This window comes from Culex pipiens, chromosome 2 (assembly GCF_016801865.2).
Source record: "Culex pipiens pallens isolate TS chromosome 2, TS_CPP_V2, whole genome shotgun sequence".
In the NCBI taxonomy this organism is placed as follows: Eukaryota; Metazoa; Arthropoda; class Insecta; order Diptera; family Culicidae; genus Culex; species Culex pipiens.
The window spans coordinates 192,147,926-192,215,425 of NC_068938.1; the positions used below are offsets into that span (position 1 = coordinate 192,147,926).

The 67,500-nt window shown below is 38.1% G+C and overlaps 4 protein-coding genes and 1 long non-coding RNA gene across 5 annotated transcripts; 1 reads left to right on the forward strand and 4 right to left on the reverse strand.

Annotated features, from left to right (window-relative positions):
- Positions 1 to 5,534: 5,534 nt before the first annotated feature.
- On the reverse strand, positions 5,535 to 16,971 carry LOC120414054 (uncharacterized). Its single transcript, XM_039575071.2, has 3 exons — positions 16,895 to 16,971; positions 16,748 to 16,825; positions 5,535 to 16,550 (listed from the first exon to the last, which is right to left on the reverse strand). Exon 3 carries the CDS (start codon positions 16,522 to 16,524, stop codon positions 5,989 to 5,991), a length of 10,536 nt encoding a protein of 3,511 aa, XP_039431005.1. The 5' UTR covers positions 16,525 to 16,550; positions 16,748 to 16,825; positions 16,895 to 16,971; the 3' UTR covers positions 5,535 to 5,988.
- Positions 16,972 to 19,710: 2,739 nt separating this feature from the next.
- LOC120414033 (uncharacterized) lies at positions 19,711 to 26,057 on the reverse strand (the record flags this gene model as incomplete). Its single annotated transcript, XM_052707074.1, has 1 exon — positions 19,711 to 26,057. A coding segment is annotated over one exon (5,685 nt), but the record flags the coding sequence as incomplete, so codon positions are not given.
- On the reverse strand, positions 25,977 to 32,974 carry LOC128093181 (uncharacterized). The gene is made up of 3 exons (XM_052709104.1): positions 31,641 to 32,974; positions 31,498 to 31,588; positions 25,977 to 31,319 (listed from the first exon to the last, which is right to left on the reverse strand). The coding sequence occupies exon 3, from the start codon at positions 27,292 to 27,294 to the stop codon at positions 26,320 to 26,322; it is 975 nt and encodes a 324-aa protein (XP_052565064.1). The 5' UTR covers positions 27,295 to 31,319; positions 31,498 to 31,588; positions 31,641 to 32,974; the 3' UTR covers positions 25,977 to 26,319.
- A 6,841-nt stretch (positions 32,975 to 39,815) lies between these two features.
- On the forward strand, positions 39,816 to 40,340 carry LOC128092757 (uncharacterized). Its single transcript, XR_008211981.1, has 2 exons — positions 39,816 to 39,914; positions 40,070 to 40,340. It is a non-coding gene; the product is annotated as an uncharacterized LOC128092757 (long non-coding RNA).
- Positions 40,204 to 51,636, reverse strand: LOC120414032 (uncharacterized). Its single transcript, XM_039575053.2, has 3 exons — positions 51,564 to 51,636; positions 51,417 to 51,494; positions 40,204 to 51,217 (listed from the first exon to the last, which is right to left on the reverse strand). The coding sequence occupies exon 3, from the start codon at positions 51,189 to 51,191 to the stop codon at positions 40,656 to 40,658; it is 10,536 nt and encodes a 3,511-aa protein (XP_039430987.1). The 5' UTR covers positions 51,192 to 51,217; positions 51,417 to 51,494; positions 51,564 to 51,636; the 3' UTR covers positions 40,204 to 40,655.
- Positions 51,637 to 67,500: the final 15,864 nt, after the last annotated feature.

Here is a 67,500-nt window from a genome sequence, read left to right on the forward strand (position 1 = left end):
ATGTACACATAAAGTAGACGAGTTCAAACAATCAAAACTCATCAAACTGGGAGAGTGATTATTATTGGACCCGCACTGTTTAACTGTTCTGTCATAGTTAATTTCGCCAAAGTACACAAAAAGTGACGCACCTCAGCATGATACAACAATTTGTTGAAGGGGGTTGGGGAGGCTGAAAATTTCAATCAACTTACCACAGCACCTCCACCGCTCCAACCCAATTGGTGGTGGGTGGCAATCAGAAAGTGAGGGTTTTGTAATTTGGGTCGACATTAATTAAAATATTTGGCTTACTCGGGCAATTGGCCATCAACAGAAATCGTTGGGAAAAGTGAAAGATTTTAATTTGAGAAATTGAGGCAATTTCAGGAACAAATATTATTTGTTTTGATACTTTTATTAGCTCTCGTCGCATAAACTCACATAATCACCCATTTCAGTGCTTTCTCCACCAAATCACTAATTAAACGCACTAACTAATTATCGAGCTTTAATTCGATTTCAGGATCCGAACTGTTAAATTATGCGAAAAATAATTATCGTAACAATTCGTTGAACACGCGTTTTTCCCTGCGTTCGATTGAACCCCCACGAAAAGCGCAAATTGTTTCCACCGCCCAAAACAACCGATCTCAATTGCAATCGGCTCAGCCCTCAGTGTGACACCACAAGTTGGACTCCAACGACCAACGGAGTGGCGCAGTTTTGTCGAATTTGGCGGAATCTGATTAATTTTTAACATTTGGATTTTCCCATAATGCATTCAGCTACACATGTTGAACAAGCTTTCAATTAGAGTTAATTAAATTGGGAAGGATTTTAAGCTTGATTAACAATCGGTTTAGGTGATTAGACGCGTTGACTTCCGGGTCACCTACCTTTGAATAGGGTTGGGTTTGAAGTAAAGTGTTGTGATGCTTCAAATGCCTCGATAAAAAATTCTGATTGAATTGCAAGAACAAGCTTATTGAATACAACTAATAAAACACATGAGGAAATATTTGGAAATGGAAGATCTTAGAAATTGTTTTAATGATTCAAACTACAGTGCTGTCCCATTTATGGCAACATCCGATTTTTGCAACAATGTCTTCAACTTTTCCCGATTTTGGCAACACCCAAATTAATTATTTTTTTGTTCTCGTAATACTTTCAAAACATACATTAATTCGTTGAGCAATTCTCCGCCAATCCCAGAAATGGATTTTACCTAAATTTTTTGGTTTGGCTCAAACTTTGTGGGGGCCTTCCCTATCACCAAAGAAGCCATTTTGTGTCATTGGTTCACCCACACAAATTTCCATACAATTTTGGCAGCTGTTCATACAAAAATACGTAAATATTTAAAAATCTATAACTTTTCAAAGAATTTTTTAATTGATTTGGTGTCTTCAGCAAAGTTGTAGATATTGATGGAGACTTTTCAGAAAAAATAGGTACATGGATTTTTTTAATGATTTTTTGATTAACTTTTTCCACAAAATATAATTTTCTTAAAATCCGTATTTTTAATATTTGTTATATGTTTTAGGGGACAAAACCCCGAATATTTTAAGCCATTCAGAAGTATGGACCAAAATTTTGCCGACGAGTTATAATGTTTTTTAATTCACAAAAATTGGAATATTGTGCTTAACATTTTTTATGTCAATCCATCCAGCAGGGCAATCTGGCCAAATCAAAAATCCGAACATGGTTTTAGCATGTACCAAAGTGGTACATATGTGTACCTTTAAGGATTTTTGATGTACTTCAAAGGTTCGATAAGTAGCCTTGCCCTGCTGGAAAGATAGCTGTTTTTTAGAAAACGTCACCAAATCAACTTCTTTATTACAGAAAAGTGATGTACCATCGATGTATCTAACGAATCTGTGTTCAGATTTTACCTAAACTTCTTATAAGTAGTACTTCCCTTTATACTTAACTTTTGAAGTACTTTATATATTGATTTTAACAACGGGATCGTGTTCCTTGGAAAATTTTAAGTAAGTTTGAGTATAAAAAGTCCATACTTAAGTTGATTTAGGCCAACTGTGGAACAATTTATCGATTTTTTGAGTATAAAGTACCATGCGCCTCCTTTAAAATGAAATTACACTGAATAATAATAAAACCAACATGAATTACAATAAAAACTAAAAGAGAAAATGTATTTTCTAATGCTTTTGCAAGTACTTGAACAACAATCAATATGCGCATACATACAAATACGTATTTATAAAACAATAAATTTAAAACTTGCAAAAGTTGAAAGAAATATTAAAAATAATCAACAAAACTAAAATAAAAGTTGCCCGCTGTCATCACAGACAATTGTACCAAAAGAAAAGTGTGTTTCTGTTGTCTGTGAACAATGTACAACACATGTACCAACTTGTACTTGCATGGAAATAATTATTTTCTAATAAAACAATTGTAATATTTGAGAAATTTCATGAAAATTCAAAATAAATCAAAAAAACTCAAATGGCAGCTGCCCGTTGACATCACAGACAATTGTATCAATAGAAAAGTGTGTTTCTGTTGTCTGTGAACAATGTACAACACATGTACCAACTTGCACTTGCATGGAAATAATTATTTTCTAATAAAACAATTCGAATATTTGAGACATTTGATGAAAATTCAAAATAAATCAAATAAACTCAAATAGCAGCTGCCCGTTGACATCACAGACAATTGTATCAATAGAAAAGTGTGTTTCTGTTGTCTGTGAACAATGTACAACACATGTACCAACTTGTACTTGCATGGAAATAATTATTTTCTAATAAAACAATTGAAATATTTGAGAAATTTCATGAAAATTCAAAATAAATCAAATAAACTCAAATAGCAGCTGCCCGTTGTTATCACAGACAATTGTACCAATAGAAAAGTGTGTTTCTGTTGTCTGTGAACAATGTACAACACATGTACCAACTTGTACTTGCAGGGAAATAATTATTTTCTAATAAAACAATTGAAATATTTGAGAAATTTCATGAAAATTCAAAATAAATCAAAAAAACTCAAATTGCAGCTGCCCGTTGACATCACAGATAATTGTACCAATAGAAAAGTGTGTTTCTGTTGTCTGTGAACAATGTATATCGCATGTACCAACTAGTACTTGCATTGAAATATTTTTTTTTCTAATAAAACAATTCGAATATTTGAGAAATTTGATGAAAATTCAAAATAAATCCAATAAACTCAAATAGCAGCTGCCCGTTGACATCACAGACAATTGTACCAATAGAAAAGTGTGATTCTGTTGTCTGTGAACAATGTACAACATATGTACCAACTTGTATTTGCATGGAAATAATTATTTTCTAATAAAACAATTGAAATATTTGAGAAATTTGATGAAAATTCAAAATAAATGAAATAAACTCAAATAGCAGCTGCCCGTTGACATCACAGACAATTGTACCAATAGAAAAGTGTGTTTCTGTTGTCTGTAAACAATGTATATCGCATGTACCAACTTGTACTTGCATTGAAATATTTTTTTTTTCTAATAAAACAATTCGAATATTTGAGAAATTTGAAGAAAATTCAAAATAAATCCAATAAACTCAAATAGCAGCTGCCCGTTGACATCACAGACAATTGTACCAATAGAAAAGTGTGTTTCTGTTGTCTGTGAACAATGTACATCGCATGTACCAACTTGTACTTGCATGGAAATAATTATTTTCTAATAAAAAAAATCGAATATTCACAAATCTTCGAATTGTTTTATTAGAAAAAAATATTTCAATGCAAGTACAAGTTGGTACATGCGATGTACATTGTTCACAGACAACAGAAACACACTTTTCTATTGGTACAATTGTCTGTGATGTCAACGGGCAGCTGCTATTTGATTTTATTGGATTTATTTTGAATTTTCATCAAATTTCTCAAATATTCGAATTGTTTTATTAGAAAATAATTATTTCCATGCAAGTACAAGTTGGTACATGTGTTGTACATTGTTCACAGACAACAGAAACACACTTTTCTATTGGTACAATTGTCTGTGATGACAGCGGGCATCTTTTTTTTAAGTTTTGTTGATTATTTTTAATATTTCTTTCAACTTTTGCAAGTTTTAAATTTATTGTTTTGTAAATACGTATTTGTATGTATGCGCATATTGATTGTTGTTCAAGTACTTGCAAAAGCATTAGAAAATACATTTTCTCTTTTAGTTTTTATTGTAATACATGTTGGTTTTATTATTATTCAGTGTAATTTCATTTTAAAGGAGGCGCATGGTACTTTATACTCAAAAAATCGATAAATTGTTCCACAGTTGGCCTAAATCAACTTAAGTATGGACTTTTTATACTCAAACTTACTTAAAATTTTCCAAGGAACACGATCCCGTTGTCAAAATCAATATATAAAGTACTTCAAAAGTTAAGTATAAAGGGAAGTACTACTTATAAGAAGTTTAGGTAAAATCTGAACACAGATTCGTTAGGTACATCGATGGTACATCACTTTTCTGTAATAAAGAAGTTGATTTGGTGACGTTTTCTAAAAAACAGCTATCTTTCCAGCAGGGCAAGGCTACTTATCGAACCTTTGAAGTACATCAAAAATCCTTAAAGGTACACATATGTACCACTTTGGTACATGCTAAAACCATGTTCGGATTTTTGATTTGGCCAGATTGCCTTGCTGGATGGATTGACATACATTTTTTGACCACTTTTTAATGTAAAATCGAATTTGCAATCGAAAAGTATTTTAAATTTTTTTTGTTTTCAAAATAAAGCCATTCAAAGTTTTATTTTTTTCGATATATTCCTGTTTTTTTTACTTTTTAAAATAGTGTCCTTGATTGTCCATTCCTAAAAATATTTATGTTTGAAAAGTTAAAAAAATGGTTAAACTATGAAACCTTCGTGAAATTTTCCGAACTTTTCAAAAACAATATTTTGATTTTTTTTAACCAAGACTAACGATTGAAAAGGGTCAAACATTCAATATTACGTCCTTTTGAAATGTTAGTCTTGTCCTTTGTGTTTTGTCCCCAAAAACATATAAAAAATTAAAAATTTAAAATTACGGATTTTGGGAACTTTTAAAATTTTTGTGAAAAGATCACCAATTTTTTCCGTGTACCTTTTTTTCTGAATAGTCCTCATCAATACCTACAACTTTGCCGAAGGCACCAAAGCAATCAAAAAATTGCTTGAAAAATTATAGATTTTCGAATGTTAAGGTACCTACCATTTATGTATAAACAGCTGCCAAAATTGCATGGAGATTTGTATGGGTGAACCAATGACACAAAATGGCTCTTAAAATTTTACTTTTCTCTTTGCATTTTTCACTTGAAACTATGCACTTTGAACATAACATTATTAACTTTTTATATTGTATATAATTTTTTATTATATTAGTTCTTTTTTTGTAAAGTGTTTAAGTTATTGTTTTGAATTAAATCAGACAATCTTTTTTCTTTACCTGGATAAGCGCTTTCTCTGCTTATTTTTTTTTAAAAGTGCTAAACTATTTTTAAAGGGCAGTGATATATAATAGCATGTAATGAATCTGAATTATTATTTATTAATTGTTATGATTGAATATAAACTACAGAATAGAGATATAAAATTAAAAAAATGCCGGTGTGGGAAATGCATCACATAAACCGATGTTTTTGTATATTGTTTTTTTTTTTAATTGACGTTGCAACTTTTGGATTAATAACATTTAAAAATTATCTCCTATGTTATATGATTGATAATGTAAGATTAAACAAAGTACAAGCTATGTTTTAGTTATGTAAATTTTTTTTCGTGTTAGTAGATCATTTTGTGTAATTTTCATTAGGATATACTCAATTTGTTTATTTTTTTTTATTTTTAAAACTTTTAGGTAAATGCATTTTTATGCTTGAATTTACTTTTGACAGTACCAGGCCAACCTCCAATCATTATTTTATATTTCTCACATTACTTTTGCCAAATTTCTAGATGGAATCCCTTGATCTCTTAGTTTCAAGTTTCAATTATAAACCGCCAAAAACGCCTCCCTCAAATCGGACATGGACTTCCCGTAGATCGTATCTGTCGAAGCGTTTCTCCTGAATCCAGCATTCACAAACTGTTGCGAACCGTAACATGAAACAACTTCAACGCGATGAGCACCACCACGGCCGTGCCAGTCTGAGGCATAGTTTTTCCTATTTTTAGCACGCTCCAGCAGGTCACCGTAAGCGATGACTCCCCTGGAAGGACACTCGAAGCAGGTTTGACAAAATTGTGCAAAGCAAAGTTCCCTGATGGTCGACGGTTTGCTGAGGTCCAGGATGGTTTTCAAACACGGATTGGTGTTGGTTTTATTTTCGGACATTTTCACCAAATGTTGGCTGATCTCCAGTGCGAACTGCTTCGAAGGGATCGATCGCAGCTCAAAAATGCTCCCAAGAAGGCAATCGTACAGGCAGTTGCTGTCGGGGGTTGGCTTTCCGGGGGTCTTGTCAGTTTGGCCAACGCGGAATTTGTTGTCTATCAGATGGAGGTCATTTGTGATTCCTTTGAAGTTAAGCGGAGAGGAATATGTCTTTCTTGCTTCAGTGCCATTCGCAAGATTTACGCAGATACTGGAAATGACCACTGCTCGTCGCAAAAGAACGAACCGCGCAGCGTCCAAACAAAGTTCCAGATATTGAACGTCGATCGGTTTTCCTCTGCGAATGCAGACTGCCAGTCGCTCCAGCTCGGTAGAACTCTGTTCCCATTTGGCCAATGCTTCGTTGAACTGCTGATCGAGAAGATTCTCGACCGGAGTCATTGCCAGCGCCTGGCGCTTTTTTTCGGCCTCTTTTTTAAGCTTCTCAATTTGCACCTTTTTGGTGAAATCTTCACTCGCATTGGCTTCTTCTTCGGTGCCCAGTTTGAGTTCAATGCATCGTTCAGCGTAATTCATCAGCAGAAATGAGCCTTTCTCTAGCACTGGTTTGTGGATGACTTGCTGAAAAATAGTTTCCAACCTTTCACGCAAAATCTCCTTCACACGATTGGAAGCGTCTGTCGCGAATACCTCAATAGAGTTGATTTCTGGTGGATTCTCAACTGGTTCTTCATGGGCAAACTGTAACTTTAGCTTATCAGACAAGTCTCGTAAAATTTGGCCAACATTCATCATCAGTTTTGGACCGTGGCTTGAAATCGAAGTTTTGGTCACTTCGTTTACTTCGTCTGACAAAATTGACACAACTGACTTGTGTATATTGAGTCGCTGCGTTGACTTGGAAATGATTTGCAAAATATTTTCCGAAATTTTCTCAAAAATCTTTCCAAAATTTGTAAAATATTGTTGTCTTTTAAAATGACTTTCCGTAATAGTATCAAAATTTTGTCGAGCTTTTTCGACACCCATTAATTGTGCAGTATTGCCTAAACATTCTCCAAAATCCTTAAAAGTTTCCTCATTTTCTACTATCGTTCGTATTTCATCACTTAACTTTGCGCATATCAATTGGAGGCGATCCTCAATCAAAAAGATAACACTAGAATTGTCGGAAACGACGTCGAATCCACGGATCAACGGTGTAACTAATCGTCTCATGTGCTGAGTGTCTCGTTTGTCGGGTTCAGAAACATGAGTAGCAAATCTCATAAACCTGTCTTGCCCCACTCCAATGTAATGAGCTGCCATAAATGCAACTCGTTTCAAAAAATTGTTATATTTCAGTTTATAGTAATCATTGCCGTACAAGCTGCAAGCCATACGGAATGCACTGCAGATGTTTTTCCAACCGGCCGTGAACTTGCTTATATCTTGAGCCATACGTACAGGTTTGCGTAGATATGGATTAAATAAAAGCACAGACGCTATTTGAGTTGCACCCCACAGAAATGTAAAAGCAATCTTGACGTGGGTGATGTTGTCCTTTTGCAGTAGCAAATCGACTCCATTCAGTGAAAATTGACTCCATTCTTCGATGCTTGCGCACTGGTCATGTGTTGAAAATTGATCCAACTTGAGTTTGCACATGGTTCCTTTTAAGCTATCCAATCGTTGAACAACATTTACAATGCTGTTTTCGTCCAGAAAATGTAACGCATTGCCAACAGAATTTTCTCTCATATTCGCGGAAACCTTAGCCGGTTCGATGATTCCACTTGCAAGCAGGTCTGCTACAAATCTTCGATGTGGTTTAGACATCAACGTTATATCAAGGAATTTATTTTCTCTGACACAGCTCAACATCCTTTGGAACGCAATCCTGTAGCAAAAGCACTGGTTAAACAAATCTTTAACGTCTTCCTCGTAAATCTTGTACGGTCCCAGCTGGATTGATTTAATCTTGGAGTAATCACAACGCAGAACGTAGACTTCTTTGTTCAATTCTTGTCTGCTCAAAACTTGAAGCTGTACCAACAGAACCAGAATACGTTTCGCATCGTTCGTATTTATGTTAAGCTTGGAAAAGTCTTCTAAACAGACCGAATCATAGCGATTAATATTTCGAGACTCCAAATCGGTTCCATCTAGATTTAATCGTGCTTTTCTTTGAAACGTAATTGCTCCAATTTCTTTGAATATCGCATATTTCACCGGCCCAAGAGCTGTCTTCAGTGGCGTCTTGGAGTACACATTTTCATTCAGCAGCTGATCGGGATACAGCAAAAGCTCTCCTGCGTCGGGGGTCACTTTCGTTACCTTCAGCGCGTGTTGTGTTACTTTCTTATCAAAGAATTTCATGTCTTCAAATGATAACACATTTCTATCCAATACGATGTACTGTTCGTCGTCTCTCAAGACGCCCTGCTCTAGGAGAAATTTCCAAAAATCTTCTCTGCTTGGTAGCTTCATCTCTTCTTTTAGCAATCGTGAAAACTGTTCAATCTCTATCGATTTTTCCTGGTTTTTTCGACAGTTTTCAAGAAAGTTTAAAAGTTTTTCCGCCGATGTACCATAACCATAGCAAAGCCCTTTCAATTCGTCCTCGGTAATGTTTTCCTTAATTGTCGGGTGCTGAATAATTTTGTGTTCAAGTAAAGCGTAAAATATTTCCAATGACAACCCCTTTTTGATGTTGCAGTCGTCCGTGAAAGATGTTCCAGTGACCGGATGACCTAGAATGGCATCGATGGATTGTGTGAGTGATCCGTAGAACTTGCAGATCGTTTGCTTTTGTTCCTTGTAAGCAGTAATTGGAAGAATGTTGTTCTTAAAGTTGGTTTTTATCCTTTCGACCACTATCACATTCGCCATCAGATGCACACAACGTTCGTCGAAAAGGTGGGCTGCTTTACGTAGCAACTGTGAAAAGGTTTGTATCTTTGGCTCATTGATGGCAGTCATGTTAATTTCTGTAGACAGTGCGTACGCTTTGTAGTAGTAAGCACCCTCCGAAAATTGTGGCTCCATTGCGATTGCCTTGTCAAACAGCTTATGGGCCAGCTCTCTTTGCTTATTCACTGCAAGGTACTGACCAAGTCTAATCATACGGGGAATACTAGTATCGACCCATTCCAGCAGGGATTCGTTGCTTGCAGCATTCAAAGATTTTAGCTCCACCAAAAAATCATCCAGCGATCTTTCCAGTATGCGTGAGCGCTGTTCAGAATTGTCCACCAAGTTCTTCCCATTTTTATCCAACCAATACACCCATCTGTCCAAGCAGCAACTCAACAGAATTTCTATCAGCTTTTCATCGCCTTTAGTGACAGCACTAGTTGAAAGCAGCTTTCTCAGCTCGTCATATTGCTCGGTAAACATCTTGAAACAGGTTTCTTCCTTCGCAATACGAGTTTCATAGTACGCCTTGATCAGCGAGATGCGGCAGAGTTCACGCGAATCTCGCTCCCGTTTGAGCTGCATTACGTTCGCGGACTCTGTCAGATCCAGCACAATCAGCTGGCCAGATCCACGGTCACCACATCTGGCTGCCCGTCCGAATGCTTGCTGCTCAACGCGGATGTTGCTCGGCAGATAGGTCAAGCAAACATGCACTCCACCGGCTTTTTTCAATTCGGGAGTTATTTTTATGTCCGTTCCTCGACCTGCTAGGTTAGTGGCGATGATTATCTGACCCGGCGGTAGTTCTCCTATGTCGAACTCTTCGTACTCGCGAGTGTAAGTGCGAATGTGGGTCGACGTTTTTCCTTCGAAAGCTTTATAAAGCGCAGTCACGTCATTCAATGTTTCACAAATTATCAGAACAGAACGCTGCCTTCGCTGGGTCATGTGCATAGTGGATTCGATGATGGCATCGGTCCACTCAGCAGCACTTTTGCAAACGATGGGAACATCCTCGTAAAACAGTTTACACTTTGCCGTGGGAATATTTACAAAATTTACACAGTAAATCTCCTCCAGCAAATCCCGTTCCCTGTGTGATCCCAATGTACCAGATAAACCGTACAACTTGTCGTACAGCTTGAAGAACGTTACATTCGAGATGAACACTGCCTTCAAGCTCTGCAGGTACGTCTTGCAACCGTGCTTCAGCTGTACAAACTGGTGCAGCGCCGCTTCCCACTGACTATTCACCAAATCTGTGCCCGTGTCTCTGTCCAGGATCGTAATGTTGGGCGTTCTATCGGCACTGCTTCCGCTCCGATCAACATCGACCACATAGTCGTGGCCAGCTTCCATGACGAGAGCCATCTTGGCAGCTTCGATCCACGACTCCAGGTGCAAATCCACAAATGATCGCAAGTAATTGGGCACGTGGATGCACTTCTCTCTGTTGATATACTCCGTCAGTAGGTACTCCAAACGATCAAGGTAAACAGAGTATTCGGATCCCAGCAACTCACCGAGGACGTCATTCTTTATGTTTTCTGTCATCAACTTGCCATCACCGTCAATTATCTTGGCCTCGACAAGCTTGTTCCAGATGAAGTTTCGCTTTTCCTCGCTCAACGTCGCATCTATCTTACCGATGTCTGTGCACTTTAGTACTCCATAAATTTGCCACAAAACTGCATCTCTAATTAAAGTGGAGTCAAATCCATTTGAACTGTTGTTCACCCACTGCCAAATGAATACGTACACGGACTCCAGTTTGTCCATGTCGGGCAAGTCGTGTGACAAATATAGCATGTTATTACCCCTGTCCAGCAGCATACTGTCCACTTCGTCAACGATGACGTTCACGAAATCTCGGTCACCCAGTACGTTGTTCTGGTAAAACTTGTGCAGCAGATAGTCCCGCTGAAAGCTGGAAAGATCTCCGTACACAACCTGATTCCCCGAGTAGGCTTCCTTCCGCTTCTCGATGTCTTCGCTGCAGTTGTGGGACACGTTGATACCAAATTTAGCGTAGATGGATTTGCTCAGCTCGGCGTCTCTCCTGGCCAGCACCGACGAGCTGGTGATGATGTCCACCTTCTGGCCCTGCGATGCCTTGATGATGGCTACAGCTACCACAATCAACGACTTGCCCTCGCCGGTGGACACTTGGGCAAGGGTGTTTGTGTCATTGCTAAGCAGTGTTAACACGGTGAGTTTCTGTGAATTTCTCAATCGAAAGTTGAAGTTTTCATGAACGGCATCGTCAATATCCCTAAGTTTATCGAGTGTGCTTTTGTTAGCAAATTTTACAGTTTGTGACATATATCCTTTGAAAAATTTTCCTTTGACATTGGTCAGTAGATTTGTTGAGTCTTTTTTCAAAAGATTGTTTATTATTCCTCTTTCTCTGTTCATTTTTTGGATGTCCTTTTTAATTTCTGGCATTTTCTTCAAAATATTCTCAGAAGCATGTTTGTTTTCGAGAATAAGTTGCACTAAAATAGCGATACCTCGTTCTTGATAGTCAATAGCTTGATTTTTCATTTTTTTCAACCATTCAGGAAAACCGACTTCATCGAGAGTACCAATGTCTTCTTCAGTAAGAATGCACCTTCCATTGTAGACATTCCATAATGTATTGACAATGTTGATATCAGTTACATGATGACGTTCAAGTTTGTCGAAAAGCTTTTCAATCATTTCGAAGCTATAGTTGTTCAGCAAGGATACTGTATAGTACGAGGCTTCTTTAAACTTCTGGCTATTTTGCGGCCAACGAGCGATTTCTTTAAGCTTCTCTGTCCAGAAAATCTCCTCCAGAACATAAAACCACTCAGGAAGATCTAGCTTTTGCAATGCTTCAGGTTTGATGTTACTGAGATATAACAATCGTAGCATTCGGTCCACTTTTTCAACTGTTAGAGAGTTTTCTGGTTTCTTCTGGTCGAGTTTGCTACTCAACAAAATCAGAATTGATTTATTTTCTACCTTTGATAGGTGTAATCTCCATTCCGACTTTTTTGCTAACAATTCTTTAAAGTATCGCTCTAAGTTTAGCAGAAGTATCTCTCTAACCCAGTAATGCTGCGGATAAGCTAACACAATCCAGCTTGTGATGGTTTCCTCATGCAGTCCCTCAGCACATGCAATTAGGTAGTGATTCACAAGAAAATAAATTTCATCAGTTGAAATATGTTTACCTTCAGTATCAAATCTTAGCAAAAGGTTTCGCAAAAGTTGATTGTGGGCACTGTTTGAAACATCACTTTTAGTAAACAACTTTTCTACAGTATGTCGCTCTCCAAATGAAAAATATTTCACTAGGTCCTCTACAAGATTGACATTGCACAAATTCTTTTCATCGCTTTTAGTAGCACTACGCATTAACAAATCATCTGCCATGAAAGAATCAATCAACTGTTTTTCGCCGAGTGATGTCAAATGGGCCGATATTTCGGAATACTTTTTGGCTCGTGATCGCCGACTATCTTCCAACTTCATAAGATTTTCATTTAAACTTAGTTTGAAGAATGAATCATTTTGCTGCAGTAAGTATACGATCCCGTTCGCTTCCGGGTTGTGATTGTGTTGCAGATATAGCTTACCACGGGAATCCCGAACATAAATTCGGATATTTACCCCAAAAGCAGTGGCCAACAGCTCTCTAAAACTGCCTGTTAAGGGTCCTTCACGTACAATCGTAGATCGAAATGTTTCGAAAAATTGATCATCTTGCAAACATTGACCCCAGCCAAATTGCGGGATCAGACTGCTGATGTAACAAGCACGAAGATTACCTAGACGATAATCGCGATTTATGTCGTCGATTAGTTTTGGGGCAAGAGTTAAATCTTCATTTCCGTGGTACCATAAACGAACAACCGAATTTGAAAAGGTGGACTGAACTAACTCTTTCGCAAATTGGTCCCTCAAAACAGCAGAGTCATAGTCCTGAAGTTCAGCAAAAAACTTGTATCGATCCAGGTGGGTCTGAATGGATGGGACAACGTTTTTGGAAATTGCAACTTCCAGCAAGAAGGCTTGCACAACTGATGGTGGAAAGTGCTTGCGGTTAGACTCACAATAGGAAGAAAGCTTCTGTTGCTGTCTTTCATTAGTGGTTTGAAACAGATACTCATCCAGTGTGCCCAAAGAATCATGCCAAGCGATGCCACTTTGTTTACGATCTTCTTCGAGGCAAATCGTAGTATATCGTGATGCTAACTCTAAATAGTCATTATTTATGGTATCTGCATCAAATGTGTCGGAAAATTCTTCGAAAGCTAAAAGTTTATATTTATCAATCAATATTTGCCCAATGGTATGTACATCTTTTGCTGTTAGTTTAGTTTTCTTTTTTTTGAGTGATTCAAACAAAACTAATTTGCCGTGAAGATCAGATTTTTCAATTCGACAATGCCGAAGTTGCTTCCAGTTGACCACCGAATCACTTTTAAATGCTGAATTCATTAATGATGTAGATTTGAAGGTATTGCGCTTGGTTGTACTTGGTATTTTTGGTAGAGGTTCTCCTATGTCTTGTTCGGTGTTTTGATGAGATATTAAATGGTGAACTCTTTGTCTTTTGTTGGTTTTTTTGCGCTGCTCCACGGATCCGTCCATTGCTCGTTGCCGGATGCACTCCATGCGATTGTATATGTTCAAGAGGACATTTTCGTCAACAGAATTAAAGTACTGGTCGTACTTGGCGGTGAAGGAGCTCTCAACGATTGTTTTCTTCATTACGGCTGCCGATGTTTGTCTGCGATCGCGTTGTACAAATTGTCGTCTTTGGTGACAATTTTGGAAACTATTTTCCGGTCTGGTGGCATGTGTAATGCTGGCATATTTGTTCTTATGCCAACACCAAACACTGTCCTTTCTGGAATCGTCATGATACTTGACAGTGAATTTACTTTTGTAGTCTTCTCCGTAGTAATAAGTCAACCTCCATATCTGGTAATCCAGATAGCCCATGTCCCAACCGTTGAGGCCAGTGTTGCCGTACAATCCAGCTGCTCCTGGTCGACCATCCTGGCCCCGGGTAGTTGATTTTTGAACATTGAAAATTTCTCCTGATGCAATATTCTTCACTACGATATGCCCGGGAAATCCCCCTTGGCCTTCTCGTCCAAAGTCACCCCCTTGGCCACCAGGTTTACCCAACGAACCCTTGTAGACAAGGTAGCAATGGCTGTAGTTTTGAAATATTTTTGGTTCACAGTATGAAAAAACTATCCTTTGACCTTCCAAGCCACAAGCTTCAATGAAATATTCACTGTCTCGTATTTCTTTTTTGCTGGTAGTGGGAAATCTTCGAGCGATTTGCTCGACCATCCTTTGGGCACCTTTTGCCCTAGTGCTCGCTAGAGCTATGAATCTTACCGGTGACTTGAAATCTTTTTCAAGCTCTTCTCGCTTTATGCCAACCCCATCTTGCCCTTTTTGCCCGTTTCCACCGTCTTGACCGTCACCACCATTACCTCCATTGGAAATGATTGAAAGTTGCTCGCAGTGGGTCATTCGTTCCGTCAAAATTAAAACATTGCCCCCACTTTCACCGGGAAGCCCATCTAGGCCTGAGCTTCCCTCCCCTCCCACAGCAATAGCTGAGCGGGCTGGACTGTACGTGTGAACGCAGTGCTTCCCAGACACATCCCACACCACTGTTCCATGCACCATGATGAGCTTAGATCTTACAGCGATATTTTTCCCGTACCAGATGTCGTTCACAAGATCGGCGTCCACATGGAATACTTCCCAACCGATGAAGCGCACTTCAGATATGCTCAATTCGTTTGCAAGCTCGTTTTCTACCGATTCCAGAACATCACTTAGCACAATATGCTTTCCCAAAACTTCAACTACTGCTCGACCGTCTATCATGACGGTATCAACTTGCACTGGGTCGATAAAACGGCGAATGGTTTCTTGTATTTTGTCTTCAATAATCAGTTGGGTTCCTTGTGGCAAGTTGCTGACCATGCACTTTAGTTCCGTAAGATGTTCATTATTTTCTAGGTCGGTTAGATTCATAACATTCCTGAAATCTACCTTTGGTGATTGTTCCCTGGCACCTAATCTACCTGCCACTACCTTTACGTTACGAGACTGGCTCAGATAACTCGTTAGGCAACTTAACAATCCTAGCTCACCCTTAACGGATTCACAAAAGTTGTCAATATGTTCCAAACATACGACTTTAAAACGTTGTACGATAGAATGTTCTTCTTCTTCGTTCAGTGTTAATTTGAGCAATTCTTTATGATAGTCCAATGTTTTAAAATGCTCTGGGATATCATCCCAGGATTTCATATGTTCTATTAAATTTAAATTGTTCAAAATGTCAATTTCTTTACTACCTCTCAAAAATGACGCCATTGACTGTGTAATTTCCTCCAAGCACTGATCCAAGCAAATTGTTTTGTACTCATCCTCCACGAAAGCGGTGTCTATCGCACTTAGCTCCTGCCCAATATCACGCACGACAGCGCACTTTACCTGTTCCAAGGACATTTTGTACTGCACCACCTCGCTGTAAATCGTACTTCTAACGCGTTCCTTTGCACCGCCGTACAACACTTCCTCTCTGTCTGGTTTATGTTCCGGGTTTGGACGTTTCGAGTCACCTTTGCTTGGCTCGCCGTGCTGGACAAGATGATACGCTCGGGCCAAACATGTCTCATTTTGGGCAGGAATCTCAGCCCGTTGAAATGTTAGACCGAGAGCTGCTTCCTCCAGGGAGATGACGAGACGAACCAGTTGTATGCACCAAAGTAGCTGTCCCAGGTGCTTCTTGTCCTGGCCCGAGCATTCTTGCAGATGAGGAAGCAGCTCAGAATTGTTATCTATGCTGCCCAACGCAAGGCAACTTTCGACATATTCCTTGTGAGTTGAGCTTTTGAGTGATGCGGTCAGTTTGTGGCTTTCTCCGGTGACCTCTTCCAGTAACTCCCTGACATGTTCGCTCGAATCGTCCACCGAGTGGTCCCGATCATCTGCAGGGATTTTGTCGTAATTCTGCAGGCAACGGTTCAGAAATATCTGCGTGCTGTGTAAATCCAACTTTCCCAGAAAGTAACAGTTGTTCAGATGGACTGCCAAACCGTGATCGTGGTAGAACATCAGCTGGTGGTACTCTGATAGTTGTTGACTGTCAATCTGATTCAGTTCAGCTCTAGTGTTTTGATAACTTGCCGCTATGGTTTCCAATGATTCCTTCAGCCATGGTGGTGTCTCGCTGGGTTCCCAAAAGCGTTCCAATGCATCTATCATTCCATTACGCTCCATGATGATGATGGTTAAAATGACATGACCTGCCAAAGTATCAAATTAATCAAAAATGTACTACCGGGAATCAATTCACATCCGCTGATAGCATCACTAGACTGCACTTTCAAGCAATATTCGAAATCTTATCTTGGTTTCGTTGAGCAACGGGACGTGCAATCAATTTGCGAAAAAAAACATGGCGCAGTCCACAAATGCGAATCTAATTCGAGGTGTGACTTACCTTATTCGGTTTTAAACTATAAATCAATCATTGAAATACACCAATTTCATTAGCACTTTCAACTGCGTCGTTTGCCGTCTATTGGGAAAAGAGAAATGCAAATATTAGAGCACCGGTTAACGAATTGCTAAATGCAACCAATCCTACCTGTATCGAACGTTCGGACTGCTCTGGACACGTCTCGGCAATAAAGTGTGAATGTTGATAAGCTGTACCAGGATGAATGAATCATGCACTTTTAAAGGGGCCATTCATTAATATCGAAACCCACTACATCGCGCTGACATGCTTCAAAACTTCACAGGCTTCTTGATACAAACAAACCCGCCTTACTTGGATTCCACGCGTTGCGGAATAAATGATTGTCCAAGAAAACATAAACAAACTTCGGAAGCCGGTCGATGCACGGTATTTGACACCAGCGGTGCGCAATGACTTAGCGTGAGCTAAGCGTACTGCGCAAGACAAGGTTTGTGTCTTCGCTAGTAGGTTAAGAGTTTCTTTTAGGAAAAGTTCTTAAATCGAATGAGGAATCTTTTTTCATTCAAATTAAAATGTTGAATTGCGTTTCCTCTTAACATAACCCGAGATTTACTGTGTTGATTTTAAATCTCGACACATTATGTAGGCAAACGAGATACCAAGTGGATGTACAGCACACAAGTGAAGTCTCGATTTCTTCTCTGAATCGGCAGCTGCCGATTTTGATTATGAGCCGAGTTAAATTGCAAATTTCCACGCTGTGACTGATGTTCGATAACCCCCCCCCCCCACCCGCTTGGTGTTGAACTCGAGTGTCAATTTTACGACATTTTCCACTTTGGTGAGCAAAAATCAAATCACACCCACCTTCTGACTGTTTTCGGAGAAAACACAGACAAACTAAAGAGGGTGAGTAGGTTGGAAAAGTGTTCCATTGTGAGGCAGGTTGGCACAAAAAGCAAAAAGCAAAAAGCAAAAAGCAAAAAGCAAAAAGCAAAAAGCAAAAAGCAAAAAGCAAAAAGCAAAAAGCAAAAAGAAAAAAGAAAAAAGAAAAAAGCAAAAAGCAAAAAGAAAAAAGAAAAAAAGAAAAAAGAAAAAAGCAAAAACAGCAAAAACAGCAAAAACAGCAAAACCAGCAAAACCAGCAAAACCAGCAAAAACAGCAAAAAAAGCAAAACCAGCAAAAACAGCAAAAAAAGCAAAACCAGCAAAAACATAAAAAAACAACCAGAATGGTTTAAATGGCAAACACTGCAAAAACATAACCTTCCCCTACTTCCGCAAGGACTTCTTTTTCAATTTCAAACCGTGGTGAAAATTGATTCCGTTCTTCTTTCTCCCCCCGTTGTCACTCACTCAATCAGAACGATCTGTAAAAGTTGGTGTGTTTGTGTGCGCGCTTCGATATCAGTTTCTTCGCCATTTTCCCGGGAAAAATCATTTCACACGACGGCGGTTCATGTTATTTTCCGCCCTCGATTTTCCCGATCCGAAAAGTTGATGGAAAATTTGCAATTTGCGGTTTCAACATATGCCGCGACAAGCAGTCAGCATGGCTCAGATGAAGTAATAAACTGACGACTTTTCGGTGTGGGGGAGTGGATGAGACGTTTATGTTCGATCAGGATGACGGCGGCAGACGATAAGAAACTTTAATGCTGATGAAAGGTTTCGGTGGAGAACATTCAACCGTATCGTGATCAGATTTACGCTTTACGTCTTTTTCATATTTTGTATCGAAAATATTTGAAGAATTTATGAAAAAAACAATTGATAACCGATAATAAGTATCAAACGAACATCATAGAAATCATGTCTTATCAGATTCGTTTTTGTTTCCGGAAATGTCCTACAAAATGTCCAACTTCATTACCTCCCACCCCTGCATGCAAGCCCAACCAGAGGAAAAACTGAACTTTTCGATTAGCCTGTGTCGTACACACTGCAGACCCAGTAAAGTGCTAATGCCACTCGATTTATCTATGCAATCGGAAAGCTCAACTCTTCCTTTGGTTTTCCAGCCTTCGTGTTAGTGTCCATCTCTCAGTTTTTCGACCCCAACTTTGCTTTGGCCTTAACGATGGAAAACTTTTTGCCATCCAGGACATTTGTGAAGCTTTGTGTACAACTGTAATGATGATGTGCAACCTTAAGCCTTTTTCATCGTGATTTGCTTTTATTGGCACAACAATTTTCTTCCCTCAAGCTACACTTTTCATTTCGTTTAGACCTTTATCACTCAGTTTAAAAAAGCTTTACCTAGAGATTTGGAATCGAAAGTTAACTTGATAAAAAGTAAATTTTATAGATGGTACCATTCTGAGTAAATTGCACACTAGTGCATTTTCGAAGGGAGGCAACAATGGCATTTTTTCCAATCAAAATTACAACTCCAATACTTCTAATTTACGTGAAATTATCCGAGGATTCCGAATATGACTAAATTGAGACCAAAAATTGCCGCTATGGCGGCCTACAGGGCAAAAACTAACGTTTTAAAATGTTTGATCTAGAAAAATTTAAAAACTATGAGAAAAACTGCGATTGGCCAAAAAGTTATTTCCGTAGGCTTATAGTCCATGTAATTACCTATCTTTTGACCTACGAGAGTTTGGGTGTTGGAGACTGTTGCAAAAAGATATTAAGGTTTTAAAAAAAATCAATTTTTAACAGTAATTTGCAAAGCTATGAGAAAAAGACAAACCAATCCTGGATGTCTATAGCACATTTTGAAGTGCTTCAAAAGACCTTTCGAATGCATATAAGAGAGTTGGAATTGATGAAGTTTTACGCAAATGGGAGCAATTTTAAGATTTTTTTATGTTTTTTCGACCTCAAACTTCAAAACCCGTTTTACCCCACTTCCCTTTGTCGTAGAGGGCTCATATTTGGCAAGAGTTCATCCCATGACAAACGCTGAAAGTTTCATCCAAATCGGAGCACCTCGATACGACCTGTTACACATTGGTGAAAAACTCGCTCTTAAATTTGGAATTTAGCCTACACAGAAAAAAATATGTGAATTTACTCGACACGGAAAATATGAATCACATGTAAACTCAGTTGATGTAAACTTGAGATTCGATGTAAACGGTTGAATCACACGTAAAATCATGTTTTTACGTATAATTTGTTGCAAATTTACATCAAATTGAATTTAAATTTAAATGTTTAATGACGTGCAAAAGTGTTACATCATAAATGATGTAACATTAGGAAATATTTTTTTGTGTGTAGTTATGGGTTAATCATCGATTCCATGAGGTAGCCCAGATTTGGACGGTTCACGGTTGAGTATAGGTTTGCTTGTACGCGTGCATACACGGTGCTGGTGTTTGATCGAGTACAGAAAACAGAGAACGCGTTTGACACGCGGTGCATGGGATCACTGCGCAAAACACCAGTTTGGACGGTTGTAGTAAAAAACACGTTTTATTCAATTTATTCGTTAACATTATATTTTCGTTGTTTTTCTTTACCAGAATTAAAATTTTTATTGTTCGATAAAATAAACCTAGGGTTAAAAAAATAAGATTATGAAGACATGATATTTTTAGATCTAATAAATGTAGGCTTTATCATAATGCATGGTTATATTGTTTTAGTTGATCCCATTAAAAAAATCATTAATTTTTCTCCATTTTCATTGAAAAACTTTGAAAAACGCCTCCCTCAAATCGGACATAACCCTCCCAAATACTGTGTCAGTTGTGGCTTCTACAAAACGTTTCGAATTGTGGATCGTAACCGCGTGAACGTGACCGCATCCAGTTCCGTGCCAGTCTAGTGGGCCGTTTTTAGCTCGCTCCATCAGGTCACCGAATGCAACGACTCCCCTGGCAGGACATTCGAAACAAGCACTCAAAAATTGTGCGAAACACAGCTCCTTAAAGGTTGACAGTTTGTTAAAATCCAAGAATTGCCTTAAAGTGGGCTCTGGGTTTGACTGATTTTCCAAAACTTTTACCAAATGTTGGTTGATCTCTAGCGCGAATTGTTTCGAGGAAATCGATCGCAGCTCGAAGATGCTTTTAAGAAGGCAGTCGTACAGACAGTTACTGTTGCGAATTAACTTTCCTGACGGTTTTTGCGTTTTTCCCACTAGGAATTTGTTGTCTATCAAATGCAGGTCCATTGCGATTCCGTTAGAATTCCTTGGTGATGAAATTTTGTTCCGAGTTTTACCGTCTGTCATTAGATTTACGCAGATATTGGAAACGACCACTGCTCGTCGCAGGAGTACGAACCGCACGGCGTCCAAACAAATGTCCAGATACTGACCGTCAACTGGTTCTCCTTTGCGAATGCAGACTGCCAGTCGTTCCAGCTCGGTAGTACTCTGTTCCCATTTGGCCAATGCCTCGTTGAACTGCTGATCGAGAAGATTCTCGACCGGTGTCATTGCCAGCGCTTGGCGCCTTTTGTCGGACTCTTTCTTGAGCTGACCAATGCGGATTTTTTTGGCAATATCTTCTCCCGGATTGGGACCATCGTTCGAGTCTGTTTGAAGTTCAATTTGTCCTTCAGCGTAATTTAGCAACAGGAAGCGACCTCTTTCTTGAACCGGCCTGTGGATGGTCTGTTGCAGAAGAACATCTAGCTTTTCATGTAGCTGTGCCTTAAGATTCACGATGGCCTCCTCGACGAAGCCTTCACAACCGGTGATTGCTGTTTGATCTTCAACCGAGTTTTCAGCAATCAGTAAATTAAGCTTACCTGTCAATTCTTGTACAATATTGGTAACAATCATCGCAAGGTTGCGTTCATTGTCTTTAAGTGCGGTTACCCACGCATCGTTGATGTCAACGGACAAAATTGTGGAAACCGTGATGTGTACGTTTGGTCTTTTAGTGGCTCTTGAAAGTGCCTGCAGAACAGTATCCGCAACCTTAACTAGAATGGCTTCTACATTTTTAAAATATTGTTGTCTCTGCAAATGCATTTCAGTCAGCTTAATTAGCTTTTTTCTAGCTTCATCAACATCCATAAAACGGAACAATTTCTTCAAGCATTCTTCAAATGCGGAAAAGGCTGCATTCTTATCGATTGATGAAAGCAAACAATCACTTCGTTCTGCGCACATAAGCTTAAGGCGATCGTCAATTAAAAGCTGTACGTTTGCAGTTCTCGAGACAAGATCAAATCCACGGATCAGCGGAACAGCCAACTTTCTTACATATTTTATGTCGGGTTTGGATGTGGCAGGTTGATTCACTTCAAAAGCAAATTTATTCAACCTATCTCCGAAAAACCCAAAATTTGTCGCTTCAATGAGGGCTACTCGTTTGATAAACTTGTTATATTTAAGTTTGTAGTAATCCGTACCGTAAACATCGAAGGCCATTCGTATTGCGCTGCAAATGTACTGCCAACCAGTTGAATATTTGCTCAAATCCTGTCGAGACAGCTCTGTTCTACGCATTTTAATGTTTTGTACCAGCACAGCTCTGATTAGTAGGGCTCCCCATAAAAATGTTCCAACTATTTTCATGAAACTCGCGCCTCTCAACTTCAACAGCAATTCGTTGCCATTGAGAGAAAATAGGTTCCACTCTTCGACGTTTGTATACCGGTCATACTCAGAAAATGGAACCATTCGGAGATTGTCCATTGAACCTTTCAAGCTTTTCAACCGTTGAGCAACTTTAACTAAGCTATCTTCCTCCAGCCTCATTCCAGACAAAGCCTTACGTAGATCTACAATGTCTACAATGAATCTGGAAACGGCTGGCTCAAGGATCCGTGCATGAAGCAAATCCGCCAGAATTCTTCGATGCGGTTTTGATATCAACGGGAAATCTTGAGCTCTCCCATTATTCGCACAACGCGTAATGCTTTGATATGCTATTCTATAGCAAAAGCACAAATTAAGCAAACCTCTCACGGCATCCTCGTAGATCTTGTATTCGCCTAGTTGAATGCCATTTATTCTACTGCCATCAGTATGCAATTTGTACAACTCTTTGTTGCCATCTTGCTTTTGCAGCACTTTGCCCCTCACAAGTAAATCCAAGATTCCGTTGGCATCGTTCTGACTTATATTAACCATTGCGAAGTCTTCCAATGAAATTGAATCATAATGGTTAAAATTTACTTGCTTAGTTTTCAGCTGGTCAAGATTAAATTTTGTCTTTCTTTGAAATGAAATTGCTCCCAGTTCCTTGAAAGCCGTATATTTCGCGGGGCCAACAGCTTTTTTAAAGGGATCTTTATTATAAGCATCTCCATCAAGCAGTTGATCTGGATAAAGTAACAACTCTCCTTCTTTGATCGTCACTTTCGCTTCAAGTCCCGGTAGCGACAACTTGGAATCGAAGTATTCTATATCTTTAACTGACAACTTTGTTTTGTCCACAAGGATATACTTTTCCTCCTTCTTTTTACTCAAAATCTCCTGTTCCACTAGATGCCGCCAGAATCCTTCTCGACTTGGTAATATTACTTGCTCCTTCAACAACCGTACAAATTTCTCTAGTTGTACAGATCTTCCCTGAGTTGTGCGGCACTTTTCTAAAAAGTGTAGTAGCTTTGCAGCAGACGTTCCATAGTTGTAACTTATGTCACGTAACTCTTTCTCACTGATGTTATCTTCAATAATGGGATTTTGCACAATTTTCTTCGCCTGCAGTGCGTTAAATATTTCAATTGACCTCGATTTGTCAATGGTGTCTCCAAACTCGAAGGAAGTTGCAGATACCGGGTGTCCTAGAATGTCGTTAACGGATTGCGTCAGTGCCCCGTAGAACTTACAGATGATCTGTTTTTGCTCTTTATAGGCTGTTATTGGCAGTATGTTGTGCTTAAAGTTTGTTTTTATCTTGTCGACCCGAGAAACATTGATCATCAGATTTTGAACGCGTTCCTCGAACATACCTGCCGCAGAACGCAGGGTATGCGAGAATGTTTTTACTTCTGGCGAATTGACTACATTCCATGTGATTTTCGTAGATAATGCGTATGCCTTGTAGTAGAGAGCAGCTTCACAAAATTGGGGTTCTGTGGCAATAACTTTTTCAAAAAGAGTGTGTGCTAACGCTGCTTGCTTATTCTCGATAAAGTACCGACCAAGTTTTATCATCCGAGGAGTGCTGATGTCAACCCAATCCAGCAGGGACTCAAAGTTTGTGACTTTCAACGACTTCAAGTGACTCAAAAAGTTCGCCAATGAAATATCGAGCGTCTTTCGTGAATGATGTTTTGCGTTGGAAACCAAGTTCTTCCCGTTATTATCCAACCAAAACACCCATCTATCCAAGCAGCTGCCCAGCAAAATATCGCTCAACTCTTCTTTCCCATTAGTGATTTTACTAGCTGTAAGCAAGTTTCTCAGCTCATCGAACTGGTGAGTGAACTGCCTGAAACAGTTTTCTTCTAGTACCACTCGGGTTTCGTAATGTTTCTTGATCAGCGATATTCGAGCAAGCTCACGTGTGTCACGTAGTCGTTTGAGCAGCATAATATTCAAAATCTCCTTCTGGTCCAGTACAATCAGCTGGCCAGATCCACGGTCACCACATCTGGCAGCCCGTCCGAAAGCTTGCTGCTCAACGCGAATGTTGCTCGGCAGATAGGTCAAGCAAACGTGTACCCCACCCGCACCTTTCAGCTTTTGAGTTAATTTGATGTCCGTTCCTCGACCTGCCAGATTTGTGGCAATGATGATCTGACCTGGAGATAACTCTCCGGTGTCAAACTCTTCGTATTCCCGAGTGTAGGTTCGAACGTTGGTTGCATTTTTTCCACCGAACACTTTGTACAGCTCGGCAACTTCATTCAACGTTTCACATATTATCAAAACGGACCTACCATCAGTCTCAGTCAGCCTTTTAGCCGACTCAATGATAGTATCGATCCAATCAGCAGCACTTTTGCAAACGATGGGAACATATTCGTAAAACAGTTTGCACTTTGCCGTTGGAACGTTCACAAAGTCTACCGCATAAATCTCCTCCAACAAATCCCGCTCCCTGTGTGATCCCAATGTGCCAGATAAACCGTACAACTTGTCGTACAGCTTGAGGAACGTTACATTCGAAATGAACACTGCCTTCAAGCTCTGCAGGTACGTCTTGCAACCGTGCTTCAGCTGTACAAATTGGTGCAGCGCCGCTTCCCACTGACTATTCACCAAATCTGTTCCCGTGTCTCTGTCCAGGATCGTAATGTTGGGCGTTCTATCGGCACTGCTTCCGCTTCGATCAACATCGACCACATAGTCGTGTCCAGCTTCCATGACGAGAGCCATCTTGGCAGCTTCGATCCACGACTCCAGGTGCAAATCCACAAATGATCGCAAGTAATTGGGCACGTGGATGCACTTCTCTCTGTTGATATACTCCATCAGTAGGTACTCCAAACGATCAAGGTAACCAGAGTATTCGGATCCCAGCAACTCACCGAGGACGTCATTCTTGATGTTTTCTGTCATCAACTTGCCATCACCGTCAATTATCTTGGCCTCGACCAGCTTGTTCCAGATGAAGTTTCGCTTTTCCTCGCTCAACGTCGCATCTATCTTGCCGATGTCTGTGCACTTTAGTACTCCATAAATTTGCCACAAAACTGCATCTCTAATGGCAGCAGTGTCATATACTTTTGAAATGTTGTTGACCCATTCCCAGATGAACACATATACCGACTCCAGTTTGTCCATGTCGGGCAAGTCATGTGACAAATACAGCATGTTATTACCCCTGTCCAGCAGCATACTGTCCACTTCGTCAACGATGACATTCTCAAAGTTCCGATCGCCAATCACGTTGTTCTGGTAAAACTTATGCAGCAGGTAGTCCCGCTGAAAGCTGGAAAGATCTCCGTACACAACCTGATTCCCCGAGTAGGCTTCCTTCCGCTTCTCGATGTCTTCGCTGCAGTTGTGGGACACGTTGATACCAAATTTAGCGTAGATGGATTTGCTCAGCTCGGCGTCTCTCTTGGCCAGAACCGACGAGCTGGTGATGATGTCCACCTTCTGGCCCTGCGATGCCTTGATGATGGCTACAGCTACCACAATCAACGACTTGCCCTCGCCGGTGGACACTTGGGCAAGGGTGTTTTTGTTATTTTCCAACAAGGTCAGCACCACAAACTTTTGCGTGTCTCTCAATCGGAACTTGAACTCTTCATAAATTGCATCGTCAATATCTAAAAGTTGTTGCTCCACACGTTTATCAGAGAAACATGTACTGTTCGAGTTTTCAGCTCCAGGAAATCTTTCTCGTAATCTGTTGTATAAATACGGTACTAAATTCCTAAAAACTCGATTCCTTTTATCGATTTCTTCTTTGATGAACTGAACTTGCTTTGTTATCGGTTGTAATTTGGACAATATTTCATTTTATTTCATTTCATTTTTTATTTTGGTGGGCAAAAAGCCCCCTTGAGCTGTGTCAGACACATTCTCAAGAAGGCATAAAAACCACCTCATCTTAACGCATCAACAAGTTTACAAACTCCAATGATACAAGATTTCTTAAACTAATACATAGAACACAAATAAAACTTTCCCTAATCCTAACCTAAACTAAGATCACAGTTGGATATCACAAGTAGAAAGCTTCTGGTAGCGATGGGTCAAGTTTTAAAATGGTTTAGGAAAAGTTTCCGGAGTACGTTGCGAGACAAATGGAAGTCAAAGTGCTCGTAGCAATCGTTAAAGACTCTACACATGCTCGACACGGCCGCGTTGCGACCGTAGTTGGTCGATGCGCGTGGAATTCTAATGAATTGGTGAGATCTGATCGTATACTAAAAGATGCCCATTTATTGTCTTTTATAAACTGAACCACAACATTAATATCTCTTTCTTGCTGTATTGACATGTTAGAATCCATATGTTTGATCAACTGTTCCAGTTTAATCTTTTCCAGATTTGCAATATTTTCTTCTGTCAAGTTCCATCTTCCATTGTAGACACTGCAGAGCACGTCGATAATATCATTTTGCGAAACATTTTTACCTTTTATTGTATTGAAGAATTTCTCCATTATTTCGAGGCTATAATTATTCAGCAGGGCCACCGCATAATATGATGCTTCCTGCAATGTTTCATTATCGTTCCAACTTGTTAAAGGTTTCAGCTTTTCAACCCAGTAATGCTCCTCCAGTACATAATACCACTCGGAAAGATTCAGCTTTAGCAACGTAGTCGTTTGGTGTTTGGCCATGCTCATCATTTTTAATATTCTTTCCATTTTGTCAATCGGCTCAACGGTTCCTGCCAGGCTTAACTGAAGTTTAGCACTGAACAATATCATAATTGCTTTGTTTTCTACTTTCTTCAGAAGAATCCTCCATTCAGATTTCCTCGCAAGCCTTTCTTTATAGTATCGCTCCAAGTCTAGAAGAAGGATCTCACTGACCCAGCTGGCCTGAGGAAATGCCAAAACAATCCAGTTAACAATCTCTTCTTCATGCCTTCCTACGCTACTGGCAACCAAATAACGGTTTACCAGAAATTGAACTTCATCTGTAGAAATATGTTTCCCCTCGGCAGCAAATCTCAAACAGAGGTTACGTAATAGCTTACTATAAACAAAGCTTGAAACATCACTTCGAGTGAACATAGCCTCTATGACATGTCTTTCCCCAAATGAAAAGTGCTGGACTAACTCGTTCAAAAGTTCGGTGTTTTAAATAATGCACATCATTCGTGGAGACAAAGTCACAGTACAAATATAGACCATTTGATACATACTCATCAAACGATTGTTTGTCCTTGAATGACATCAAGCGGTCAGTTATCAGAGCATACCTTCGCGCTAGAATCCGATAATCATTTTCCAAATTCATCAGATTTTCGTTTAATCTTAGTTTCACAAAAGATTCGTTCTCAAGTAGCAAATATAAAATATCGGACGATTCAGAGTTATGACTGTCCCGCAGTAAAAACTTTCCGCTAGGCACCCTAATATAAACTTGTATATTCACTCCAAACGCGTAAGCCAAGAGCTCTCTGTAGCTCCGGGTTAAGGGACCTTTTTCAACAATGAAGGTTTGATAAGTTTCAAAAAAGAGATCATTTTGAAGGCATTGATTAAAATTGATTTCCTTGTTCAGTTCCTTCATGTAATGTTTGCGGAGAGAACCTAAACGGTAATCATAATCAATTTCGTGGATCAGTTTTTGTGCAAGAGAAGAATTCTCATCGTTCAGGTACCATAGATTTATTATATTTGAAAACTTTGACGGAATTAATTCCTTCATAAATTGGTTCAAGTTACGAGCTGAATCAAATTCCCGTAACTCTGAAACTAACTTGTACTGATCAAGATGTTCTTGAATGGAAGAGTCTGCACTTTCTGCTTCATACAAAAAAGCTTCAACAACTGATGATGGAAGGTTTTTCCTGTATAAGTTACAGTACGACGAGAGTTTCTCTTGTTGGTCATCGCAATCAAAATTGAAGAAATAATCATCCAATTTTCCCAAGTGATCATGACAGTTTATGCCACACTGTTGTGGATCTTCTTCTAGACATATCGACGCATATTGTGCTGGCAATACTGATTTGTTAGTGTTAGAATAATTAATATGAATTTTATCTGTTATTTCCTCAAAAGTGGCCAGCCTTTGTTTGTCAACCAAAATTTGTTCAATGATCTTAAAATCGTTTGCTGATAGTTTCGTTTTTTCCTTTTCGATTGAGTCTAGTAAAAGAAATAGGCGTTGCAAATCTTGATTTTCGGTGCGACAAAATCTTAGTTGTTTCCAATTTATCAGTGATTCTTTCCGAATCAGAATACTTTCAAACACTTTCGAGCTCATTGCTTTCTGCTTGACTGTATTTGAAATTTTAGCAGGAGGCTCATCAATGTCATGCTCAATATCTGGACAAGCAATTATATGATTAATCCTGTATCTTTTGTTAGCTTTCTTCCGCTGCTCTGTCTTTCCAGATACTCCTTGTAAAGCCCGTTGTCGGATACGTTCAATGCGAGTGTAGGCACTTAGAAGGGCGTTCTCGTCAATGGAACCAAAGTGCTGGTCAGTGCTGGCAATGAACGAGCTTTCAATGATCATTTTTTTCTTTACCGCCACCGCTGAATGCTTGCGATCACGTTTTCCAAAGTGACGTTTTTTGTGCTTTTCTACGCTTGAGTTTTCAGATTTGACCGCTTTTATGCTAGCGTATTTGTTTTTGTGCCAACACCAAACACTTTCCTTCCTGGAATCGTCGTGATACTCGACAGTGAGCTTACTTTTGTAGTCTTCTCCGTAGTAATACGCCGCACGCCATGTCTGGTAATCGAGATAGCCAATATCCCAACCGTTGTCACCAGTGTCGCCATACAACCCAGCTGCTCCCGAACGGCCATCTTGGCCTCGAACAGTTGATTTGTTAACTTGAAAAATTTCCCCAATTACACTTTTTACACTGATCTGCCCAGGGAAACCCCCTTCTCCTCCCCGGCCATAGTCACCCCCTTGACCCCCAGGTTTTCCCAACGATCCCTTGTGAACAAGATAGCAATGGCTATTGTTCTGGAACAGTTTTGGTGAGCAGTATGAAAATATAACTCCTTTGCTATCTTGGCCAGTTGCTACAATAAACGTATCACTATCTTGGATGAAGCGTTGGGAGGAATGAACAAAGTTACGATCAATAGACCTAATCATTCTTTGAACTTGCTCCATTCTCGTAGTATGAAAAGCTAAAAATCTCACAGGTGAATTAAACTCCTGCTCTATGTTTTCTCGCATGATACCGACACCGTCTCGACCTTTTTTCCCGTGTCCACCGTCCTGACCATCACTACCGTCTCCTCCATTAGAAATTACAGTAAATTCTTCACAATTTATCATTTTCTCCGCCGTAATAAACACATTGCCACCACTTTCACCAGGATAGCCGTCCTCACCAGCACATCCGTCCGCACCTTCAACGGTTGCAGAACGGGCAGGTTCATACTTGCGATTGCAGCTCTTCCCTGAAACGTCCCACACAACAGTTCCATGCACTTGGATGAGCTTTGATCTTACGGCCACATTTTTCCCATGCCAAGTATCGCTCACCAGATCGGCGTCAATGTGAAACACTTTACTACCGATGAACTGCACTTCAGTTATGTCCATGTCGATTGCAAGTTCGTTCTCTACAGACTCTAAAATTTCACCTAGAACTAAATGCTTGCCCAGCACTTTGACCACAGTTCGATCGTCGACCGTAGCTCGCTGGACTTGTACAGGCTCCGCAAAACCGAGTATGGTTTCGCGTAGTTTGTCTTTCATAATTAGTTGGGTTTCTTGTTGCATCATACTTTTAACTGTGCTCTGCAGTTCCAAAAGTTCTTCGTTATTTTCTGAGTCCTTGAGAGTCATAAGTTTTTCATAATCAACATTGAGTGTTTGTTCGTTTACACCCAGTTTGTTAACAACAGCTTTGACTTTTCGAGTTTTACTCAGATAACTCGTCAAGTTCGAAATAAAACCTAGCTCGTTCTGAACTGCATTGCAATGGTTGATTATTTGGCTAACAAATGTGCATTTGAAATGCTCTACGAGTTTGCTTTCCTCTTCCTCACTTAGCTTAAACTTTAAAAGCTCTTTAAAATAATGAAATTGTTTGAAAAATTGCGGAATAGCATTGCATGTGCTAACAATTTCGACGAAGTTAAACATCTTCACTATATCCATTTCCTGATAGCTCGTTAGATATGATTTCATCGAATGCTGCATTTCTTCCAAGCACTGCTCCAGGCAAAGCCCTCTGAATTCATCCTCAACAAATACCGTATCGGTATTACTGAGTTCCTTGCCAGCGTCACGTTGGATTATAAATTTTACCTGTTCCAAACCGTGCTTCCTCAAAACAACTTCACCGTAAATTTTCTCCCTTACGCGTTCCTTTACACCACCGTAAAACACACACTCTTGGGTAGAGGTTTGGTTTGTTCCGACACTCTTCGAGTGATTTTCGCTTGAATTACCGTGCCTAGCAAGATGGTATGCTCTGGCCAGACAAGTCTCGTTTTCTGCAGGAATCGAAATCCGGTGAAATGTCTGGTTTAGAGCTTCTTCCTCCAGGGTGATGATGAGACGAACCAGTTGCTTACACCAAAGAAGCTGTTCAAGCTGCTTCTGGTCTTCGTTCGAGCATTTTTTCAATTGTTGCAGCAACTCGTTATTATTCTCTATGTTACCGAGGGTGAGACAAATTTCAACATAATCCTTGAAACTCGAACCATGCAGCCTCGGCTCATGCTTAGAAACATCTTCATCTATTTCAGCTAACTTTTCCTTAACAAAGATACTCAATTCGTCCAAAGCGTAGTTGCGGTCATCTTGGGGTATCTTGTCGTAACGCTCTAGGCAACTGTTCAGGATGTTTTTGGTTTGGTGCAAATCATCTCTCAAACAGTCAACCGATGCCAAATGATAATAGTGATAGAACATCTGTTGGTTCAACTCCGACTCCGTTTGATCTTCATCAATGATCACATCTTCCCTTGCTGTTTGGTAAATGTCTGCAACTATATCCGGAAACTCTTTAAACCACGGTGGTGTTCTTTTCGTATCCCAGATACGCTCAAAATCTTCTATGATGTTGATCCTCGCCATAGTGATCTTCATTCGGGCAAGATCTTCGAATCTGGAACAAAATGAACGCGAGTTATTAGCTTTAAATTACCACAAATTTTCTGAATCAGTACACTTCACTCAACGTCGAAGAAGGCAATCTTAATCTTATCAGAAGATATAACAGGACATGACAGTGCGACAAAACAAGTTATCGCACAGTTCGCGATTCAACTGGAAAAATTACTAACCTAAAGTAGCTTCAACTCCATTCCGGCTTCCAGATCAACATCAACTTCAAGCCACCGCCGCGAAGTGTTCGGTTAAACGTCTAATGGAAAACTATATCGAATATTAGAAAAAAAACATTGAACCTTATTTTTCGCAATTCTACCTGCCTGTTTCTCCAGTTCCGTCTGTGCTGAGCACGTCTCGGTCATAAAGTGTAAAAATCCGATTAGCACAAAAGGGATCGGTCATAAATGACGTATTGTTTAGCTTACGAACTTCACACAGTCCAAACAACGCGTAGCTTTAGGCGTTCCGTAATGATCGAATATACCCATCCAAACAAACCTGCCCGGCCGGCCAGTTTAGTGTGCAGCGGTACGGCAGGGTTAAGCGTTCCGCGCAAGGTTTATTACCTGTGTGCATATTTACTGATAGCTTACAAATTTCGCTTGTGTTCGACATTTACCGAAAATATCTCTACTGGCACACATTTAGTATGCAATTTACAAGAAACATGAAAATTTCAAATTTGAAGGCCTCGTGGTTTATGCACGAGTTCTATCCAGGTTTGTTTAGGGTAGAGTAGTCATCAATGAGACACGGGGAACAATGATAAAATGGCTCTCACAAGACGTAGTTTCAACCAATCTGGCTCATATTTGGGGGAAAGGCGTGTCTACTAGATACACGTCTGCCATAAAAGTGACTTTGGTTATGGACGCTCCCTTGCAAAGTTATTCATACATGTTTGATTCTGGGGTGTAAAAGTAAATTTTGACTAAAAATTACATTTTCGCTCATAGGCTACCATTAACTTAAAAACTAATACTCCTCCAATATTTCTTTCGTCATTTTACAGGGCATGAGTTGGGCTACAATGTCCTTTTATTAGGTTTGACCAAAAATTAGAATATAAACAGAATCAAGGGCTGTCTCATTGTTCCCAACTCTTTTCGGCCCATGGGTAACAATGAGACACTTTGATTTTTCTTCAATAAACTTTTCAAAATCGATGGAAATCTTTCAAAACATGAATTGGAAGTGATTTTTGGCATATTTATTGAGTTTGAACTTCATTTAACCAAAAATATAAAGTTATTTCGTAAAACATATGGATTTTACAAAATTTAAATACTTTTTAGTATAACTTTTGTTAATTAAAGTTTCATGTTGACAAAATTGTTTGAAAATGTTCAAAGCAAGTCTCCTGCAATGGAACAATATAAAAACATGATGTTTTACTAAAAAAGTATTCATTTTTGAAGAGTGTCTCATTGTTCCCCAGCTGTCTCATTGTTCCTGCCCAATGCATCTACAATGAGACAGTTGAATAACTCTGGCTGTAGACGTCAGATCGATCTCATATTTTGGTCAATGTTAGAACACATTAAAAAAAAAATAAAATGCAACAACAAGCTCATTAAAACATGCTGATGAAAAAAATACAAAAATCGTTGAAAGTTGAAAACCAAAAGTGTCTCATTGATGACTACCCTACCCTACCTGGAGAAAAAAGAGTTCGAAAAATCGTGATCGAGCGTTCATGAAAATGGGAACCGCGAAAAAAGTGTTCAAATCCCATGGCACGATTTTGAAAAACATACTATGGCATTTGAACACTTTGTTCGTGGTTCCTATTTTCATGAACGCTTGTTCACGATTTTTCGAACTCTTTTTTCTCCGTGTAGCGGACCACATATGAATTTCAAGAAGGCTTGCAGGTCACACTTGATTTTTTTCAATAAAATGTATTATCGTTCAGAGTCGATTAAAGCATGAAGTGAAGATTCAATGTATCAGAAAATCTCATTAGTTTATTAATCGTAAGGTTACGACTTCAAAAAAATCAAACCATCCACATTAACGACCCCCGGGTCTTTTGTGGTCTCTATTGCAAGTTTCTGCTCGAACCTAGGAGTCCGAAGGCTTGAATGGGGAGAGCACCCAAACCTCTTTCTACTCCAAGGAACCTTCCACCCCAGTGTTTGATCTGACGACCTTTGGATTGCGAGTCCAACCGCCGCCAGCGATTCCACCGGAGTGGGCTTGGTTTGGTGTGTTGTTTGTACTTATGGCATGGAGACGACTCCTACACCTGGAATGACTTAACGGCCTAACAACAAGGCCGGGACCGACATTTTACTTCCTCATCCGATGGAAGGTTGGAGCAGATGGGAATCGAACCCAGAATCATCCGCTTACAAAGCGGACAGCGTAACCATTCGGCCACGCACTGCCACAAGGTTACGACTTACCATCGACAAATCTCGACTTACTATCGAGCAATTAAGATCGTAATTTTATTGTTGAGAAATTACGATCGTAATCTGTAATACCATTTTTATTAAATATTTTTTTTATTCAGACGAAATATTAAAAAAAAATCTAAGTTAATTTTTTTAATGTAAAAATAAAACAAATTTAGAATATCTGAATTATTTTTCAGAGAATTTCAAAAATTTTAAAAAAGTTTCAATAATTTAAAAAAAAACATAAATTTCAAAAATTCAAGATTTCAAATTTTAAAAAAAAGTTTAAAAAATTATCTTATCAAGCCTGATAATCATGCCCTAAGTAAAGCAGATCTTTTAACGTCATTGATTCTTTTTTTTAGAATTTTAAGATGTTTTTGGATTGATTTAAAAAATTATATGATTTCAAATTTAAACAAAATAAAATAAAATTTAAATAAAATTTTGAAATTTTTTTAAATTTTTGAAATGTTTTTTTTAAATGTATAAATTATTTAAAGTAAATAATTTTTGAATTTTTTTGAAATTAAAAAAAAATAAATTTTGAAAACAAGATTCGAACCCTTACCGAGATTTTCTCGATCGTAGATCGAGAAATTACGGTTGAATTAGCTCAACCTACTATCGACAAATTACGACTTGCCATCGACAAATTACTATTGAGAAATCTCGATCGTGAGTCTAGTAATTACGATCGAATGCAATAATCACCAGAAATATGTTTTATAATTTTATGATTTTTAACGCTAAGGTCAAGCCATTTTTTCAAACATTAAGCGTTATAAATTATTGGATTGCAGAAAAACTGTATTGTCAGGAAAACATTTCTTTCTGAAAAAATAGAATTCACGAAAATTTCACTCTAAAAATAACCCGAAGTAACAAAAAAAAAAAAACTAAATTTTAAAATGCAAATCAGGGGAAATATATCCTTACTAATCAAACACCTATCTTCGTCATATGGAGAGTTTGATGCTCGATTAACGCAAATGTATGCCACTTACTGGCCAAATAGATCAAATTTAATGCACTTTTGATCATAATTTCTATTTTGCGAGACCATTTCTCATCATTTTGGTGGCACACACATTCACACGCAAGATCAGAGGTTAACTGCTTAACGAAAGTCGCCATCAATATCTTTTTACTTGCGCTAACGATTTCAAAGCGCTTAAGATATAAAATTGCTTCCAACTACCGGCAACATGTTCTTTTGACCGATACTTAGTCACTCACTTGAAAAATAATCCCGAAACATGTAAATAATTAGCAAGCGCCATCAAAAAAAAACAAACGCACTAAGTCTTTTGACGTTTCAATTTTGACCATCCATTCCAATCGAAGGCTGAAGAAAACCGAGCGAGAAGCGAAGGCAAATAAAGAACAAAGGGTGGCCACCAACACCACCAGCAGCGCTTGTGGTGTTGCCAGGAAACTTTCTCTATAAATGCTACTTTTCGTGAGTGTTCGCTCAAAATTTTATCAATTTTGGCAGCACGAAGCAGACCCAAACGAGCGTTGGGAGTCAGGCTTGCCACAAATACAGATTTTTCAGCACAGGCCCGAAACACAAACGAATTTTTTTTACAGTTAAAATAAATTTGAGCAGTTTTTGTTAAATTGGCCAAAAAGATAAACATTGTAATCATCTTTTGGCATGTTCAGTTTTTGGTAAGAATATTATTCCTTAAAGTTATACTCGATTGAGTGTTAGGTATGTGCCAAAAAAATCTGTATTTGTGGCAAGCCTGGTTGGGAGAAAAAAAGAACTAAGCTGAAAATAGGCGTGGCCCAATGCACACGACTGATTAGAATAAAAATTACCCTTCTGAGTTTTTTAAGATTCGAAAAGTACCTACATCAATTTTTTTTCAAAATGATTACGGACAAGTAACGAAAAATGGCTGAATTTATGAAAACATTTTTGTATTTTTTTCTTCGATGAAAAATATGTTTTTTTCGGAATTCTGAGTACCGTCATCAGGAGTGACATTGAGCCTGGGGGTTGAGATTGGGTCATAAAAAAATGCGGAAATTTGTATGACCCAATCTTACCCCCTGACCCAATGTCACCCCTGATGACGGTACATCATCAAATCGGGTGTCCAATTTTAAATACTTTCCCTTTGACACCAAATGTCCAAACCATCACCATTTCAAGCTGCAAATGACTGCAAAAACACGCCTTTTTCCCATGTTCAAAAATGGAAGGGGTCGTATCGCCCCTCCGCCACGAGATATCGAAAAATGAAGCTCGGACAAAAATTACCCCGTAGAACAAAGTTTCACGCAAATCGAAGAGGGGTCGGGTCACAACTGCTGTGTGAGTTGACGGATACAATTTGATTGAGCTATCTTGGCACACGCTGCAGTACGACAACTTGCCCAAGGGAGTCAGAGGACGATTTGTCACACGTGCATGGTCGGCTACTGCTGTACATGTTTGATAGTAACTCGGGAATCCGGCAACTGAATTCAATTAAACTTCGGGACAATGCACAAAACTCTCTGGCCGTGGTCGAGGGGGAAGGGGGCAAAAAATGAAAAAATATAAATATTGAGAGAACAAGCCATAGATAGTTTCAACAGCTTAATATCTTAAAAAAAGTGGTCTTCGTGGACCAAGGGGCAGGAAATGCAATTTGCTTTTTCCTCAGATTCCACCCAAATATTGGCACATTGTGTGTGGGTGGTGTGGAAAATCGTTGATTGAGGTTTATCGCATTGATTGCATCGTTTACTACAGTTTTTTTTTGTGTGAACACGTGTACTGACTGGAGTAAAAATTAACACCGATGTCAATGGATTGGATGGGAGACTCGAGGTGGAGACTCAGTAGGGTGATGTGCCATTTTGATTGCCGATAGCGGTGGAAATTTAATTTTCAGCTGATTTTATTGGAAAGTGAATTTCTGCTGATGAATTCCCTGAATTGAAATTCAAGAAACTTTCATACTTCATGTGATACTTCTAGATTAATTTTTCTTTCACGTTTTTGTATTTTGTTTAATACTTAAAATGATTTTTTATGCAATGTTTGTCTTCAATTAGTAAAAAAATTACTTATAGTTTTTTCTTCAAATATTTTTCAAAATTTTATTTTCTTGAGATAATATAAACAAATAAAAAACCTAATTTTATTGCCATAAAAATGTACACATAAAGTAGACGAGTTCAAACAATCAAAACTCATCAAACTGGGAGAGTGATTATTATTGGACCCGCACTGTTTAACTGTTCTGTCATAATTAATTTCGCCAAAGTACACAAAAAGTGACGCACCTCAGCATGATACAACAATTTGTTGAAGGGGGTTGGGGAGGCTGAAAATTTCAATCAACTTACCACAGCTACTCCCCCGCTCCAACCTGGTGGGTTGCAATCAGAAAGTGAGGGTTTTGTAATTTGGGTCGACATTAATTAAAATATTTGGCTTACTCGGGCAATTGGCCATCAACAGAAATCGTTGGGAAAAGTGAAAGATTTAAATATGAGAAATAGAGGCAATTTCAGGAACAAATATTATTTGTTTTGGTACTTTTATTAGCTCTCGTCGCATAAACTCACATAATCGCCCATTTCAGACCTTCCTCCACCAAATCACTAATTAAACGCACCAACTAATTATCGAGCTTTAATTCGATTTCAGGATCCGAACTGTTAAATTATGCGAAAAATAATTATCGTAACAATTCGTTGAACACGCGTTTTTCCCTGCGTTCGATTGAACCCCCACGAAAAGCCCAAATTGTTTCCACCACCCAAAACAACCGATCTCAATTGCAATCGGCTCAGCCCTCAGTGTGACACCACAAGTTGGACTTCTCCCCCCAACGACCAACGGAGTGGCGCAGTTTTGTCGAAAATTGCGGAATCTGATTAATTTTTAACATTCGGATTTTCCCATAATGCATTCAGCTACACATGTTGAACAAGCTTTCAATTAGAGTTAATTAAATTGGGAAGGATTTTAAGCTTGATTAACAATCGGTTTAGGTGATTAGACGCGTTGACTTCCGGGTCACCTACCTTTGAATAGGGTTGGGTTTGAAGTAAAGTGTTGTGATGCTTCAAATGCCTCGATAAAAAATTCTGATTGAATTGCAAGAACAAGCTTATTGAATACAACTAATAAAACACATGAGGAAATATTTGGAAATGGAAGATCTTAGAAATTGTTTTAATGATTCAAACTACAGTGCTGTCCCATTTATGGCAACATCCGATTTTTGCAACAATGTCTTCAACTTTTCCCGATTTTGGCAACACCCAAATTAATTATTTTTTTGTTCTCGTAATACTTTCAAAACATACATTAATTCGTTGAGCAATTCTCCGCCAATCCCAGAAATGGATTTTACCTAAATTTTTTGGTTTGGCTCAAACTTTGTGGGGGCCTTCCCTATCACCAAAGAAGCCATTTTGTGTCATTGGTTCACCCACACAAATTTCCATACAATTTTGGCAGCTGTTCATACAAAAATACGTAAATATTTAAAAATCTATAACTTTTCAAAGAATTTTTTAATTGATTTGGTGTCTTCAGCAAAGTTGTAGATATTGATGGAGACTTTTCAGAAAAAAATAGGTACATGGATTTTTTTAATGATTTTTTGATTAACTTTTTCCACAAAATATAATTTTCTTAAAATCCGTATTTTTAATATTTGTTATATGTTTTAGGGGACAAAGTTATAAGTCATTCAGAAGTATGGACCAAAATTTTGCCGACGAGTTATAATTTTTTTTAATTCACAACAATTGGAATATTGTGCTTAACATTTTTTGACTACTTTTTTTTATGTAAAATCGAATTTGCAATCGAAAAGTATTTTACATTTTTTTTGTTTTCATAATAAAGCCATTCAAAGTTAATTTTTTTTTCGATATATTCCTTTTTTTTGCTTTTTAAAATAGTGTCCTTGATTGTCCATTCCTAAAAATATTTATGTTTGAAAAGTTAAAAAATTGGTTTAACTATGAAACCTATGTGAAATTTTCCGAACTTTTCAAAAACAATATTTTGATTTTTTTTAACCAAGACTAACGATTGAAAAGGGTCAAACATTCAATATTACGCCCTTTTGAAATGTTAGTCTTGTCCTTTGTGTTTTGTCCCCAAAAACATATAAAAAATTAAAAATTTAAAATTACGGATTTTGGGAACTTTTAAAATTTTTGTAAAAAGATCACCAATTTTTTCCGTATACCTATTTTTTTCGAATAGTCCTCATCAATACCTACAACTTTGCCGAAGACACCAAAGCAATCAAAAAATTGCTTGAAAAATTATAGATTTTCGAATATTTAGGTACCTACCAATTATGTATAAACAGCTGCCAAAATTGTTCGGAGATTTGTATGGGTGAACCAATAACACAAAATGGTTTTTCAAATTATACTTTTCTCTTTGCATTTTTCACTTGAAACTTTGCACTTTACAATAACATTTTTAACTTTTTATATTTATTTGTTTTATTATATTAGTTATTTTTTTAGAGTGTCTTAGTTACTGTTTCGAAGGTTATGTTTGTTTTGAAAGTTTGTTTGTGTGTGAAGGGTGTGTGTGTGTGGTCCAATCCAATACCCGCTAACCGGTAGCGAAATTATGGGAAAGTATAATTTGTATCAGACTTTGTATATGCCGCATGCTGATACAGCTTATCTCAGTCCCGGGTATTAGGTGGTGATAGCCCTCGCGCTGCTTCCAACGACCCATTTCAGAATGACAGAGCTCCTTGCGGTCCAATTCCGAGGTCGCTGGGCATTGTCCGGCCCCGACTAAACATAGAAGCAAGCATCTGAAGGAAACTCGATCTATATTTAGACTTAAAATCCCCTTAGGCAAGTCAGGGACCAGGGATTTGATCCCTGAACCTTCTGCTTGTGAGGCAGAAGCCGTAACCATTAAACCACGGAGCCGGTTATGTTTGTTTTGAAAGTTTGTTTTTTTTCAGTTACATTAAATCAGACAATCTTTTTTCTATAGCTGGATAAGACCCTTCTTCGCTTATAGTGCTAAATTATTTTTAAAGGGCAGTGATATTTCATAGTATGTAATGAATCTGATTTAATTTTTATTAATTGTTATGATTGAATATAAACTACTGAATAGAGATATAAAATTTAAAAAATGCCACTGTGGGAAATGCATCTTATAAACACACTCAAAAAAATGAGTTCGCGTAAACGTGAACAGCGTTGATGCCAACAGGAACCAGGAAGAAAACTGTTCACTTTCATGGTGCAATGTACTATAAAAGTTGAACAGTTTTCTTCCTGGTTCCCGTTGGCATGAAGGATGTACACGTTTACGCGAACTCATTTTTTTTGAGTGCAGATATTTTTGTATAAAACCATTTTTAATTGACGTTGCAACTTTTGGGTTAATAACATTTAGAAATTATCTCCTATTTTATATGTTTGATAATGTAAGATTAAACAAAGTACAAGCTATGTTTTAGTTATGGAAATTTGTCTTCGTGTTAGTAGGTAATTTTGTATAATTTTCATTAGGATGTACTCAATTTGTTTTTTTTTTTCATTTTAAAAACTTTTAGGGGAACTATACCCTTTTTCAGCCTATTTCTATTACCGGTCTATCAGCACTTTGATCATGAATTACACCGTTCAAACAGTGTTTTTGACTGTTCCAAAGTAATAAATAGCTCAAATAAAAGTGAGCAAGCAACTCTCCATTGTTGATACATTTTAAAATGTTGATTTGATTGCGGAAAACGGCAAAAGTGATGAGAATTGGTCGAACGGTTTAGAGTGATTTAAGTGGGTATATTTCCCCTAAATGCATTTTTTTGCTTGAATTTTCTTTGACAGTACCAGGCCAACCTCCAATCATTATTTTATATTTCTCACATTACTTTTGCCAAATTTCTAGATGGAATCCCTTGATCTCTTAGTTTCAAGTTTCAATTATAAACCGCCAAAAACGCCTCCCTCAAATCGGACATGGCCTTCCCGTAGATCGTATCTGTCGAAGCGTTCCTCCTGAGTCCAGCTTTCACAAACTGTTGCGAACCGTAACATGAAACAACTTCAACGCGATGAGCACCACCACGGCCTTGCCAGTCTGAGGCATAGTTTTTCCTATTTTTAGCTCGCTCCAGCAGGTCACCGTAAGCGATGACTCCCCTGGAAGGACACTCGAAGCAGGTTTGACAAAATTGTGCGAAGCACAGTTCCCTGATGGTCGACGGTTTGCTGAGGTCCAGGACGGTTTTCAAACACGGATTGGTGTTGGTTTCATTTTCGGACATTTTCACCAAGTGTTGGCTGATCTCCAGTGCGAACTGCTTCGAAGGGATCGATCGCAGCTCAAAAATGCTCCCAAGAAGGCAATCGTACAGGCAGTTGCTGTCGGGGGTTGGCTTTCCGGGGGTCTTGTCAGTTTGGCCAACGCGGAATTTGTTGTCTATCAGATGGAGGTCATTTGCGATTCCTTTGAAGTTAAGCGGAGAGGAATATGTCTTTCTTGCTTCAGTGCCATTCGCAAGATTTACGCAGATGTTGGAAACGACCACTGCTCGTCGCAAAAGAACGAACCGCGCAGCGTCCAAACAAAGTTCCAGATATTGAACGTCGATCGGTTTTCCTCTGCGAATGCAAACTGCCAGTCGCTCCAGCTCGGTAGAACTCTGTTTCCATTTGGCCAATGCCTCGTTGAACTGCTGATCGAGAAGATTCTCGACCGGAGTCATTGCCAGCGCCTGGCGCTTTTTTTCGGCCTCTTTTTTAAGCTTCTCAATTTGCACCTTTTTGGTGAAATCTTCACTCGCATTGGCTTCTTCTTCGGTGCCCAGTTTGAGTTCAATGCATCGTTCAGCGTAATTCATCAGCAGAAATGAGCCTTTCTCTAGCACTGGTTTGTGGATGACTTGCTGAAAAATAGTTTCCAACCTTTCACGCAAAATCTCCTTCACACGATTAGAAGCGTCTGTCGCGAATACCTCAATAGAGTTGATTTCTGTTGGATTCTCAACTGGTTCTTCATTGGCAAACTGTAACTTTAGCTTATCAGACAAGTCTCGTAAAATTTGGCCAACATTCATCATCAGTTTTGGACCGTGGCTTGAAATCGATGTTTTGGTCACTTCGTTTACTTCGTCTGACAAAATTGACACAACTGACTTGTGTATATTGAGTCGCTGCGTTGACTTGGAAATGATTTGCAAAATATTTTCCGAAATTTTCTCAAAAATCTTTCCAAAATTTGTAAAATATTGTTGTCTTTTAAAATGACTTTCCGTAATAGTATCAAAATTTTGTCGAGCTTTTTCGACACCCATTAATTGTGCAGTATTGCCTAAACATTCTCCAAAATCCTTAAAAGTTTCCTCATTTTCTACTATCGTTCGTATTTCATCACTTAACTTTGCGCATATCAATTGGAGGCGATCCTCAATCAAAAAGATAACACTAGAATTGTCGGAAACGACGTCGAATCCACGGATCAACGGTGTAACTAATCGTCTCATGTGCTGAGTGTCTCGTTTGTCGGGTTCAGAAACATGAGTAGCAAATCTCATAAACCTGTCTTGCCCCACTCCAATGTAATGAGCTGCCATAAATGCAACTCGTTTCAAAAAATTGTTATATTTCAGTTTATAGTAATCATTGCCGTACAAGCTGCAAGCCATACGGAATGCACTGTAGATGTTTTTCCAACTGGCCGTGAACTTGCTTATATCTTGAGCCATACGTACAGGTTTGCGTAGATATGGATTAAATAAAAGCACAGACGCTATTTGAGTTGCACCCCACAGAAATGTAAAAGCAATCTTGACGTGGGTGATGTTGTCCTTTTGCAGTAGCAAATCGACTCCATTCAGTGAAAATTGACTCCATTCTTCGATGCTTGCGCACTGGTCATGTGTTGAAAATTGATCCAACTTGAGTTTGCACATGGTTCCTTTTAAGCTATCCAATCGTTGAACAACATTTACAATGCTGTTTTCGTCCAGAAAATGTAACGCATTGCCAACAGAATTTTCTCTCATATTCGCGGAAACCTTAGCCGGTTCGATGATTCCACTTGCAAGCAGGTCTGCTACAAATCTTCGATGTGGTTTAGACATCAACGTTATATCAAGGAATTTATTTTCTCTGACACAGCTCAACATCCTTTGGAACGCAATCCTGTAGCAAAAGCACTGGTTAAACAAATCTTTAACGTCTTCCTCGTAAATCTTGTACGGTCCCAGCTGGATTGATTTAATCTTGGAGTAATCACAACGCAGAACGTAGACTTCTTTGTTCAATTCTTGTCTGCTCAAAACTTGAAGCTGTACCAACAGAACCAGAATACGTTTCGCATCGTTCGTATTTATGTTAATCTTGGAAAAATCTTCTAAACAGACCGAATCGTAGCGATTAATATTTAGAGACTCCAAATCGTTTCCATCTAGATTTAATCGAGCTTTTCTTTGAAACGTAATTGCTCCAATTTCTTTGAATATCGCATATTTCACCGGCCCAAGAGCTGTCTTCAGTGGCGTCTTGGAGTACACATTTTCATTCAGCAGCTGATCGGGATACAGCAAAAGCTCTCCTGCGTCGGGGGTCACTTTCGTTACCTTCAGCGCGTGTTGTGTTACTTTCTTATCAAAGAATTTCATGTCTTCAAATGATAACACATTTCTATCCAATACGATGTACTGTTCGTCGTCTCTCAAGACGCCCTGCTCTAGGAGAAATTTCCAAAAATCTTCTCTGCTTGGTAGCTTCATCTCTTCTTTTAGCAATCGTGAAAACTGTTCAATCTCTATCGATTTTTCCTGGTTTTTTCGACAGTTTTCAAGAAAGTTTAAAAGTTTTTCCGCCGATGTACCATAACCATAGCAAAGCCCTTTCAATTCGTCCTCAGTAATGTTTTCCTTAATTGTCGGGTGCTGAATAAATTTGTGTTCAAGTAAAGCGTAAAATATTTCCAATGACAACCCCTTTTTGATGTTGCTGTCGTCCGTGAAAGATGTTCCAGTGACCGGATGACCTAGAATGGCATCGATGGATTGTGTGAGTGATCCGTAGAACTTGCAGATCGTTTGCTTTTGTTCCTTGTAAGCAGTAATTGGAAGAATGTTGTTCTTAAAGTTGGTTTTTATCCTTTCGACCACTATCACATTCGCCATCAGATGCACACAACGTTCGTCGAAAAGGTGGGCTGCTTTACGTAGCAGCTGTGAAAAGGTTTGTATCTTTGGCTCATTGATGGCAGTCATGTTAATTTCTGTAGACAGTGCGTACGCTTTGTAGTAGTAAGCACCCTCCGAAAATTGTGGCTCCATTGCGATTGCCTTGTCAAACAGCTTATGGGCCAGCTCTCTTTGCTTATTCACTGCAAGGTACTGACCAAGTCTAATCATACGGGGAATACTAGTATCGACCCATTCCAGCAGGGATTCGTTGCTTGCAGCATTCAAAGATTTTAGCTCCACCAAAAAATCAATCAGCGATCTTTCCAGTATGCGTGAGCGCTGTTCAGAATCGTCCACCAAGTTCTTCCCATTTTTATCCAACCAATACACCCATCTGTCCAAGCAGCAACTCAACAGAATTTCTATCAGCTTTTCATCGCCTTTAGTGACAGCACTTGTTGAAAGCAGCTTTCTCAGCTCGTCATATTGCTCGGTAAACATCTTGAAACAGGTTTCTTCCTTCGCAATACGAGTTTCATAGTACGCCTTGATCAGCGAGATGCGGCAGAGTTCACGCGAATCTCGCTCCCGTTTGAGCTGCATTACGTTCGCGGACTCTGTCAGATCCAGCACAATCAGCTGGCCAGATCCACGGTCACCACATCTGGCTGCCCGTCCGAATGCTTGCTGCTCAACGCGGATGTTGCTCGGCAGATAGGTCAAGCAAACATGCACTCCACCGGCTTTTTTCAATTCGGGAGTTATTTTTATGTCCGTTCCTCGACCTGCTAGGTTAGTGGCGATGATTATCTGACCCGGCGGTAGTTCTCCTATGTCGAACTCTTCGTACTCGCGAGTGTAAGTGCGAATGTGGGTCGACGTTTTTCCTTCGAAAGCTTTATAAAGCGCAGTCACGTCATTCAATGTTTCACAAATTATCAGAACAGAACGCTGCCTTCGCTGGGTCATGTGCATAGTGGATTCGATGATGGCATCGGTCCACTCAGCAGCACTTTTGCAAACGATGGGAACATCCTCGTAAAACAGTTTACACTTTGCCGTGGGAATATTTACAAAATTTACACAGTAAATCTCCTCCAGCAAATCCCGTTCCCTGTGTGATCCCAATGTACCAGATAAACCGTACAACTTGTCGTACAGCTTGAAGAACGTTACATTCGAGATGAACACTGCCTTCAAGCTCTGCAGGTACGTCTTGCAACCGTGCTTCAGCTGTACAAACTGGTGCAGCGCCGCTTCCCACTGACTATTCACCAAATCTGTGCCCGTGTCTCTGTCCAGGATCGTAATGTTGGGCGTTCTATCGGCACTGCTTCCGCTCCGATCAACATCGACCACATAGTCGTGGCCAGCTTCCATGACGAGAGCCATCTTGGCAGCTTCGATCCACGACTCCAGGTGCAAATCCACAAATGATCGCAAGTAATTGGGCACGTGGATGCACTTCTCTCTGTTGATATACTCCGTCAGTAGGTACTCCAAACGATCAAGGTAAACAGAGTATTCGGATCCCAGCAACTCACCGAGGACGTCATTCTTTATGTTTTCTGTCATCAACTTGCCATCACCGTCAATTATCTTGGCCTCGACAAGCTTGTTCCAGATGAAGTTTCGCTTTTCCTCGCTCAACGTCGCATCTATCTTACCGATGTCTGTGCACTTTAGTACTCCATAAATTTGCCACAAAACTGCATCTCTAATTAAAGTGGAGTCAAATCCATTTGAACTGTTGTTCACCCACTGCCAAATGAATACGTACACGGACTCCAGTTTGTCCATGTCGGGCAAGTCGTGTGACAAATATAGCATGTTATTACCCCTGTCCAGCAGCATACTGTCCACTTCGTCAACGATGACGTTCACGAAATCTCGGTCACCCAGTACGTTGTTCTGGTAAAACTTGTGCAGCAGATAGTCCCGCTGAAAGCTGGAAAGATCTCCGTACACAACCTGATTCCCCGAGTAGGCTTCCTTCCGCTTCTCGATGTCTTCGCTGCAGTTGTGGGACACGTTGATACCAAATTTAGCGTAGATGGATTTGCTCAGCTCGGCGTCTCTCCTGGCCAGCACCGACGAGCTGGTGATGATGTCCACCTTCTGGCCCTGCGATGCCTTGATGATGGCTACAGCTACCACAATCAACGACTTGCCCTCGCCGGTGGACACTTGGGCAAGGGTGTTTGTGTCATTGCTAAGCAGTGTTAACACGGTGAGTTTCTGTGAATTTCTCAATCGAAAGCTGAAGTTTTCATGAATGGCATCGTCAATATCCCTAAGTTTATCGAGTGTGCTTTTGTTAGCAAATTTTACAGTTTGTGACATATATCCTTTGAAAATTTTTCCTTTGACATTGGTCAGTAGATTTGTTGAGTCTTTTTTCAAAAGATTGTTTATTATTCCTCTTTCTCTGTTCATTTTTTGGATGTCCTTTTTAATTTCTGGCATTTTCTTCAAAATATTCTCAGAAGCATGTTTGTTTTCGAGAATAAGTTGCACTAAAATAGCGATACCTCGTTCTTGATAGTCAATAGCTTGATTTTTCATTTTTTTCAACCATTCAGGAAAACCGACTTCATCGAGAGTACCAATGTCTTCTTCAGTAAGAATGCACCTTCCATTGTAGACATTCCATAATGTATTGACAATGTTGATATCAGTTACATGATGACGTTCAAGTTTGTCGAAAAGCTTTTCAATCATTTCGAAGCTATAGTTGTTCAGCAAGGATACTGTATAGTACGAGGCTTCTTTAAACTTCTGGCTATTTTGCGGCCAACGAGCGATTTCTTTAAGCTTCTCTGTCCAGAAAATCTCCTCCAGAACATAAAACCACTCAGGAAGATCTAGCTTTTGCAATGCTTCAGGTTTGATGTTACTGAGATATAACAATCGTAGCATTCGGTCCACTTTTTCAACTGTTAGAGAGTTTTCTGGTTTCTTCTGGTCGAGTTTGCTACTCAACAAAATCAGAATTGATTTATTTTCTACCTTTGATAGGTGTAATCTCCATTCCGACTTTTTTGCTAACAATTCTTTAAAGTATCGCTCTAAGTTTAGCAGAAGTATCTCTCTAACCCAGTAATGCTGCGGATAAGCTAACACAATCCAGCTTGTGATGGTTTCCTCATGCAGTCCCTCAGCACATGCAATTAGGTAGTGATTCACAAGAAAATAAATTTCATCAGTTGAAATATGTTTACCTTCAGTATCAAATCTTAGCAAAAGGTTTCGCAAAAGTTGATTGTGGGCACTGTTTGAAACATCACTTTTAGTAAACAACTTTTCTACAGTATGTCGCTCTCCAAATGAAAAATATTTCACTAGGTCCTCTACAAGATTGACATTGCACAAATTCTTTTCATCGCTTTTAGTAGCACTACGCATTAACAAATCATCTGCCATGAAAGAATCAATCAACTGTTTTTCGCCGAGTGATGTCAAATGGGCCGATATTTCGGAATACTTTTTGGCTCGTGATCGCCGACTATCTTCCAACTTCATAAGATTTTCATTTAAACTCAGTTTGAAGAATGAATCATTTTGCTGCAGTAAGTATACGATCCCGTTCGCTTCCGGGTTGTGATTGTGTTGCAGAGATAGCTTACCACGGGAATCCCGAACATAAATTCGGATATTTACCCCAAAAGCAGTGGCCAACAGCTCTCTAAAACTGCCTGTTAAGGGTCCTTCACGTACAATCGTAGATCGAAATGTTTCGAAAAATTGATCATCTTGCAAACATTGACCCCAGCCAAATTGCGGGATCAGACTGCTGATGTAACAAGCACGAAGATTACCTAGACGATAATCGCGATTTATGTCGTCGATTAGTTTTGGGGCAAGAGTTAAATCTTCATTTCCGTGGTACCATAAACGAACAACCGAATTTGAAAAGGTGGACTGAACTAACTCTTTCGCAAATTGGTCCCTCAAAACAGCAGAGTCATAGTCCTGAAGTTCAGCAAAAAACTTGTATCGATCCAGGTGGGTCTGAATGGATGGGACAACGTTTTTGGAAATTGCAACTTCCAGCAAGAAGGCTTGCACAACTGATGGTGGAAAGTGCTTGCGGTTAGACTCACAATAGGAAGAAAGCTTCTGTTGCTGTCTTTCATTAGTGGTTTGAAACAGATACTCATCCAGTGTGCCCAAAGAATCATGCCAAGCGATGCCACTTTGTTTACGATCTTCTTCGAGGCAAATCGTAGTATATCGTGATGCTAACTCTAAATAGTCATTATTTATGGTATCTGCATCAAATGTGTCGGAAAATTCTTCGAAAGCTAAAAGTTTATATTTATCAATCAATATTTGCCCAATGGTATGTACATCTTTTGCTGTTAGTTTAGTTTTCTTTTTTTTGAGTGATTCAAACAAAACTAATTTGCCGTGAAGATCAGATTTTTCAATTCGACAATGCCGAAGTTGCTTCCAGTTGACCACCGAATCACTTTTAAATGCTGAATTCATTAATGATGTAGATTTGAAGGTATTGCGCTTGGTTGTACTTGGTATTTTTGGTAGAGGTTCTCCTATGTCTTGTTCGGTGTTTTGATGAGATATTAAATGGTGAACTCTTTGTCTTTTGTTGGTTTTTTTGCGCTGCTCCACGGATCCGTCCATTGCTCGTTGCCGGATGCACTCCATGCGATTGTATATGTTCAAGAGGACATTTTCGTCAACAGAATTAAAGTACTGGTCGTACTTGGCGGTGAAGGAGCTCTCAACGATTGTTTTCTTCATTACGGCTGCCGATGTTTGTCTGCGATCGCGTTGTACAAATTGTCGTCTTTGGTGACAATTTTGGAAACTATTTTCCGGTCTGGTGGCATGTGTAATGCTGGCATATTTGTTCTTATGCCAACACCAAACACTGTCCTTTCTGGAATCGTCATGATACTTGACAGTGAATTTACTTTTGTAGTCTTCTCCGTAGTAATAAGTCAACCTCCATATCTGGTAATCCAGATAGCCCATGTCCCAACCGTTGAGGCCAGTGTTGCCGTACAATCCAGCTGCTCCTGGTCGACCATCCTGGCCCCGGGTAGTTGATTTTTGAACATTGAAAATTTCTCCTGATGCAATATTCTTCACTACGATATGCCCGGGAAATCCCCCTTGGCCTTCTCGTCCAAAGTCACCCCCTTGGCCACCAGGTTTACCCAACGAACCCTTGTAGACAAGGTAGCAATGGCTGTAGTTTTGAAATATTTTTGGTTCACAGTATGAAAAAACTATCCTTTGACCTTCCAAGCCACAAGCTTCAATGAAATATTCACTGTCTCGTATTTCTTTTTTGCTGGTAGTGGGAAATCTTCGAGCGATTTGCTCGACCATCCTTTGGGCACCTTTTGCCCTAGTGCTCGCTAGAGCTATGAATCTTACCGGTGACTTGAAATCTTTTTCAAGCTCTTCTCGCTTTATGCCAACCCCATCTTGCCCTTTTTGCCCGTTTCCACCGTCTTGACCGTCACCACCATTACCTCCATTGGAAATGATTGAAAGTTGCTCGCAGTGGGTCATTCGTTCCGTCAAAATTAAAACATTGCCCCCACTTTCACCGGGAAGCCCATCTAGGCCTGAGCTTCCCTCCCCTCCCACAGCAATAGCTGAGCGGGCTGGACTGTACGTGTGAACGCAGTGCTTCCCAGACACATCCCACACCACTGTTCCATGCACCATGATGAGCTTAGATCTTACAGCGATATTTTTCCCGTACCAGATGTCGTTCACAAGATCGGCGTCCACATGGAATACTTCCCAACCGATGAAGCGCACTTCAGATATGCTCAATTCGTTTGCAAGCTCGTTTTCTACCGATTCCAGAACATCACTTAGCACAATATGCTTTCCCAAAACTTCAACTACTGCTCGACCGTCTATCATGACGGTATCAACTTGCACTGGGTCGATAAAACGGCGAATGGTTTCTTGTATTTTGTCTTCAATAATCAGTTGGGTTCCTTGTGGCAAGTTGCTGACCATGCACTTTAGTTCCGTAAGATGTTCATTATTTTCTAGGTCGGTTAGATTCATAACATTCCTGAAATCTACCTTTGGTGATTGTTCCCTGGCACCTAATCTACCTGCCACTACCTTTACGTTACGAGACTGGCTCAGATAACTCGTTAGGCAACTTAACAATCCTAGCTCACCCTTAACGGATTCACAAAAGTTGTCAATATGTTCCAAACATACGACTTTAAAACGTTGTACGATAGAATGTTCTTCTTCTTCGTTCAGTGTTAATTTGAGCAATTCTTTATGATAGTCCAATGTTTTAAAATGCTCTGGGATATCATCCCAGGATTTCATATGTTCTATTAAATTTAAATTGTTCAAAATGTCAATTTCTTTACTACCTCTCAAAAATGACGCCATTGACTGTGTAATTTCCTCCAAGCACTGATCCAAGCAAATTGTTTTGTACTCATCCTCCACGAAAGCGGTGTCTATCGCACTTAGCTCCTGCCCAATATCACGCACGACAGCGCACTTTACCTGTTCCAAGGACATTTTGTACTGCACCACCTCGCTGTAAATCGTACTTCTAACGCGTTCCTTTGAACCGCCGTACAACACTTCCTCTCTGTCTGGTTTATGTTCCGGGTTTGGACGTTTCGAGTCACCTTTGCTTGGCTCGCCGTGCTGGACAAGATGATACGCTCGGGCCAAACATGTCTCATTTTGGGCAGGAATCTCAGCCCGTTGAAATGTTAGACCGAGAGCTGCTTCCTCCAGGGAGATGACGAGACGAACCAGTTGTGTGCACCAAAGTAGCTGTCCCAGGTGCTTCTTGTCCTGGCCCGAGCATTCTTGCAGATGAGGAAGCAGCTCAGAATTGTTATCTATGCTGCCCAACGCAAGACAACTTTCGACATATTCCTTGTGAGTTGAGCTATTGAGTGATGCTGTCAGTTTGTGGCGTTCTTCGGTGACCTCTTCCAGTAACTCCCTGACATGTTCGCTCGAATCGTCCACCGAGTGGTCCCGATCATCTGCAGGGATTTTGTCGTAATTCTGCAGGCAACGGTTCAGAAATATCTGCGTGCTGTGTAAATCCAACTTTCCCAGAAAGTAACAGTTGTTCAGATGGACTGCCAAACCGTGATCGTGGTAGAACATCAGCTGGTGGTACTCTGATATCTGTTGACTGTCAATCTGATTCAGTTCAGCTCTTGTGTTTTGATAACTTGCCGCTATGGTTTCCAATGATTCCTTCAGCCATGGTGGTGTCTCGCTGGGTTCCCAAAAGCGTTCCAATGCATCTATCATTCCATTACGCTCCATGATGATGATGGTTAAAATGACATGACCTGCCAAAGTATCAAATTAATCAAAAATGTACTACCGGGAATCAATTCACATCCGCTGATTGCATCACTAGACTGCACTTTGAAGCAATATTCGAAATCTTATCTTGGTTTCGTTGAGCAACAGGACGTGCAATCAATTTGCGAAAAAAAAAACATGGCGCAGTCCACAAATGCGAATCTAATTCGAGGTGTGACTTACCTTATTCGGTTTTAAACTATAAATCAATCATTGAAATACACCAATTTCGTTAGCACTTTCAACTGAGTCGTTTGCCGTCTATTGGGAAAAGAGTGATGCAAATATTAGAGCACCAGTTAACGAATTGCTAAATGCAACCAATCCTACCTGTATCGAACGTTCGGACTGCTCTGGACAAGTCTCGGCAATAAAGTGCGAATGTTGATAAGCTGTACCAGGATGAATGAATCATGCACTTTTAAAGGGGCCATTCATTAAAATCGAAACCCACAACATCGCACTGACATGCTTCAAAACTTCACAGGCTTCTTGATACAAACAAACCCGCCTTACTTGGATTCCTCGCGTTGCGGAATAAATGATTGTTCAAGAAAACATAAACAAACTTCGGACGCCGGTCGATGGACGGTGGTTGACACCAGCGGTGCGCAATGACTTAGCGAGAGCTAAGCGTACTGCGCAAGACAAGGGTTTGTGTCTTCGCTAGTAGGTTAAGAGTTTCTTTTAGGAAAAGTTCTTAAATCGAATGAGGAATCTTTTTTCATTCAAATTAAAATGTTGAATTGCGTTTCCTCTTAACATAACCCGAGATTTACTGTGTTGATTTGAAATCTCGACACATTATGTAGGCAAACGAGATACCAAGTGGATGTACAGCACACAAGTGAAGTCTCGATTTCTTCTCTGAATCGGCAGCTGCCGATTTTGATTATGAGCCGAGTTAAATTGCAAATTTCCACGCTGTGACTGATGTTCGATAACCCCCCCACCCGCTTGGTGTTGAACTCGAGTGTCAATTTTACAACATTTTCCACTTTGGTGAGCAAAAATCAAATCACACCCACCTTCTGACTGTTTTCGGAGAAAACACAGACAAACTAAAGAGGGTGAGTAGGTTGGAAAAGTGTTCCATTGTGAGGCAGGTTGGCAATAAAAGCAAAAAGCAAAAAGCAAAAAGCAAAAAGCAAAAAGCAAAAAGCAAAAAGCAAAAAGCAAAAAGCAAAAAGCAAAAAGCAAAAAGCAAAAAGCAAAAAGCAAAAAGCAAAAAGCAAAAAGCAAAAAGCAAAAAGCAAAAGCAAAAAGCAAAAAGCAAAAAGCAAAAAGCAAAAAGCAAAAAGCAAAAAGCAAAAAGCAAAAAGCAAAAAGCAAAAAGCAAAAAGCAAAAAGCAAAAAGCAAAAAGCAAAAAGCAAAAAAGCAAAAAGCAAAAAGCAAAAAGCAAAAAGCAAAAAGCAAAAAGCAAAAAGCAAAAAGCAAAAAGCAAAAAGCAAAAAGCAAAAAGCAAAAAGCAAAAAGCAAAAAGCAAAAAGCAAAAAGCAAAAAGCAAAAAGCAAAAAGCAAAAAGCAAAAAGCAAAAAGCAAAAAGCAAAAAGCAAAAAGCAAAAAGCAAAAAGCAAAAAGCAAAAAGCAAAAAGCAAAAAGCAAAAAGCAAAAAGCAAAAAGCAAAAAGCAAAAAGCAAAAAGCAAAAAGCAAAAAGCAAAAAGCAAAAAGCAAAAAGCAAAAAGCAAAAAGCAAAAAGCAAAAAGCAAAAAGCAAAAAGCAAAAAGCAAAAAGCAAAAGCAAAAGCAAAAAGCAAAAAGCAAAAAGCAAAAAGCAAAAAGCAAAAAGCAAAAAGCAAAAAGCAAAAAGCAAAAAGCAAAAAGCAAAAAGCAAAAAGCAAAAAGCAAAAAGCAAAAAGCAAAAAGCAAAAAGCAAAAAGCAAAACGCAAAAAGCAAAAAGCAAAAAGCAAAAAGCAAAAAGCAAAAAGCAAAAAGCAAAAAGCAAAAAGCAAAAAGCAAAAGCAAAAAGCAAAAAGCAAAAAGCAAAAAGCAAAAAGCAAAAAGCAAAAAGCAAAAAGCAAAAAGCAAAAAGCAAAAAGCAAAAAGCAAAAAGCAAAAAGCAAAAAGCAAAAAGCAAAAAGCAAAAAGCAAAAAGCAAAAAGCAAAAAGCAAAAAGCAAAAAGCAAAAAGCAAAAAGCAAAAAGCAAAAAGCAAAAAGCAAAAAGCAAAAAGCAAAAAGCAAAAAGCAAAAAGCAAAAAGCAAAAGCAAAAAGCAAAAAGCAAAAAGCAAAAGCAAAAAGCAAAAAGCAAAAAGCAAAAAGCAAAAAGCAAAAAGCAAAAAGCAAAAAGCAAAAAGCAAAAAGCAAAAAGCAAAAAGCAAAAAGCAAAAAGCAAAAAGCAAAAAGCAAAAAGCAAAGAGCAAAAAAAAAAAAACAACAACAACAGTAAAAATGGCAAAAAACGACAAAAACAGCAAAAACAGCAAAAATAGCAAAAAACAGCAAAAACAGTAAAAACAGTAAAAACAGCAAAAACAGTAAAAACAGCAAAAACAGTAAAAACAGTAAAAACAGTAAAAACAGTAAAAACAGTAAAAACAGTAAAAACAGTAAAAACAGTAAAAACAGTAAAAAAAGTAAAAACAGTAAGAACAGCAAAAACAGCAAAAAAAAAGTAAAAACAGTAAAAACAGTAAATACAGCAAAAACAGCAAAAACAGCAAAAACAGCAAAAACATCAAAAGCAGCAAAAACAGCAAAAACAGCAAAAACAGCAAAAACAGCAAAAAACAGCAAAAACAGCAAAAACAGCAAAAACAGTAAAAACAGTAAAAAAAGTAAAAACAGTAAAAACAGCAAAAAAATTAAAAACAGTAAAAACAGTAAAAACAGCAAACACAGCAAAAACAGCAAAAACAGCAAAAACAGCAAAAACAGCAAAAAGAGCAAAAACAGCAAAAATTAGCAAAAACAGCAAAAACAGCAAAAACAGCAAAAACAGTAAAACAAGTAAAAAAAAGTAAAAACAGTAAAAACAGCAAAAACAGTAAAAACAGTAAAAACAGTAAAAACAGTAAAAACAGCAAAAACAGCAAAAACAGCAAAAACAGCAAAAACAGCAAAAACAGCAAAAACAGCAAAAACAGCAAAAACAGCAAAAACAGCAAAAACAGCAAAAACAGACAAAAACAGCAAAAACAGCAAAAACAGCAAAAACAGCAAAAACAGCAAAAACAGCAAAAACAGCAAAAACAGCAAAAACAGCAAAAAACAGCAAAAACAGCAAAAACAGTAAAAATAGCAAAAACAGCAAAAACAGCAAAAACAGCAAAAGCAGCAAAAACAGCAAAAACAGACAAAAACAGCAAAAAACAGCAAAAACAGCAAAAGCAGCAAAAACAGCAAAAACAGCAAAAACAGCAAAAAACGGCAAAAACAGCAAAAACATCAAAAAAAGCCAAAACAACAACAACAGTAAAACAGCAAAAACATAACCTTCCCCTACTTCCGCAAGGACTTCTTTTTTCAATTTCAAGCCGTGGTGAAAATTGATTCCGTTTTTCTTTCTCCCCCCGTTGTCACTCACTCAATCAGAACGATCTGTAAAAGTTGGTGTGTTTGTGTGCGCGCTTCGATATCAGTTTCTTCGCCATTTTCCCGGGAAAAATCATTTCACACGACGGCGGATCATGTTATTTTCCGCCCTCGATTTTCCCGATCCGAAAAGTTGATGGAAAATTTGCAATTTGCGGTTTCAACATATGCCGCGACAAGCAGTCAGCATGGCTCAGATGAAGTAATAAACTGACGACTTTTCGGTGTGGGGGAGTGGATGAGAAGTTTATGTTCGATCAGGATTACGGCGGCAGACGATAAGAAACTTTTACGCTGATGAAAGGTTTCGGTGGAGAACATTCAAGCGTATCGTCATCACATTTACGCTTTACGTCTTTTTCATATTTTTAATCGAAAATATTTGAAGAATTTACGAAGAAAACAATTGATAACCGATAATAAGTATCAAACGAACATCATAGAAATCATGTCTTATCAGATTCGTTTTTGTTTCCGGAAATGTCCTACAAAATGCCCAACTTCATTACCTCCCATCCCTTGGAGCAAGTTCAACCAGAGGAAAAACAAAACTTTTCGATTAGCCTGTGTCGTACACACTGCAGAACCAGTAAAGTGCTAATGCCACTCGATTTATCTATATGCAATCGGAAAGCTCAACTCTTCCTTTTGGTTTTCCAGCCTTCGTGTTAGTGTCCATCTCGAGTCTCAGTTTTTCGACCCCAACTTTGCTTTAGCCTTAACGATGGACAACTTTTTGCCATTCAGGACAATTGCGAGAGGGGAAGCTTTGTGTACAACTGTAATGATGGTGTGCAACCTTAAGCCTTTTTCCATCGTGATTTGCTTTTATTGGCTGAACAGTTTTCTTCCCTCAAGCTACACTTTTCATTTCGTTTGGACCGTTATCACTCAGTTTCAAAAAGCTTTACCTAGAGATTTGGAATCGAAAGTTAACTTGATAAAAAGTAAATTTTATAGATGGTACCATTCTGAGTAAATTGCAAACCAGTGCATTTTCGAAGGGAGGCAACAACTTGGCCTCGGCGTTCCCACTTTCCTCGTCTTTAGACCCACGAAAATCAGGGTGTGGGCGTAATCCTTCTAATAGGAACACCAGCAGCTTAGGAACATTCAGTCGAATACGGGAAATGAACTAGTTTTGGTTCAAGATAGAGAGTTAGAGGGAGGTTCAGGAAAAACGAAACGATGAAGATGAAAATAGGTCAGGATGGACGTTGTTGGAGATAATCTGGGGGGTTGAAAATAGAAGGGTAAATATGAGGTTTTTAGCTGCTTTCTCAAAACGTGTAAGGTTGAATTCGATTCAAATGAGCTATATGGATTTGGGTTATGCAGGGATGACACTCAGGACAATATTTTGTTGAATAAGCTTTAGCAAGTGTTGAATATTAAATCATTGTTTTATTTTAATTTGCTTCGCAGCTCACAGAGTAATTGTTTTTTTTTTCATTTCTTTCATTTATATCGTTGCTTAAGCATTACTTGTCTGAAGTTATTATCCTAAACTGAGATGTGGACTACCTTTCAACAGCTGATTAATTCAAAGTTGGGAACAGAGTTTGCGGGTGCTTAACCCTCTACAACCCAACCCCACCTCTAGACGGGCTTCGATTTAAAAAATCGCCAAAAATCCATTTTTCAACCAATTTTTGATAAGCATAAGCATAAGCATAGGTGCAGTTGCTACTCCGTTATTGACCAGGACCTCCAGAAGTTACATCCACGAGCCGTGGAAGATGAGTGGGTGCTATCTTTCCTCGCTTCGCAACTTCTCAAAGGCCCCTATCATGCTGATCAATACCGGCGCCGGCCACGACCAGTGGTAGGGTCACGGGGAAGTGGATGGGAATGTTAGTCCGATACTTGAGTGATAGAGATCGCCCAATCGACTGCTTCTCCGACAAAGTATCACATGAGTTTTGATGGGGTTAGTGATTCACGAGTGGCAGTGATGTGACCATGAGCATTTTGTTTATTGGTTAAAATTTTTTAAATCTTGGGCAGCCGGCTGCGGAAAGATAGACAATTGATTATTTAAAATGGCTTATTTTTATCGTACGCGTGCCAGCCGAGCAGTAGTGCTATGGGCTGGACTTATCAGTATATTTTTACTGTTTTTACAATTTAGATAACGCGAGCAAATTTCAAAAATAGTAAATAAATGACGCTTTACTCTTCATAAAATCGATAGTTTGATGAGTTAATACTAAAACTGAAAGTTGGAATAAATTTTACGATCATTTACGACGAAAATTATCGCGAAAAAAACCGGACTGTGCGTCCCAAGAAGCACTGCACTTATGAAGGCATTATTCAATTATTATGACCAATCACCCCATGCACACAAACAGCGACACAAAAGAGACGAAAATTATCGCGAGAAAACAGGACTGCGCGACCCCAGAAGCACTGCACTTATCAAATCCATTTTTCAACCAATTTTTGATCTTCAAAAAGCATTGGAAAGAAGAACTTTTAAAATTTTGGAAAATTTTAGGGTTGGAAGTTTGACTTGTTTTATGTGACTTTGCCAATGTTTTTAAAAATGTAATTTTTTAGGGGTCAACTTTGGCTGTGTTTTTACTAACATTTCCTGTATTTTAAGTAAAAAGAAGTATGCAGTAATTTTTCTAGTGCCCCAGACTATGCCTCTACGCATTTATTTACAATTTAAATGGTAATGGTTTCATTTTATAGCAGAAAATGTGAAAAACATGCAAAAAATTGAAAAAGTTACTGTAAAAACATGAAAAAATTAAATAGGCAAAATGTAATGATAGGAGGTGGTAGAGTAGGCCAAATACTACCAAAAACAAACATAAACTAAACAAGATAAATGCAAATTAAAATACTAAAAATTAAACAAGAAAAACATAAAACAAGGGAAGTAAAGTTTTTCGTAGAACAAAAGTTGCTCAAAATGACCTCCTAAATACGGGAAAAATAAATATTTTCGAAAAAAAAATTTGGGCAGTAGAGGGTTAAATAATCAAGTAAATCTACTGAAGGAAGAAAGTTACAAAATAACCTTCGAAATAGCAGTAACTGTTTGTTATATGGAAAAAAGGTGTTGAAAATATTTTTTTTTTAATTTTTTTTTACCATATTTCTGTAGATTTATATTAAGATTTCAATATTTTTTTTGCTTTTCTTTGCTTAGCCAGTTTATTTCTTAATAAGAAAATAATGGGGGGTCCGGGGTTAAATTGCCAGTGCGGGTAATTTGGACACAAATTCAATTTCAGATATGAAGTGACATTGTCAATGCGACAAAGATTGAAAATCGAATCATTAGTTGCTGAAAGATCGGCATTAGAAAAAGGAGAATTGTTTGGGCGAGACTTAGAAAACGTCAATTCTTTTTCTGTAAGGGTATTTTATAGCTAATTTTCTTAACCTTTAAAAAAAGTCAGTAATAATCACTAATGGTCAGTATTTTAAAAAATCTAAAAACTGCAAATATTTCGTTGAAATCCAAATTTTGGTGGCTATATCTTGAAAACGAGGCATTTTATCAAAAAATCTGTAAAGTACTTTTCGATTGTATATCTGAAATGTACATAAAAATGAGGTCAAGATTTTTTACTATACTTGTCCCCAAAAACATCGACAATTAAAAAAAAACACAAAAATACGGATATTTGGGAAATTGAGTTTTTGTAAAACAAAGTTTTTTTTTCCGTGTGCCTATTTTATCTATTTTTGTCAAGAAATTAAAAAAAAATACGACCCCTTAATTTTTTAACATGCTAGAAAAAGAGGAGTTTTTCAATATTTTGCAGTCTGAAACGGTGATGAGATGGACGTTTGGTGTCAAAGAGACTTGAATGTAAAATTGGACGCCGTACTCAAGATTCTTAAAAAACGTATTTTTCCTCGAAAAAACACAAAAAAAATAAAAAACACTGCCATTTTCCGTTACTCAACTGTTAAAAAAATTGGAACATGTCATTTTAAGGGAAATTTAATGTACTTTTCAAATCTACATTAACCCAGTAGGCTGATTTTTTTCATTTTAAAATTTCGTGTTTTTTCTAACTTTGCAGGGTAATTTTTTAGAGTGTAACAATGTTCTACAAATTTGTAGAGCAGACAATTACAAAAAAAGATTTATAAACATAAGGGGTTTGCTTGTAACCATCACAAGTTATCGCGATTTTGCGAAAAAAAAATTTCCCGATTTCGTGTGAGTTGGTAGAGAATTACCCAATAATAAAATGTTTTTTTTTTTCAATATTTCGTCACCGCCATATTAACCGCCATCTTGGATTTAAAAATTCTAAATCACTTTAGCGTAGTTTAGGGGTCATACTCAAGTTCGACAAACAAAAATAAGACATAATAGTAGTTTATGCAACAAGTTGCAAAAAGAGGATTTTTTCAGCACGAATCGTACAAATACGTCGAGTGCTGAAAAAATCAAGTTTTGCTACGAGTTCCATACAACATTTTTTGCAATTCCGAAAAACACCCATTATTGAGTGAAATTTTAAGTCAAATTTTCTTGTATTTTGTCAATAAATCGTTTAAATCAGAAAAATGTTGAAAAGTGTTACTTTTCGAAACAAAAGCTGAAAAGTTCAACTTTTCAGCACCCAAGTAGAACTTTTCAGCATTTATTTTGAAAAGTGTTGCTATTCGATTCTTTTATTTTTGGTACAGAAAAGTAGGCTACTTCGTCGTTCAAGAATGACAGGAAAAGTAAGTTGTTTCACGACGGAATTGCAAAAAATGATTTTTCGTGATTCGGTTATCCGAAGTGAAATTTTCCCTGGACTTTGGATAATCGACTGTATGACTAAAATTTGGTCGCAGAACTCTAATTAGATGTTAAAAGCAAGAAAATAAAAGGGTAATTCTCTACCAACTCACACGAAATCGGGAAAAGTTGCCCCAACCCCTCTTCGATTTGCGTGAAACTTTGTCCTTAGGGGTAACTTTTGTCCCTGATCACGAATCCGAGGTCCGTTTTTTGATATCTCGTGACGGAGGGGCGGTACGACCCCTTCCATTTTTGAACATGCGAAAAAAGAGGTGTTTTTCAATAATTTGCAACCTGAAATGGTGATGAGATAGAAATTTGGTGTCAAAAGGACTTTTATGTAAAATTAGACGCCCGATTTGATGGCGTACTCAGAATTCCGAAAAAACGTATTTTTCATCGAAAAAACACTTTAAAAGTTTTGAAAACTCTGTAACTTTCCGTTACTCGACTGTAAAAAAATTTGGAACATGTCATTTTATGGGAAATTTAATGTACTCTTCGAATCTACATTGACCCAGAAGGGTCATTTTTTCATTTAGAACAAAATTTTTCATTTTAAAATTTCGTGTTTTTTCTAACTTTGCAGGGTTATTTTTTAGAGTGTAACAATGTTCTACAAAGTTGTAGAGCAGACAATTACAAAAATTTTGATATATAGACATAAGGGGTTTGCTTATAAACATCACGAGTTATCGCGATTTTACGAAAAAAAAGTTTTGAAAAAGTTGGTCGTCATCGATCATGGCCGTTCATGGTCACCCGCGACAGACACGGACGACGAAACAAAGAGAAACGCAAAAAGTAGTAGTAGTGGTAGAGAATTACCCAAAAACATTACGTAAAAAAATAGTTTTGTTAATGATTCGAATATCCGAAGGATAATCAAGGTCTCATATAATCGAGAAAATGTATTGTACTTTTTGCTTCTAGATTCTTTATGGGAGGGGTGACAAAACTTTGAAAAACACATTTTGAAAACTAATTTTTAACACTTTTCTTGTTCAAAACACTTTGGAATGAAATTGTCGTAAAAATTGCCCCATTTTTAAGATTAATCCACTTAATGTGCAATAAGTTTTTTTGTTTTTTTTTTCAATTTTGCCTAAGGTTGGCCATATTTGAAAATATGTTAGGTTCATAATTTTTTTTTAAACAATTTGCCTGGCAAGTGTTTACAGTCAAGTTTTGTTTTTTTCTTACTTTAAAAAAAATATTTGCTGCAAAAAAATTCTAAATTATATAAAAAAAAAACTAAACTGATCTCACCCCCGACCATTTCAATTTCCTATCGAATTCTCAATGTTTTGATGGACGAAACCTGATTACGTCCAGGGCAAAACCACCCCACATGCAAAATGGAGAGAAAGGTGCCCTAAGTCGATTCGGAGAGACTTCCCGTAATAAATGCAGAACGGAACGAAAAATAAACGCATAAGTCTTGGAAATAAGCCATCATCATCCCTGGTTTAAGGGGAGGCGCGGGGAGGGCGGATGGTCAGCGGAAAGAAGAGTGAAACGAAGAAGTTTGCGTCATGATCCGGGTATTTTACACAGAAGCTTTGCTGGTCTTAAATAGACGATTTTCCGGACGGCATCATTCGGTTGACCAGAAGAAGTTGTAACTTTTCTCGGGGGATGCAGCGCGCTGGTGGGAAAGGGGCGAAACCAAACACAGGCAAATTCAATTCCAATCCAGGACTTTTATCCCCAGATGGGGGGAGGTTTGGGGGGTGGGAAAACATCGAGGTTACTGGTGCAGCGACGACGATTTTCCGAGGAAAAACGAGAGAAAATAAATTAGCACTATAATCGATTGTGAAACGACTAATAAAATCTCGTTGTGGATGAGTGGGAAAATGGGAATCGACTTGGCTTTTCCATCGGTTCTGCACTAGTTTCTCTCAAATCCGGAACGGGAAAGTTTTTCCCCCCTTTTTTGGTTTGTGGACCCTCCGGAAGCTGGCGTTAATTGAAGTAGAACCAACATTGGAGTGAAAAAAAAAAAATGAAAAAGTGCACTTTTCTATGCTTACAGTGGGAAAAACGGGTGTGGGAAATCGGAAAATCCTGCCTTGTCATGTGGATGTCACCGATGGAAAATAATTACCGGAATGATAAATTTGGCTTGCGGGTTTCAAGTCAAGCAAATTATCGTTTCTGCAGAATGGATTCCTGGAAAATTTCAACGTTGGCAAAATACTGTCTGAGTGGCTGGAGGTAAATGGCAAACTCTGCAATGCTGGCAATCGTTGGTGGAAGATTGTGGGGTTGTTCAAATTGAATTAGGAGAATTTTAAGAAAAAAATATATTATTGTTTTGTAAGGTACAAATATTTTCAGGATTTCAAGAAATTTAATATTTTTTCTCAATTAAAAAAAAAGATCACCTCTCAACCAAATTTTTCCCCAAAAAAAATCTTCACAACAACCATCCACCCACTTGGGATGTGATGTTCGTTCAGTGTTTTAACTGGTGGAGTATTTACACGTTGTCTGGAGGAAAATTTATGGTGCTGATTCGAAAGTGCTTTGTTTTCTTCTGGGGCTGGGTGCGTTCTACGTGTGCACGTCGCCGTTGCAGCACAACATTCTTGAGTACACAAGCAGATATTTGGCCAACATCGCATGAATTTCTCCTTGGCTGCTCTCTCTCTCGCCTAGCACTCAATGGCTTGGGGAGCTTGTTTTATGGGCAAACCAAATGCCACAGTTGTGAGTGCAAACGATGTCAGTTTAAGATGTTCGTTTATGTAAAATTTAATTTAAATTTCGGAAACCTTGATTAGCAACTTTATTTTCAATCATTAATTCAAAACTCATCAGCTTCCATGAGGTGAAAAACGATCCCCAATAAATATTAATTTATTGCTTTATTAACCCGAAAAGAACCAAACACCGCCATAACTCGATCGTTCCATAACGTCATAATTGCATTCCGTTTGATTGCTCAACTCTCCATCCGAAATCTCCAAACGTCTTCGATTTCAGCTAACGACAAAGTCCAGCCGGACCGCCAACCGGCGCCATTTATTACACATTGTAACAGTTTTCAACGGCAACGGTGTCGACTCGAGAGCGATATGGTCCCATGCTGGGGAGGCTCAGCACGTCAAGACCAAGTTCCATATGGTGCGTGACCTCTCCGAACGCGGGAGAAAGGTCTACCCCCTGTATTATAACAGAAAAAAAAAACGGTAGAAAGATTGGAGAACTGTCATAAATAATAAATTTTATCACATTAGAAGAACGAGCCAAGCCTTCTTTTTCTTACGGAGGTGGGGAGAACAGCATTTTACGACCTGGTTCTTGCGGGGCGTCAGAATCGTTAGAAGGCATGATCACCTGCCAGTTTGGAAATGTAACGAAATTAACCTGCTGTTATGTTGGGTTTTGGTTGTGGGTGTCTTTGAATTTGAATTCAAAATTGGGTCAGTTTGTTTTATTACTAGTTGGCTTGGGTTATGTTCTCGTCTACTGATTAGTTCAAGAAGATATTTAAACTTTTAATTGTTTGTATTGGCAACTCAAAAGTTGGTTATTGTAACCGAAACTACTTATTTTTAAATAGCAAAATAAAACAACATAGTCGACGTTGGGTATAACTGTATTTTATTTTTTTTTAGTTTTAAAATGGAGCAATTCCAACTCAAATCAAGAATTTTTGTGTTACTTTTGTACCCGACCCTCTCCGATTTAAATGAAACTTTGTAGACATGTTATCCTAGGCTTATATATAAGCCATTTTTACAGTCATACCACGTCAAACAGGAAGACTCCAAATCAAAAGTGCTCCGATTTGGCTCCGAAATTGTGGAGTGGGGGTTCTTTGACCCAAATAATTAGACTCGTATTTTTTTGTTTGGCGATTAGGGTGCTCCTATCCAAAATAGTGTGGTCCGAAAAATAGCATTTTTCGTCGATTTTCACAAAAAGCATATTTAAAAAAAAATCATATCTCCGAACGAACCAATTTTAGAGCGCTAAATTTCAATAGAAAGGTTATTAGCTGGGCTTTTAAGGAAAAATATTTGGAGGTTCGAAAAAGCTAGCTGTATATAAGAAAATGTCCTATGAAAATTTCATTTGCTAATTTGAAGGTCTTGGGACCAAAGAGCTCATATCTGAAAATATTTTCCCCTGATTTCTGGTAATATTTTACATAACATATCCAAAAATTGCGAATATCTATTAACACGATTCGGAGATATGATTTTTGAGCATAAAAACTGGGTATTTCAACGCGCCGCGCGCAAGAACGGGAAAATTTTGAAAACGGGTAAAAATTAACTTTTTTCACTAAAATTGCGATAACTTAAAAATTTCAGCAATGACCTATACATGTTAGGTACCGTAAAACGGGGTGACTTTGATAGCCGGGGTGACTTTGATAGGTTTGCGATTTTTCCGCAAAATGAAGAGTACAATTAAAATACGTAAGGGATGGTTTAGAAACATACTGACCATGGTAGAGAAGTGTTTAAAGTACCTCAAGAAGAACTTTTCATAAAATTTTGACAAGTTTAAAGAGTTATTTAACTATAGTTAAGAAAATGTTGATTAATGTCATTATTTTAAACTTCTCAAAGTGTCATGATTTTCTCAATGAACATGATTTTTAATCGGAAAACGGAATGAATTTTCGGATTCTTTGGACAATTTTCCACTAGGAGAAGGTTAAAAAAGTTTGTAAAAAATAAATAATATGTGTTTTTGAAACACAATTATAAAAACTCTCTAAATTTATAGGCAATTTCAGTTGAACAAATTTCATGTAAAATGTGAAAACTTGTGATTCGTGCTTCGAATTCAGTATAAAATGCAATATAAATCGATAATTTTATAAACAAAACTAATTTTAACAAATTTCAGGCAAAATTCCGACTTTTTAACAATTTTACCTAAAATTTATATGTATTTTGCTTAAAAGCTTATGAACTTAGTTAACTAAATATAAACATTGATTTTTTTTTCTTAAATACTATATCAGCTACTCTAGTGATGGTACATTTAACGTACAAATGAAGTTTGAACATCTTAAATATGATTTTAACAAGAAAAACTATGACTATCAAAGTCACCCCGGAATTCAAACTAAGAATTTTTAACGTAACTATTTTTCTAAACATTATTGAAAAAACTTTTTTTCCGAAATAGTGCATGGACTTTGTGTGGTCTACCCCAGTACATGTTTTAAAAATAATAATCTTAAGAAAAACCTTACCTGTTGGAAAATATTCTAAAAACAAATTGAAATCCTATCAAAGTCACCCCGGTTTACGGTACTAAAAGTTGCGTCTTTTAATTGCAAAACTTTTAGGAAATTGGACGGACTTTTTGAAAAAAAAAATACACTGAAAAAAAGAGAGATTTTATAATTTTAAGTTCAAGAGTTAAATTTTAGGATGATGCCACGATTTTTTACGTTCTAAATTTTCGAGGAAATAGTCTAAGATGTTACAAAAAGACTAACGAAAAATGCAGGATGGTATGTCTCTCAAAAAAATAACATAAAAATCATTTCCTAAAATTGTGACTCTCCAGAAAAAAAAAAAAAATCATTAAAGTTTCCATTTTGACCATCCTAAAAATACAAATGTTGAAAAACAGGGGTTTTTGCAATTTTTCAGCCATTTCTATATTACAGACTTGCTTTTTCTGTTTCGTAAATATTTTTCCCGGAATGCTCGTCCGATTTCCCATAAGTTTGACATTTGAAACGCATTTCGTGCGTTTATAATCATAATTGAATCGCTTTCAAAATAAATTGATTTTTATGAAACATCAATGTAAAGTTCTGCGATTTTTTTAGGAGAAAAAAAAATTCCGCCGATACATATTTTTTTTTTTAAATTAATGATTGCAAAACAAATGGACTGTAACATGCATTTTAATATGTTTGTTTTATTCAAATATTGAAACCTTGGCTTGTAATTTCAATTTTATATATTTTTTAATTTTTTTCTCCACCCTCGACTTTGGTCAGAGTCAAGGGAAATAAACTTCAACAAATATTTGCATCGGCCTTATACTCTTTAATTACCTCAAATATTTACAAAAAACAGTTTTACATTTTAGTCGCTTATTTGAATCAAATAGTAAATCTTTTTATTTGGGTGCCACTGGAAAATCTAACATATTGAAATTTATCTGGCAACCTAGCAGCTATGGTTGCTGGGTCAAAATTTTAAAAAATATGGCCAAGTTAAGATAAATAATTTTAAAAATCTGGCTAGCAAAAATTCAGCAGTGACGAAAACAATTTTATGTTTTTTTCGCGAGCATTCTTCTCTTAACGGTGCACATCAACCAGAGATTTTGCAACCAGATTTTTGTTACAGACATTTTAGTATCTTCAAATCAACGGGAATTATCAATATAATTTTTTATTCATCCCCTAAGCTACTATTTCCATAACTATTTACAACAAAATTAGTCAATTTTAATAAACAAATTATTTCAGGATGGGGTCCGTAAGTTCAACAATGTTGGTATAAGAAGACAACAACTTCTGTGGTTGCAGTGTACCCTTTTAACAACAATTTTATTTCAAAAAATATGGTTTTCGTCAAGTTATATCAATCATTTTTTTAAATGATTTATTTGCCTTTTAAAAATATTGACTTGATTTTCTGTTAAAATCTATCAAAATCTGGAATAGAGCAAATTTTTAGCCCTTGTTTGGAAAAGTTATACTTTTCGACACTGTTTTGGTGTTCGAGTCGACCAAACGACACGCTTTCAATGAAAAATCAAATTTTTAAGTGTTTATGCGGGTTGCATAAAAATATTGAAAAATAGAATAATAGTTTATTTTTGGTTTTTCGAAAATTCCAAATTTTGTTTTAGAAAAATCATATCTTGGAATGCGGTTGATGAAAGTACAATAAATATAATTTTACGAGGATCAGATAAAATGTTTTTAAACAAAGACTCTTTAATCAAAAATATGAGTCCAATCATTTCGGCCAGCGAACCCCCAGACCAATTTCGGGCCCAATTGGACATTTTTGTTTGGAATCGTAGGAAATTGCTGTACGATACAATTCAAAAATCAGTTTTAAATTTTTTTTCTACATCATAGTTACTTATTTGAGTCATTTTGATATGTTAGGCTATTTTTATTCGATTTGTTTTAAATGGCAGAGCATATCAGCAAACTTAATTTTTTTCAATAACTATAATTGAATCAATACTTTCAGACATAATTCAATTGTAAAAATGAGGGCTATTAAAGTGACAGTGAGAAAAGTTCATTTTTCACTAAATTTCAAATTGAGGATGCTGTATATCAGCAACCAGTAGCCTGATCCACAAAGTTCGCATTGTTTTGCTTTTTTCAATATAAATAATTTATAATCGAGCATAACTTTTGATAATAACAAAGGTAAGTTTTTTAGTCCTTTCCGTTATTTTTGATTAAACATTTCGAAATCATTTTTAATGAAAAGAGCAGAAAATTTGACACGAAGATTCGAAATTCTAGGGAATTACTCAATATTACCATATATTTTTACTGTGTTGGGTACATAGCATACACCCAAAGTACAGGGTCGAGAGAAAGTTTTTCATTTTTTTAGTTTAATGCAAAATTCGAAGGAACAATACCACCTCCTTACACCAACACAACAAATGTGTTAAAATTCGATAATTGACTTCTGACCACTCTTCACTGGCAGTCACCAAGTAATTTCTTTTTTTTTGTTTTAGACGGGTGCACTATTTTTGAAATTGAACTTGATAGCATTATTCCCTCGGCCATCTCAAGCTTTATTCTCTGTTTCCTCAAATGCTACCATTTTTCTCTCGACTCGAGGCCATGATTCTCTCCAACGATTACTGTAGAGGTTTGGGTGCTGGTTTTGATTTTCTTTTCCATATTATGAGGACCCTAAAATTCAATGTATTCCGAAGTATTCAATTGGAAAATGTTCGAATAATCTACACACTAAGTTTATCTTAACACA

Bases quoted from the DNA above. Each gene is read 5' to 3' on its own strand.
- LOC120414032 (XM_039575053.2), bottom strand. From the start codon at position 51,191: ATGGAGCGTAATGGAATGATAGATGCATTGGAACGCTTTTGGGAACCC.
- LOC120414054 (XM_039575071.2), bottom strand. From the start codon at position 16,524: ATGGAGCGTAATGGAATGATAGATGCATTGGAACGCTTTTGGGAACCC.
- LOC128093181 (XM_052709104.1), bottom strand. From the start codon at position 27,294: ATGTTCACTCGAAGTGATGTTTCAAGCTTTGTTTATAGTAAGCTATTA.